Source organism: Haliotis cracherodii, unplaced genomic scaffold (genome assembly GCF_022045235.1).
Source record: "Haliotis cracherodii isolate W230 unplaced genomic scaffold, xgHalCrac1.p SCAF_13, whole genome shotgun sequence".
Lineage (NCBI taxonomy): Eukaryota > Metazoa > Mollusca > Gastropoda > Lepetellida > Haliotidae > Haliotis > Haliotis cracherodii.
In genome coordinates this window covers 26,355,885-26,427,973 of record NW_027266268.1, presented here as the reverse complement: position 1 = coordinate 26,427,973, position 72,089 = coordinate 26,355,885, and the positions used below count along the sequence as shown (strand labels likewise).

At 42.4% G+C, this 72,089-nt stretch overlaps 1 protein-coding gene across 1 annotated transcript; it reads right to left on the bottom strand.

Annotated features, from left to right (window-relative positions):
- Nucleotides 1-23,843: 23,843 nt before the first annotated feature.
- Nucleotides 23,844-52,964, bottom strand: LOC139458559 (cdc42-interacting protein 4 homolog). Its single transcript, XM_071239986.1, has 15 exons — nucleotides 52,903-52,964; nucleotides 49,520-49,570; nucleotides 43,832-43,943; nucleotides 42,443-42,477; nucleotides 41,977-42,124; nucleotides 41,248-41,310; nucleotides 40,344-40,448; nucleotides 40,001-40,129; nucleotides 37,245-37,391; nucleotides 36,564-36,779; nucleotides 27,873-27,985; nucleotides 26,312-26,444; nucleotides 25,378-25,526; nucleotides 24,551-24,636; nucleotides 23,844-24,053 (listed from the first exon to the last, which is right to left on the bottom strand). The coding sequence occupies exons 1-15, from the start codon at nucleotides 52,962-52,964 to the stop codon at nucleotides 23,890-23,892; spliced, it is 1,713 nt and encodes a 570-aa protein (XP_071096087.1). The 3' UTR covers nucleotides 23,844-23,889.
- Between the last annotated feature and the right edge of the window lie 19,125 nt (nucleotides 52,965-72,089).

The following is a 72,089-nucleotide window of genomic DNA, read 5'->3' as shown; positions in this document are numbered from 1 at the left end:
CCAGTGCAGGTTTTCTTCCTGGCGCCTGCATTGAACGTACCATACGTACGTTGCACGTTGCATGAAATTTCAAGTTTTGTAAACAGGCAAGAGATGTCTAAACCACAAAGACATGTGCTATTGATTAATTTGAAAGCAGAAAGAACCAAACTATTTGTTGGATATGAATAATATTTCTGGAATGTTATATAATATATTTATATTGATCTTACCATATCGCAGCGCGCTTTTTGAAATAGGAATTAATAATTAGTGCACGAATGTCCTGACACACGCTGTGTATGCACATTACGCTCAGCCCATGAATGCCCATGCGGAATGTGAATGATGTAATGTGCTGAGGTGACAACCGATAGCAAGGATTTTCATGACGTTGAAACAGTGTGTTACTGATTAAAGACGGAGCGCACTTTTTGAAATAGGAATTAAGAATTAGTGCAGTGGGTTCATGATAAACGCTGTGTTTGCGATTTACGCTAAGCCCATGAAAGCCCGTGTGGAATGTAAATGAATTAATGTGCTTAGGTGTCTGTGGCGAAGCCATGGTCTGTCGGCTGTCAACCGATGGCAAGCCTTTTCATGACTTCGAAACAGTGTGTTACTGATTAAAGACGGATGATCTGAGAATGTAACATTGAAACACTTTGTTGTTGCAGTCATCTAGTGTTACATATAGACGTGTGAGGTCGTGTGGTTTGGAGTTACCAGACAGGCAACAGGACATGAGGTACACTAGACGTTGACATCAAACACACCGGAAGTGGATATCAGGTACAACGGAAGTGGACTTCAGGCGCACCTGAAGTGGCACAATGAGCTGTGTGAGCTGCAGGCAGAATGGTATGTAGGCGAATGACATGTAGGCACAATGAGCTGTTGACAGAATGAGCTGCTGGCAGAATGACCCGTAGAAAGATTGGGTATAGACACAATGAGCTGCAGGTAGAATGAGCTGAAGGCAGAATGAGCTGTAGACACCAGGAGCTGCATGTAGAGTTACTTGTAGGCACAATGAGCTGCAGGCAGAATGGGTGGTGACACAATGAGCTGTATACAGAATGAGCTGTAGACAGAATGAACTGTAGGCAGAAGGATATAGACACAAGGAGCTCTGCACAGAATGACCTGACCTGAACAATGAGCTGTAGGCAGAATGAGCTGCATGCAGAATGACCTGTAGTCACAATGAGCTATAGGTAGAACGGGTGTAGACACATTGAGCTGTAGACAAAATGAGCTGCAGTCAGAATGAGCTGCATGCAGAATGACCTGTAGTCACAATGAGCTATAGGTAGAACGGGTGTAGACACATTGAGCTGTAGACAAAATGAGCTGCAGTCAGAATGAGCTGTAGGCAGAATGACCTGTAGTCACAATGAGCTATAGGTAGAACGGGTGTAGACACATTGAGCTGTAGACAAAATGAGCTGCAGTCAGAATGAGCTGTAGGCAGAATCACATGTATACACAATTGTATACACAATAAGCCGCAAGCAGAAAGGGTGTAGACACAATGAGCTGTAGAAAGAATGGGTATTGACACAATGAGCTGTACTCAGAATGGGGGTAGATACAATGAGCTGTACTCAGAATGGGGTTAGACACAATGAGCTGTACTCAGAATGGGGGTAGATACAATGAGCTGTACTCAGAAAGGGTGTAGACACAATGAGCTGTAGAAAGAATGGGTATTGACACAATGAGCTGTACTCAGAATGGGGGTAGACACAATGAGCTGTACTCAGAATGGTTGTACTCAGAATGGGCTGTACTGAGAATGGGGATAGACACAATCAGCTGTACTCAGAATGGGGGTAGACACAATGAGCTGTACTCAGAATGAGGATAGACATAATGAGCTGCAATCAGTATGATTGTAGGCACAATAAGGTGCACTCAGAATGGGGATAGACACAATGAGCTGTACTCATAATGAGTGCAGACAAAATGAGCTGTACTCAGAATGAGTGTAGACACAATGAGCTGTACTCAGAATGAGGGCAGACACAATGAGCAGTACTCAGAATGGGGGTAGACACAATGAGCTGTACTCAGAATGAGTGTAGACACAATGAACTGTACTCAGAATGGGGGTAGACACAATGAGCTGTACTCAGAATTGGGTAGACACAATGAGCTGTACTCAGAATGAGTGTAGACACAATGAGCTGTACTCAAAATGGGGGTAGACACAATGAGCTGTACTCAGAATTGGGTAGACACAATGAGCTGTACTCAGAATGGGGGTAGACGCAATGAGCTGTGCTCAGAATGAGTGTAGACACATTGAGCTGTACTCAGAATGAGTGTAGACGCAATGAGCTGTACTAAGGATGGGAGTAGACACAAGGAGCTGTACTAAGAATGGGGGTAGACACAATGAGCTGTACTCAGAATAAGGGTAGACACAATGAGCTGTACTTAGAATGGGGGAGACACAATGAGCTGTACTCAGAATAGGGGTAGACACAATGAGCTGTACTCAGAATGATGATAGACACAATGAGCTGTGCTCAGAATGGGGGTAGACACAATGAGCTGTACTCAGAAAGGGGGCAGCAACAATGAGCTGTACTCAGAATGGGGGTAGACAAAATGAGCTGTACTCAGAATGGGTGTAGACACAATGAGCTGTACTCAGAACAATTGTATACACAAGGAGCTGTACTCAGAATGAGGGTAGACACAATGAGCTGTACTCAGAATGTGTGCAGACAAAATGAGCTGTACTCAGAATGAGTGGAGACACAATGAGCTGTACTCAGAATGAGGGTAGACACAATCAGCTGTACTCAGAATGGGGGTAGACACAATGAGCTGTACTCAGAATGAGTGCAGATAAAATGAGCTGTTCTCAGAATGAGGGTAGACACACTGAGCTGTACTCAGAATGAGTGCAGACAAATTGAGCTGTACTCAGAATGGGAGAGACACAATGAGCTGTACTCAGAATAGGGGAGACACAATGAGCTGTACTCAGAATAGGGGTAGACACAATAGCTGTACTCAGAATGATGGTAGACACAATGAGCTGTACTCAGAATAGGGGTAGACACAATGAGCTGTACTCAGAAAGGGGGTAGCAAAAATGAGCTGTACTCAGAATGGGGGTAGACACAATGAGTTGTACTCAGAATGAGTGTAGACACAATGAGCTGTACTCAGAATAATTGTAGACACAAGGAGCTGTACTAAGGATGGGGGTAGCCACAATGAGCTGTACTCAGATTGAGTGTAGACACAATGAGCTGTACTCAGAATGAGTGTAAACAGAATGAGCTGTACTCAGAATGAGGGTAGACATAATGAGCTGTACTCAGAATGAGTGCAGACAAAATGAGCTGTTCTGAGAATGGGGGTAGACACAATGAGCTGTACTCAGAATGAGTGCAGACAAAATGAGCTGTTCTGAGAATGAGGGTAGACACAATGAGCTGTTCTCAGAATTTCGATAGACACAATGAACTGTACTCAGAATGAAGGTAGACACAATGAGCTGTACTCAGAATGAGTGGAGACACAATGAGCTGTACTCAGAATGAGGGTAAACAGAATGAGCTGTCCTCAGAATGAGGATAGACACAATGAGCTGTACTCAGAATGGGGACACACAATGAACCGTACTGAGAATAGGGGTAGACACAATGAGCTGTACTCAGAATGAGGGTAGCAACAATGAGCTGTACTCAGAATGGGTGTAGACACAAGGAGCTGTACTCAGAATGAGTGTAGACACAATGAGCTGTACTCAGAATGAGTGTAGACACAATGAGCTGTACTCAGAATGAGTGTAGACACAAGGAGCTGTACTCAGAATGAGTGTAGACACAATGAGCTGTACTCAGAATGAGTGTAGACACAATGAGCTGGAGGCAGAATGAGTGTAGACACAATGAGCTGTACTCACAATGAGTGTAGACACAATAAGCTGCAGTCAGAATGAAGGTAGACACAATGAGCTGTACTCACAATGAGTGTAGACACAATAAGCTGCAGTCAGAATGAAGGTAGACACCTTCTGCAGGCAGAATGAGTTTAGCTCATTGTGTCTCCCCCATTCTGAGTACAGCTCATTGTGTCTACCCCCATTCTGAGTACAGCTCATTGTTGCTACCCCCATTCTGAGTACAGCTCATTGTGTCTACCCTCATTCTGAGTACAGCTCATTGTGTCTCCCCGCATTCTGAGTACAACTCATTGTGTTTACCCTCATTCTGAGTACAGCTCATTGTGTCTACACTCATTCTGAGTACAGCTCATTTTGTCTGCACTCATTCTGAGTACAGCTCATTTTTTCTACCCCCATTCTGAGTACAGCTCATTGTGTCTACCCTCATTCTGAGTACAGCTCATTGTGTCTACACCCATTCTGCTTGCAGCTCATTGTGAATAGAGCTCATTGTTTACACTCATTCTGCCTACAGCTCATTCTGCCTACACCTCATTGTGTCTACACACATTCTGATTACAGCTCATTGTGTCTTCACCCATTCTACCTACAGCTCATTTTGTCTACACCCATTCTGCCTACAACTCATTGTGTCTAAACCCATTCTGCCTGCAGCTCATTGTGAATAGAGCTCATTGTTTACACCCATTCTGCCTGCAGCTCATTCTGCCTACAGCTCATTGTGTCTACACACATTCTGAGTGCAGCACATTGTGTCTACACACATTCTGATTACAGCTCATTGTGTCTACACTCATTTTGCCTGAAGCTGATTGTGTCTACACCCATTCTGCCTGCAGCTCATTGTGAATAGAGCTCATTGTTTCTTCACTCATTCTGCCTACAGTTCATTCTGCCTGCAGCTCATTGTGTCTACACTCATTCTGCCTGCAGATCATTGTGTCTACATCCATTTTGCCTGCATCTCAATGTGATTAGAGCTCATTTTGTTTACACCCATTCTGCCTACAGCTCATTCTGCCCACAGCGCATTGTGTCTATACTCATTCTGCCTGCAGCTCATTGTGTCTACACTCATTCTGATTACAGCTCATTGTGTCTACACTCATTTTGCCTGAAGCTGATTGTGTCTACACCCATTCTGCTTGCAACTCATTGTGAATAGAGCTCATTGTTTACACCCATTCTGCCTACAGCTCATTCTGCCTACAGCTCATTGTGTCTACACACATTCTGAGTGCAACACATTGTGTCTACACACATTCTGATTACAGCTCATTGTGTCCTCACCCATTCTTCCTACAGCTCATTCTGCCTGCAGCTCATTGTGTCTACAGTCATTCTAAGTACAGCTTATTGTGTCTACGCTCATTCTGCCTGCAGCTTATTCTGCCTGCAGCTCATTGTGAATAGAGCTCATTCTGTCTACACCCATACTGCATACAGCTCATTGTGTCTACACCCATTCTGCATACAGCTCATTGTGTCTACACCCATTCTGCCTACAGCTCATTCTGCCTACAGCTCATTGTGTCTACACACATTCTGAGTGCAGCACATTGTGTCTACACACATTCTGATTACAGCTCATTGTGTCTTCACCCATTCTGCCTACAGCTCATTCTGCCTGCAGCTCATTGTGTGTACCCTCATTCTGAGTACAGATCATTGTGTCTACACTCAATCTGAGTACAGCTCATTGTGTCTACCCTCATTCTGAGTACAGCTCATTGTGTCTACCCCCATTCTGAGTACAGCTCATTGTGTCTCCCCCATTCTGAGTACAGCTCATTGTGGCTACACTCATTCTGACTACAGCTCATTGTTGCTATCCTCATTCTGAGTACAGCTTCTTGTGTCTACAATTATTCTGAGTACAGCTCATTGTGTCTACACTCAATTTGAGTACAGCTCATAGTGGGTACCCGCATTCTGAGTACAGCTCATTGTGTCTACCCTCATTCTGAGTACAGCTCATTGTGTCTACCCTCATTCTGAGTACAGCTCATTGTGTCTACCCTCATTCTGAGTACAGCTCATTGTGTCTACAATCATTCTGAGTACAGCTCATTGTGTCTACAATCATTCTGAGTACAGCTCATTGTGTCTACAATCATTCTGAGTACAGCTCATTGTGTCTACACTCAATTTGAGTACAGCTCATTGTGTCTACCCCCATTCTGAGTACAACTCATTGTGTCTACCCCCATTCTGAGTACAGCTCATTGTGTCTAGAATCATTCTGAGTACAGCTCATTGTGTCTACACTCAATTTGAGTACAGCTCATAGTGTGTACCCCCATTCTGAGTACAGCTCATTGTGTCTACCCCCATTCTGAGTACAGCTCATTGTGTCTACCCTCATTCTGAAAACAGCTCATTTTGCCTACCCTCATACTGAGTACAGCTGATTGTGTCTACCCTCATTCTGAGTACAGCTCATTGTGTCTACCCTCATTCTGAGTACAGCTCATTGTGTCTACCCTCATTCTGAGTACAGCTCATTGTGTCTACAATCATTCTGAGTACAGCTCATTGTGTCTACACTCAATCTGAGTACAGCTCATTGTGGCTACCCCCATCCTTTGTACAGCTCCTTGTGTCTACCCTCATTCTGAGTACAGCTCATTGTGTCTACACTCAATTTGAGTACAGCTCATAGTGTCTACCCCCATTCTCAGTACAGCTCATTGTGTCTCCCCCATTCTGAGAACAGCTCATTGTGTCTACCCCCATTCTGAGTACAGCTCATTGTGTCTACCCTCATTCTGAAAACAGCTCATTGTGTCTATCCTCATTCTGAGTACAGCTCATTGTGTTTACCCTCATTCTGAGTACATCTCATTGTGTCTACCCCATTCTGAGTACAGCTCATTGTGTTTACACTCATTCTGAGTAAACTCATTTTGTCTACCCTCATACTGAGTACAGCTGATTGTGTCTACCCTCATTCTGAGTACAGCTCATTGTGTCTACCCTCATTCTGAGTACAGCTCATTGTGTCTACCCTCATTCTGAGTACAGCTCATTGTGTCTACAATCATTCTGAGTACAGCTCATTGTGTCTACACTCAATCTGAGTACAGCTCATTGTGGCTACCCCCATCCTTTGTACAGCTCCTTTTGTCTACCCTCATTCTGAGTACAGCTCATTGTGTCTACTCTCATTCTGAGTACAGCTCATTGTGTATACACTCAATCTGAGTACAGCTCATTGTGGCTACCCCCATCCTTTGTACAGCTCCTTTTGTCTACCCTCATTCTGAGTACAGCTCATTGTGTCTACACTCAATTTGAGTACAGCTCATTATGTCTACCCCCATTCTGAGTACAGCTCATTGTGTCTCCCCCATTCTGCCTGCAGCTCATTGTGTGTACCCTCATTCTGAGTACAGATCATTGTGTCTACACTCAATCTGAGTACAGCTCATTGTGTCTACCCTCATTCTGAGTACAGCTCATTGTGTCTACCCCCATTCTGAGTACAGCTCATTGTGTCTCCCCCATTCTGAGTACAGCTCATTGTGGCTACACTCATTCTGACTACAGCTCATTGTTGCTATCCTGATTCTGAGTACAGCTTCTTGTGTCTACAATTATTCTGAGTACAGCTCATTGTGGCTACCCCCATCCTTTGTACAGCTCCTTTTGTCTACCCTCATTCTGAGTACAGCTCATTGTGTCTACTCTCATTCTGAGTACAGCTCATTGTGTCTACACTCAATCTGAGTACAGCTCATTGTGGCTACCCCCATCCTTTGTACAGCTCCTTTTGTCTACCCTCATTCTGAGTACAGCTCATTGTGTCTACACTCAATTTGAGTACAGCTCATTATGTCTACCCCCATTCTGAGTACAGCTCATTGTGTCTCCCCCATTCTGCCTGCAGCTCATTGTGTGTACCCTCATTCTGAGTACAGATCATTGTGTCTACACTCAATCTGAGTACAGCTCATTGTGTCTACCCTCATTCTGAGTACAGCTCATTGTGTCTACCCCCATTCTGAGTACAGCTCATTGTGTCTCCCCCATTCTGAGTACAGCTCATTGTGGCTACACTCATTCTGACTACAGCTCATTGTTGCTATCCTCATTCTGAGTACAGCTTCTTGTGTCTACAATTATTCTGAGTACAGCTCATTGTGTCTACACTCAATTTGAGTACAGCTCATAGTGGGTACCCGCATTCTGAGTACAGCTCATTGTGTCTACCCTCATTCTGAGTACAGCTCATTGTGTCTACCCTCATTCTGAGTACAGCTCATTGTGTCTACCCTCATTCTGAGTACAGCTCATTGTGTCTACAATCATTCTGAGTACAGCTCATTGTGTCTACAATCATTCTGAGTACAGCTCATTGTGTCTACAATCATTCTGAGTACAGCTCATTGTGTCTACACTCAATTTGAGTACAGCTCATTGTGTCTACCCCCATTCTGAGTACAACTCATTGTGTCTACCCCCATTCTGAGTACAGCTCATTGTGTCTAGAATCATTCTGAGTACAGCTCATTGTGTCTACACTCAATTTGAGTACAGCTCATAGTGTGTACCCCCATTCTGAGTACAGCTCATTGTGTCTACCCCCATTCTGAGTACAGCTCATTGTGTCTACCCTTATTCTGAAAACAGCTCATTTTGCCTACCCTCATACTGAGTACAGCTGATTGTGTCTACCCTCATTCTGAGTACAGCTCATTGTGTCTACCCTCATTCTGAGTACAGCTCATTGTGTCTACCCTCATTCTGAGTACAGCTCATTGTGTCTACAATCATTCTGAGTACAGCTCATTGTGTCTACACTCAATCTGAGTACAGCTCATTGTGGCTACCCCCATCCTTTGTACAGCTCCTTGTGTCTACCCTCATTCTGAGTACAGCTCATTGTGTCTACACTCAATTTGAGTACAGCTCATAGTGTCTACCCCCATTCTCAGTACAGCTCATTGTGTCTCCCCCATTCTGAGAACAGCTCATTGTGTCTACCCCCATTCTGAGTACAGCTCATTGTGTCTACCCTCATTCTGAAAACAGCTCATTGTGTCTATCCTCATTCTGAGTACAGCTCATTGTGTTTACCCTCATTCTGAGTACATCTCATTGTGTCTACCCCATTCTGAGTACAGCTCATTGTGTTTACACTCATTCTGAGTAAACTCATTTTGTCTACCCTCATACTGAGTACAGCTGATTGTGTCTACCCTCATTCTGAGTACAGCTCATTGTGTCTACCCTCATTCTGAGTACAGCTCATTGTGTCTACCCTCATTCTGAGTACAGCTCATTGTGTCTACAATCATTCTGAGTACAGCTCATTGTGTCTACACTCAATCTGAGTACAGCTCATTGTGGCTACCCCCATCCTTTGTACAGCTCCTTTTGTCTACCCTCATTCTGAGTACAGCTCATTGTGTCTACTCTCATTCTGAGTACAGCTCATTGTGTCTACACTCAATCTGAGTACAGCTCATTGTGGCTACCCCCATCCTTTGTACAGCTCCTTTTGTCTACCCTCATTCTGAGTACAGCTCATTGTGTCTACACTCAATTTGAGTACAGCTCATTATGTCTACCCCCATTCTGAGTACAGCTCATTGTGTCTCCCCCATTCTGAGTACAGCTCATTGTGTCTACCCTCATTCTGAGTACAGCTCATTGTGTCTACCCTCATTCTGAGTACAGCTCATTGTGTCTACTCTCATTCTGAGTACAGCTCATTGTGTCTACCCCCATTCTGAGTACAGCTCATTGTGTCTCCCCCATTCTGAGAACAGCTCATTGTGTCTACCCCCATTCTGAGTACAGCTCATTGTGTCTACCCTCATTCTGAAAACAGCTCATTGTGTCTATCCTCATTCTGAGTACAGCTCATTGTGTTTACCCTCATTCTGAGTACATCTCATTGTGTCTACCCCATTCTGAGTACAGCTCATTGTGTTTACACTCATTCTGAGTAAACTCATTTTGTCTACCCTCATACTGAGTACAGCTGATTGTGTCTACCCTCATTCTGAGTACAGCTCATTGTGTCTACCCTCATTCTGAGTACAGCTCATTGTGTCTACCCTCATTCTGAGTACAGCTCATTGTGTCTACACTCAATCTGAGTACAGCTCATTGTGGCTACCCCCATCCTTTGTACAGCTCCTTGTGTCTACCCTCATTCTGAGTACAGCTCATTGTGTCTACACTCAATTTGAGTACAGCTCATTATGTCTACCCCCATTCTGAGTACAGCTCATTGTGTCTCCCCCATTCTGAGTACAGCTCATTGTGTCTACCCTCATTCTGAGTACAGCTCATTGTGTCTACCCTCATTCTGAGTACAGCTCATTGTGTCTACTCTCATTCTGAGTACAGCTCATTGTGTCTACTCTCATTCTGAGTACAGCTCATTGTGTCTACCCTCATTCTGAGTACAGCTCATTGTGTCTACCCTCATTGTGAGTACAGCTCATTGTGTCTACACTCAATTTGAGTACAGCTCATTATGTCTACCCCCATTCTGAGTACAGCTCATTGTGTCTCCCCCATTCTGAGTACAGCTCATTGTGTCTACCCTCATTCTGAGTACAGCTCATTGTGTCTACCCTCATTCTGAGTACAGCTCATTGTGTCTACACTCAATTTGAGTACAGCTCATTATGTCTACCCCCATTCTGAGTACAGCTCATTGTGTCTCCCCCATTCTGAGTACAGCTCATTGTGTCTACCCTCATTCTGAGTACAGCTCATTGTGTCTACCCTCATTCTGAGTACAGCTCATTGTGTCTACTCTCATTCTGAGTACAGCTCATTGTGTCTACCCCCATTCTGAGTACAGCTCATTGTGTCTCCCCCATTCTGAGAACAGCTCATTGTGTCTACCCCCATTCTGAGTACAGCTCATTGTGTCTACCCTCATTCTGAAAACAGCTCATTGTGTCTATCCTCATTCTGAGTACAGCTCATTGTGTTTACCCTCATTCTGAGTACATCTCATTGTGTCTACCCCATTCTGAGTACAGCTCATTGTGTTTACACTCATTCTGAGTAAACTCATTTTGTCTACCCTCATACTGAGTACAGCTGATTGTGTCTACCCTCATTCTGAGTACAGCTCATTGTGTCTACCCTCATTCTGAGTACAGCTCATTGTGTCTACCCTCATTCTGAGTACAGCTCATTGTGTCTACAATCATTCTGAGTACAGCTCATTGTGTCTACACTCAATCTGAGTACAGCTCATTGTGGCTACCCCCATCCTTTGTACAGCTCCTTGTGTCTACCCTCATTCTGAGTACAGCTCATTGTGTCTACACTCAATTTGAGTACAGCTCATTATGTCTACCCCCATTCTGAGTACAGCTCATTGTGTCTCCCCCATTCTGAGTACAGCTCATTGTGTCTACCCTCATTCTGAGTACAGCTCATTGTGTCTACCCTCATTCTGAGTACAGCTCATTGTGTCTACTCTCATTCTGAGTACAGCTCATTGTGTCTACTCTCATTCTGAGTACAGCTCATTGTGTCTACCCTCATTCTGAGTACAGCTCATTGTGTCTACCCTCATTGTGAGTACAGCTCATTGTGTCTACACTCAATTTGAGTACAGCTCATTATGTCTACCCCCATTCTGAGTACAGCTCATTGTGTCTCCCCCATTCTGAGTACAGCTCATTGTGTCTACCCCCATTCTGAGTACAGCTCATTGTGTCTACCCCTATTCTCAGTACAGCTCATTGTGTCTCCCCCATTCTGAGTACAGCTCATTGTGTCTACCCCAATTCTGAGTACAGCTCATTGTTGCTACCCCCATTCTGAGTACAGCTCATTGTGTCTACCCTCATACTGAGTACAGGTCATTGTGTATCCCCCATTCTGAGTACAGCTCATTGTGTCTACCCTCATTCTGAGTACAGCTCATTGTGTCTACACTCATTCTGAGTACAACTCATTTTGTCTGCGCTCATTCTGAGTACAGCTCATTGTGTCTACCCTCATTCTGAGTACAGCCCATTGTGTCTACACCCATTCTGCTTGCAGCTCATTGTGAATAGAGCTGATTGTTTACACCCATTCTGCCTACAGCTCATTCTGCCTTCAGCTCATTGTGTCTACACTCATTCTGACTACAGCTCATTGTGTCTTCACCCATTCTGTCTACAGCTCATTCTGCCTGCAGCTCATTGTGTTTACACTCATTCTAAGTACAGCTTATTGTGTCTACGCTCATTCTTCCTGCAGCTCATTGTGTATACACTCATTCTGCTTGCAGGTCATTGTGTCTACATCCATTCTGCCGACAGCTCATTGTATATACAGCTCATTGTGTTTACACCCATTCTGCCTACAGCTCATTCTGCCTGCATCTCATTGTGAATAGAGCTCATTGTGTCTACACCCATTCTGAGTGCAGCTCATTGTGTCTACGCTCTTTCTGAGTACAGCTCATTGTGTCTACCCCCATTCTGAGTGCAGCTCATTGTGTCTACACTCTTTCTGAGTACAGCTCATTGTGTCTACTCTCATTCTGAGAACAGCTCATTGTGTCTACACTCATTCTGAGTACAGCTCATTGTGCCTACATATATTGTGTCTACAGGTCATTCTGCCTGCAGCTCATTATGGCTTGAGCTTATTGTGTCTTCATCCAATCTGTCTACAGGTCATTCTTCTTGCAGCTCATACTGGCAACAGCTCATTGTGCCTATAAGTCATCCTGCCTACAGCTCATTCTGCCTACGGTTCATTCTGGCTACAGGTCATTCTGCCTGCAGCTCATACTGCCTACATCTCATTGTGCCTACAGCTCATTTTGCCTGCAGCTCATAGTGAAAATCCTTAATAAAATATGGGGTCTTAGGGAAACTTACACGTCTTCACGATCCAACACCCCTTTTCGGTCTTAGGGAAACTTACACGTCTTTACGATCCAACACCCCTTTTCGGTCTTAGGGAAACTTACACGTCTTCACGATCCAACACCCCTTTTCGGTCCTTAGGGAAACTTACACGTCTTTACGTTCCAACACCCCTTTTCGGTCCTTAGGGTTAGCTTGCTTAGGGCAAGGGTTAGCCATAAATTCTTACCTTTTCAAGTGTTAATCCGCTTAATCTTATTGGTCGGTCATGTTGACATAAACAATGGCAGGTGTGCTTTCAAGTAAAGATGAATGGGAGTGCGGACCGCAATTCATTATTCACGTAATTACGCATGTGTGTTAATGGGGTGCCAAACACCTGTTAAACGACCACTCGTTACATGTGATAGCGCTCTCGGGCCAGTGGTAAAGCGTCCACTAATTAACGCAATAATTAGCCAAGCCAGTCAGCAATATTGTTCTTTAGGGCTTCCTACGATTATTTAAAGATCGCCGTCACACAGCTGCAATATTGCCGAGTGCGGCGTTAAACAACAATCAAGCAAACAAACATTCTGATGGAGTAGTGAATTGTTCTCTTTTCCACCCACTGATATTATTTCACTTACCTAGGCAAAGGCATGTTCCAGGCTGAAGAAAGCACAACTAAGTTAACTTCTGATCGTAAGGCGGATATCTTATATTCAATTGATGATATCAAAGTAGGATTTAAAGATATCAAAAATCACGGATTATTTACAGACCGCCATCATATAGCTGGTAGTAATTGCTGAGTGCGGCGTGAAACAAACAAACATGGACTGACTGACTGAAGGGGCTGGCAAACTAAACAAATAGCCGTTTCGGTACCCTGTAGACTGTTCTTGTGGTGAGAGGGGCTGAATGTGGCGTTCAATAGGATACAACTGACTGAAGCGGCAGAGGAATATTTCAAAACAGCCGTTCACCGTAGCCATCTTGAAACTCGGGCTTCAAGCCTGATCCCAAGTATGAGGTACAGCAAACAAATAATTTACATTGCTTCTCTTTTCCACGTGCTCTAATGGAGTCTTTCAAAATTTTAACGCCCCTTAAAACATTCATTCAGCTAGGCTTGTATACATCTCTAAAAGATAATTACAAATATTGTTTCAACCAAGGATTCCAACTCACAATCTCACTTTTCAAAAACTGTCAGCGCTGCCGACTGCACCACGAACACATGCATAATCGGCAATGTCATTTTCCAAGTCAGACGCTTCCCATGGTATCTTTGAAAAAGGGTCCATTTTCAATGCTTCAACAAATGTACAGGCGTACTGAAACACTTTGTAGTCATCAAATCTCCATGTGGATTCTTTCAAACGCTTGCTTCTCTAAGCAATCTTGGATGGGTTTGTATATATCCGAAATCAAAGACAGACTGGCTTTCTCTAGTCTATATTGGTTTTATATATCCTCATACAACCCAAGCTTTCAATCTTAGCCGTTTTCTTGGAAACGATACGTGTGCTTTTCAATCCTTCGCTGGAATTTGTTTATCATCATTGAAATTATCACATGGGCTGTCCAAACACCCTGGTCCTGGGCAAGCGGAAGAGCACGGTGGCACACTTTAGGGCACCTTCAAACCTATTACTTAACCAACACTTATTGCTTTGTTAGTTTTCTAGAAGACGCTGAATTCCGAGAAGCGTCCAACGCGCCAGCCATCTCCCTTTAAAACAGTTCCAAGTTTCTATGTGGCATCGCAGGTACCATCTGTAGGGAATTTACTTCTTGTTGACTATATCAGGGCTATGACTTTCGACTCACTGTAGATGTGAATTGTCAAACGATTGTTTCACTTCGACTGCTTTATAATCGCCCCAGTGGGCATTCTCGGTTACACTTTGCAAGAGCGGGTGGAGATTCTGTTGTCAGTCAAGGTCCCAGCACTCCAACCGCCGTCATATAGCTGGAATATTGCCGAATGCAGCGTAAAACAACCAACCAACCACTCCATATTTGCAAGAGTGGGTAGAGATGCCATTGTCAGTCAATGTCCCATCACCTAACGGTTTGCAAGAGCGTGTGGATATTCTGGATCAGTCTAGCTTCCAGAACCCCATGTTTGTAAGAGTGGGTAGAGGTGCCATTGTCAGTCAATGTCCCAGCACCTAACGTTTGTAAGAGTGGGTGGAGATTCTTCATCATTCTAGCTCTCAGAACCCAATGTTTGCAAGAGTGGATGGAGATTCTGTTGTCAGTCTAGGTCCCAGCACACCATGTTTGTAGGAGTGGGTGGAGATTGTGTTGTCAGTCTAGGTCACAGCCCCTGTTTTTGTAGGAGTGGGTGGAGATTCTGTTGACACCAGAAATGGGCTTCACACAGTGTACCCATGTTGGGAATCGAACCCGGGTCTTCGGTGTGATAAGCGAACTCTTTAACCACTTGGCTACCTGACCGCCCCCGTGTTTGTAAGAGTGGTTGGAGACTCAGATCCTGATGTTCCAGTTCGTAGGTGAGGTGAGGTGAGGTGAGGTGAGGTGAGGTGAGGTGAGGTGAGGTGAGGTGAAATGGAGTTTAACATCGCGTCCAAGATTATTGCACTTACATAGCAACGTGCATGCACACTGTGTGTGTGTGTGTGTGTGTGTGTGAATGGCGTGCGTTTGTGCGCGCGCTTGTACTAGTCCAGACTGATGCTGATTTATAGTGCTAGCCCACTGAGATACCAAGCCTCAGTTTAACATGAATACCCCACTCAGACACAGTATACTCACTCCGAGCAGATCAGTCCTTGTTTTCGCCCCTTAATGCAGAGCGCCAGACAGGGTAACATCAAGTACCATCTTTTAACGTCATTTGGCATGACAAGGCCGGGAATCGGACCCCGAACCTTCCGCTCTCTGGGCGGACACTACCACTAGGTTCCAGTTAGTAAGGAACACAGGATGACCAGAATGAAACAAAGAGACAAGCAACACGGGCAATATGATGAGGCTGGGCAGTATTTATTATGTACAGAAGTCTAAGAAACAATGTTACAATTATTTACCCTTTATACAGTAAGGTTCCGATTAGTGCTAGCTTTTGATCAGGTCTATATAGAATCACCACGGTATAACAAGAACAGCATTATGCAAAGCCAAGTAGAGCCATCCAGCACAGCCTGTACACTGAAGGGCAAGGATTCTTTACAAATTACAAGTATCTGTCACACTTATACACTGAATACTGCCACCTGTCAAAGTTAGTATATAGATTCAATCATTTTCTACAAATTGTATCAAAAAGACCTTCAATTAGAACCAGTTTACAGAAATTAAACTAAGGATGTGATTTTATCAAGCCTGTAATGACAAACTTGACCACCATCTTTAACAATGGCTGATCAATAGTGGTATCTTATGACATGAAATCAAGGAAAACATATTACAGAAATCTGTAGGTTACTTTAAAAATCTTAATCGATCTCAGCGAAATAAACTGGTGTAAATTACAAGGTAGAATCAAGATTTCTCTACAACATTAGTAGTGCTACAACAATAAACACAGAGGAATTTCTTTGGCACTGGTCAAATTGGATGATGGAAGCTTAACACTAACAGCAGCACATGACACTTAGTGTGAATACATGACATCAATGTGTACCCACACAGGACATCGTCATGATACAGCCTTTGGAGAGAGAGCAGATGAACACATGCTGTAAATACCCACAGAATCTCAACCTGTTCAGTGTGGTCCAGCAAATAAATAATGTTTAAGTGAAAGGGTAGACACTAGTGTGTTGGTAAGCTACAATGTCAACCATACCCCTGTTGAACTGAGGTATGGGAATGAAGCAGCACTGACTGCTTGAGTCCGAGCTGGAGCTGGAGCTGGAGCTGGAGCTTCTACAGAAAACAGTCATCTCGGAAATAAATCTGAGAACATTCAGGATTTAGAAAACATTGCACAGCACAATATTTTGAAGAAAATATGTATTACAAACACATGTACAGGAAATAATGTAGGCATCTTTTGTGGAAAAGCAATCTTGTGGCATTAGTGACACTTGAAGGAATACTGACAAACAAGTTTGAAGACTAGAAGTGTTACAGTGAGTGTAAAGTGTACCAGTAACAGTCAATACAATTCTTACAGCATCCACGGCCTAATAAAGCATCATACCCAAGACAGGCAGATATGTACACATATTGCAATGTCTGGCGCTATCATACTGTGAATGCCTACACTGGCATTACAATGACATTTCTAACTTGTTGTAATGCATAGATGAATAATTAAGATGAAATTTGATCGATGAAGATCTGCATTTAAGATAAATTTCTTATTGTTTCCATTAAGTGTTAAAAGACTGAAAAAGTTATTGTCTTAACCTTGATGCCCCTAACCTTGACCTTGATGTCTCCTAACCTTGACATTGATACCCTTTGCAGTGGACAAAAGGAGCATCCTGACTGTGGCCTACTTACAAGTACTGATAAACCCCCCGTTAATCCAGATAATACCACATAGTGGAAAAACATGCAGCAAAAAACAAGCCTTGAGTACAGTATCATAGGAAAAGAGTAATGCCCCTATTTACATAGACCTTCTTTCCCTGAAAAAAATAATACTAGCAAAATGGCAAAAATAGGATGACAATGTTGCTTTCACAAATGCCTGTGTGTTGAATAGATAAAAATCAGACCCAAAGAAGTAATGAAAAGGCTTCTTGCCGTCACCTCCACGTGACCTTCACCTTGTCTCACAAAGCAATTGTCAGTAAAGTCTACCCTTTAACTTCAACATGGACTTGCGTTAGTAATCAAACATTCCATGCTAGGTTCCAGTACTGAAGCTCCAATGGACATTCTAACAAGTGAGTGAGCATGTATGGTAGCATGTTGGCTTGAGTCATGTCCCAGCAATATGTTGGCAGGGGAAGTAAAGAATGGGTTTCCTATATTAATCAGACCAAACGCCTCAACCACCAGGCTATCCCACCACTCCAGCACACATGGTTTTGTGAAACAGGACCTATTTACCACAAGGCGTATATCAGCATGAAGCTCACCCACATTTCCCCAAGCTAACAACCATCTTCCTCAGAACCAGGAAACACACAATCACAAATCTCACATTTTGTACCCAATTGTTGCCTACAGGTAATAATCCTGAACAATGTTCATTACTTAGTTCTCAACTCTATCCAGTAACACTGATATTAATTCTATATGAGCAATTTCACTACTTTGAATACACATAATTCCATACCAGTCAATTCTGTAAATAGTTTTATCCCAGGTCACAAGGAGGCGAGAATGTCAATGTCATGAGAGAAATGCTTAAAAAACAACAACTGGATTATCACTATAAGAGAGACTGTGGGGAGACAGGGAGGTCAGACAGATCCGGAGACTATTCACAATCATAAGGAACACATTATCTAAGTATGAGATCTGCAAAACAGGCTGATTGAAAGATAAAAGTTGATATAAGTTGAGTGTACCTTAACCTGCTTCCCATTGGGCCCATACAGAGGTGGTTGACATTCACTGTGGCCGTCAACATTCACCTTGAACAACATTCAACACGACTGTTGACTTTCACAGGGGTTGTCGACTTTTACCGTTGTTGTCAACATTCACTGTGGTCATCAACATTCACCTTGAACGACATTCAACACGATTGTTGACTTTCACAGGGGTTGTCGACTTTACCGTTGTTGTCAACATTCACTGTGACTGAGTGTTGTGATATTACAGTGTTGTGAAATGTAGTGGTCGACAGTCACAATTTGAAGCAGACTGTGACATAAAAAAGGTTGTCCACCTCAGATGCACACCCTTGACACACTGACAGAGAAGTGAAAACAACAAAAACAATCAATTTGTTTCATATTTTAAATTTTGGGGAAGGAGCAATTGTAAAACAAAATTGGTGTGGCCTGAACAGTGTAGCCCCACAGCATGGAGAAAGAAACACTATCCAATCAAAGATCCCCATTTACAGATTAATCATGGCCGTATACAACTGTTTCTCTCCATTAGACTCAGAAGTCCAGGCAATGGGCTAGAAATGACACTAGAACTCATTCCATAAAGTGATGACTCAGCACAATGTCTATGTTTACCACACAGAACTCTTACAGACAGATATTATTATTACTAAGGTTAAGGTTATAATTGGAAACACTGATCTAATAGATAACAGATTGGGCAGTTGCCCTCAAGTATAATCAGAGATGTCTCATTAAAGTAAAGGGTCACAGTCTCATAAGTAATAGGTTGGTGAAAAAACCCAGAACTATCAGCAATGTCCTGAAATGGAGATGAGCTGATAAACTTGTTGGAAATGAATTGCTCTCAGACAGTGACATCATAAGGGGACAAAGATACACAATGACTGACAGTGGACAAAGAACCCTACCAGCAACCATGCTGCATCTCTAACAGAGGCTTATGATAATGGTAGTTAGAGTGCGTTGATCACTTTGTGGAGTGAGCGAGTATGGTATTACACCGCCTGTAGGACTATTCCAGCAACATCATGGCGGGGGACACCAGAAATGGGCTTCACACACTGTACCCATCGAACCTGGGTCTTTGGCGTGAGGAGCGAATGCTTTAACCAGGGATGAGAACGGATATTTTCATTTTCAGCTGAAACTTCTTTGCAATGGAGCGTGGTCCATAATTTGCTGGTGTTTATGAGGGAAAACCATCAGATTTTAAGAAATTTGTTGTCACTAAAATTTGTGGAAATTCACGGATCCGTGGCAGATGCTCACCCCTGTTTAACCACAAGGCTACCCCCCAGTTCCCCCTTTGTTGAAGGGGCCCAAATGGGTTGAGACGGAATAAACAAAGTAAACAATAATTATCATTACACACAAATGTTGCACCTTCATCACAGATCAATGCAGTAGAAAGACCCTACTGACGATTTCAAACAAACAGCAGAAAGCTCCAGCAAACGACTATATACACACTGCTAAGAGGGACAGCACGGGTATATAGATCTGTTCAGGAGTTCAGCTTCTTGACATCTGCTTTTTGCAAATGGTAGACAATTGCACAACACGATCAAGTAAAACAAGTTGTAAACATTAGCAATAAAAATAAGGACATTTCGTTCTCGAGGGTTTAACTTACGATTTAGCGCAGATGACCTACATTAGTTCAGGTATTTTACATATTAATGTAGATGACTTACAATTTAGTGCAGGTGACCTAGATATTGTTGAAGTGAGTAAACTTAGACCACAATTTTCATCTTTGACGAAAAGCAGGAGTGTTTTGTACATGATAAGTACCCAAGAATAAAAAACAACTCGTTTCTTCTTCTTCATTAGCTAATTAAGGGTAAGGCTTAATTACGATGCCTCATTCACAGAAATCATGCATTTTGCGAACCCATATTGTTGCATAGCACAGGTAAAAGCCACACTGATGGACAAGCAAGTATTTGCAGGAAGGAAAGGGAAATGTCAGAGTGAGGTCACTGACCTCATGCTTTGTATACAATCAGGAAGGACGATATTGATCTAGGTTATATCGACGTAACAATGTAGGAATCTTTCTCCTCGTATAAACAAATAATATACAGTGATAACAGCTTCTGCAGAGAGTAACAGGCAGGGAGTCTTCAGTCCGCAACTCTAGTGCAGGCAACTTTACAATACGCTTTGTGATATATTATCAGTCAGTCAAGCAGTGACCCAACTACTCCATGTGGGTGAGTGTTAGAGTGTCAGTTGGTGGGTGGGTGGGTTTATGAGTATCTGTGAGTGGGTAAGATAGGTAGTGAGTGAGGGAGTGAGTGAGAAGGGTTTAACTTAACATTCTAGCCATATGATAGCAGGGGGCACCAAAATGGGCTTCACACACTTTACCCATACGGGCAATTGAACAGGGTCTTCAGCATGGATGCCCATGAAGATCCGGGTTAGAATAGGTCTTCAGCAACCCATGCTTGCTGCTTGTCGTAAGAGCCGACAAACGGGATCGGGTGGTCTGGCTCGCTGACCTGGTTGATGCATGTTATCATATACCAGTTGCGTGGATCGATGCTCATGACATCAATCACTGGATTGTCTGGTCCAGTCTCCATTATTTACGGACCGTCGTCATATAACTGGAATATTGCTGAGTGCAGCGTTAAACAGAAACAAAACTTGTCCAGTGAGTGAGGGTGTGTGGATGTCTGGAAGATTGAGTTAATGGGTGGGTGGCAATATTGTGAGACTGACACTGAGTTACATACAACTTGGCGGGAGGGTGGTACTCAGTGGATGGGTGGAATATGTGTGGGTGGGTCGGTGGTAGGGTGTCGATGAGAGGGAGAGATTGATGGGGGTTTGGGAGTAGGAGTAGGTGGGTGTTTGGATGCTAGTGTATTTTACTTCAACATTCCAGCCACATGGGAGATAATGTCCTGGGCTTGTCATCGCAACACACACTATTGAACACATCTGCTCTGTCACAGCAGCTAAAAACATGCTGATGTTTTAAATGATGATATGTCACAGTGAGAGTGATTATGATTTTCATGTACAAAATGAATTCACTTTCTCGAAATCTAATTCCAAAATCCTTTCAGGTTCTGATAAGTTTACAAACACATAAAAACAAAGCCCAGACACTGTCTGTTGTCGTTCAGAACAAGCCCTCAAGCAAACAATGAAAGTATGACAGGAGCAAGTGTCAGTAAGGTGCACCAACATAGTGATGAAAGAAAGGAGTTTGGTTTGGTTATGGTCAAGTTGCATACATTCAGTACTTGCTGGACAAACCAAGGATCATGATGTTAGTGGATCTGCTATTCCAACCCACACTGAAACTCTCACTTAGACTACACTTAAAAGTGGGTCCAAAGTGTCAGATGGATGTCAAAAGAAACACCAAAGGCAATCCAACAGGGAGTCAAACCTGGACTTTCTAGGTGAAGGAGCAAGTGCATGAACCATTAGGCTACCTTACCAGTACACCAGGACAGGCCAAGGCTGAATCCATCAGGGAGTCAAACCTGGACCGTCTAGGTGAAGGAGCAAGTGCATGAACCATGAGGCTACCCTACCAAACCACCCAATGTCACCAACACAAGACATTGTTGCTACTGGGCTAACCACAAAAGCTGTATGTTACCAGATGCCTGCACTGCCGGGGAGGAATCATTAACAAGCACAAACAGTAATGATTTAAATAATATAGCATCACAAATTACAGCATGATATTATACACAACTGCATCCTCGTCAACTAAGAAGTTATGTGCATGCTGTACATGACACAGAGCTAAAACAAGATCACAAGGGAAGGACAAAGGGCTAAAAGCAAGTCTATGTTGTCGGGATACCAACGTGGACATTCCTCAGTAGGGGATATTCCTGTAGTGTGTATGCTGTCCATATATATTCCTACATTAGACAAATGTCTATCAAGACTGTTGACTTCAGTCAACACAATAAAGGCCTTTTTTCTTAATCAAGTTGTGTAGATACTAAAACAATATGATGTTGTGAAAATGATGTTTTGAAGAATTTCACAACATGACAAGAATTCAACATATTAATCATCCAGCTACATAAAAGCACGTGCTCAATTCAATTCATCGTTACAAAGGTGCCTTCCTTTTTTCAAATTTGAGTGCATAATTCTATCAAATTTCTCGGCCTTCATTGGAAGAGCATCACTACTATAGAGTTATTTCCCCTACTTTCACAGGCTTCTCCAGCAGTCAACAGGTGCCCTTTGCTGTATCCCGACTGAATGCTGATGATCTGTGCAGGCAGCGGCAGCAGCAACAACAACAGCGTACAGCAAGCCAGCATAAGTACATTAGTATCAAATATATACAACATGAATGACTACATATATCAAACAGATTAAAAAGGTATAAAGTGTACCTTGATCGTTTAAAAAAGTTGATCTGTTTATCTCCAGCCAGAGAATTTGATTGCACGATTTAATCATCAGCGTAACATGAACCTCTCCCCAAACTACAGTCGGAGATGAAGCTGAAAGACAGCCCTTTGATGTTGCAGCATTAATATCCAATCTGACCACCAACACATGGTAAACAGCACACAATGTAAATGCATTGTCAGCAGTCTTCTAATATCTGTTACCAAAGAGCTGCCTTTCAAACATCAGCAAGATTAAACCTTACTCCATTCAAATCTACATCAAGAGGCAACTGTCTTCATTCAATCCTCTTTTGTCCATTATCAATACGTTTCCTCGACAACTGTGTGACTCTTGTATACGTACATTCTTTCTAGAAAACTACAGAACACATTTATATCAAATCGCATCCTTCTTCGGTCTTGCTCAGGGTCCATGATGTTGCGGTCAGCATTTGAAGCAGGTGTTATACATGATGTTGATGAAGCTGGGTGGGCGATGTGTTGCAGGGTTAACTCAATGCAGTGTTGGACTCCGATGGGTAATCTCACCGCGTGAAGTAATGACACCATCAACCCTACCCTACATAGATCTGACTGACCTAGTTACTAGATGAAGCAGATGGACACTGGACAGCAATGGCGTGACACAGCATCATGGACCGTGGACTGTAGTGGGAGAGGCTGAAGCTGCTTCAGGCAGATACTGCCCAGTGGAAGGTATCATCAGTCATCTCCGGTACCCACAAGGTCACAAGGTGAATCTTACTAGCTTACGAACTGATGCAACCCTGTCCCGTACAAGGTCATAAGATGCATCTATGTAGCTTGATAATTGATGCAATCACAAGGTGAATGTTACGTAGCTGTGTAACCGATGACAACGCAAGCTAGGGCTTCTCCATCACCTGATGGGCCTGCGCAGGCATCTGACTGATTGCAAGCATGGAGCTGTGGACTGACCACCTGAAAGATGACCTAGGTTACCTTGTCACCTGATGATAGTACTTTCACACATTCCAAGTCGGCTCTCAGTCTGTTAAAACAGGACGGTGCATTTTCTAGCATGGCTTGATGAAGGAACTATGGAGACGGTCTGTTCCAAACACTAGTGGGATTTGCCCGCTCCAGACACCTCAATGTTCTCCTGGTTATGAAACACGACACTCAATCAGCAGCTTGCATCCTGGAGATCTCGTTTTAACAACCGACAGTGACATCTTTCAAGTCTGTGAACTAGAGTAATGCTATATGGTGTGCTAGACTTGATCCTGATCGTACAGGTGGACCTCTATGTAGGATGTCGGCACGAAGCCCTCGGAGGTATCGTCCCGCTTGACCCGCGTCCACCCGTCGCCCTGGTCAGCCTCTATGATGTTGAACTCTTCATTCTCCAGCATGGAGATCGACCCTTCGCTGCTTCCTGAAAACCACAGCAACAGGGTGAGTTTATTTGGGAGAGGTAATGTAAAGTGAAATGGGGGTAATGTCATGTTAAAGACTATTGCACTTATGTAGCGACGTGCATGCGTGTGCGTGTCTTCCTGTATTAGTCCGAACTATTGCCAGTCTTATAGTGCTAGCCCACTGGGAAACCATGCTGCAGTTCAACATGGACACTCCACTCAGACACAGTATACTGACTCCGAGCCAACCAGTCCTTGTCTTGTCCCCAAACTGCTGAGTGTCAGGCAGGATAAAAACAACTACCTTCTTTTAACGTCTATTGGCATGACGTCTCCGGGCAGATGCTGTTTCAACAAGACCATGGAGGCGGTCTTATTTAGGAGGACTGTGTTTTCTGCTGTCTAATGACAGATGGTCAACACGTGTACATAAAGATAAATCAGCATCAAGCTAGTTTGGTACGGATGTTGTGATGAAAGTTGGCATGGGCTTTTCTACAGTTGTAGAACTCACCATCAAAAGGATATAATGCCCGACAGGTTCCGATGATAGGAAACGTTTCAAACTCATCCTCCCCCTCCTCATCTCCATCAATAGGCCTGAAACAGAAGGTCAGTATGAGACGTTAGCAGTGAGTGGGAGGCAGTTTCATATTACGATACAGTGAAGTTTCCACACAGAAACATAAATATCAGAGGTACATATCATATGTAAGGTTCAGCTAGATGTTTGTTTTCTATGGATGTGAAATGAACATTGCAAATATTCAGAGTAACATTTGTATCAACATCAAAACAATTGTTATCGTTGATAATTCTTGGAATACTACCTCTATTACATCACTGCCATAATATTGTATTCAGGCTGCGACCACACTAAAACTAAACAATCAGATTTTCATCAGAAGTCCTCCTCACTGTCAACTATACATCATTAGTCGTATCCCTAATAGCACTCTGGACGACCTCTTCCATGTGCAGAGGCAGGTCACTTTCGGGTGTAAATGACTTCATTTCCTTTCTAGATGTCATTTCCGGTCTCTCAAAAGTCATAAAGGTGTCATCTATCACGACACTTCCAATATTGGTTCCGGTTGTGACGTCACTTATTCCACTTGTGATGTCACTTCAAGTCAGGAGGAAAGACCGAAGTGATTCAGGTCTCAGAAGTTACCACTTTGGTGAAACCCTCAAGCTCGGGTGTGCTGCTTACAAATCTAGAAACATTACCAGGGCGAACCAGGATTCAAACCCACGGCAAACTGCGGCACCTTAGACGACTGGGCACCCCGTGCCCCCACAACAACCATGATGTGACAGACACTGACAGCATATACTTACGCATACACATTATGCTGCAGGTTTGGTGTTCCTGGCTCGGAGACCTGCTGTTGACTGGCTGGGGTACTGCCATCTGACACACTTGGGGACAGCGACTCGTTAGATGTACTGTGGCGCCGATGTTTACCATCTGCCTCACCTAGATAATTCTGGAACACATAACACAAACACTCATTTCATCACTCAATATGTCCACACTACCTAGTAAGTTGAATGCTGACTTTCGTGGAACCTCGAGAGCCTGGAAATAATTCAGGGACAATGTTGAACATGAAACTCATTATTGCCGGACACTTGTTTATCCAAACAACTAATTTCAGCAAGCAAGTCATCTCTACGAACACAGTAGGTAGATTTACGTAGTCAGTAGTGATGGGTATTGGCCTTTTCTATAGCCATAAATTGCAATAATGATTCATGTATTGCGATACATACCACAATATATTGCATGCCTTCTTTCATTTGTAATTTGTAACAAAATACTAAAAAAGGTCACATACATCACACTTCCCCTGCAGTTTTTTGACAACTTTGTAGTAGTCCACCATTTTGTTGGATGTTACTCTGGCCACAACACAAACGTAATAGACAGATCATATACAGGAGGCTGGTCATGAATAATTTGGCTTCTTCGATCACAGGAATCAGATGCTAATTTCATAATTTCAACTGGAGTTGTCACTGATGTACATTTTGCCAACGAGATGAAAATATGCATGATTTTGAAAAACCCAATATACACCAGTATTTTCCAAACATATTGTCGGCAGTATTCATACGACAATCCTTAACAACTCTCCAGTATAATGTTATATGTTTCAGGACCTACTGATTGACGAGAGTGATCTAACTGATGTGTCTGTGTGTCCACCTGCCCCCTGTGTCTGTACTTGGAATCATATTGTTTAAATGGCATCAGCGTGTTTTCACTCACCTCAAACTTTTGCAGATCTTGCCGTAGATCATCTATCTTTTGAGCATTTTCTTCTATTTTCTTATCTAAGGTACTTGGATCTCCTAGAGCCGGGTTGTTTGCATAAACATCTTTCATCTTCAACATGCCTTCCCTGTAACAGCAAGCCATGTATACAGTCAACACCGCTGTGTTGGAGTTGAGAGACCTATGTCAATACTGAGGTTCCACACAACCGAAAATGATAAATAAAGAAGGAACATGCAGGGGCAATGCTTTTACTTCGAGACAACAGTAAGTTTGACACAACAGTGTTTCACTGTAATCTCAAGGTATCCCTGTAAAGGCAAGTCCTATGTAATCTCAAGTTGAACTTTAGCTATCCCTGTAAAGGCAAGTCCCACATAATCTCAAGCTGAATTAGAGCTATCACTGTAACAGCAAGTCCTATATAATCTCAAGTTGAAACAATGCTATCCCTGTAACAGCAAGTCCTATATAATCTCAAGTTGAAACAAAGCTATCCCTATAACAGTTTAACTCTACATTACCTCTGTCTGTCCTACCTCCAAGGACTACAACCCTCCCACAACTCTACATTACCTCTGTCTGTCCTACCCCCAAGGACTAGACTACCACCCTCCCACAACCCTACATTACCTCTCTGCCTGTCCTACCCCCAAGGACTACCACCCTCCCACAGCCCTACAGTACCTCTCTGCCTGTCTTACCCCCAAGGACTACAACCCTCCCACAACTCTACATTACCTCTGTCTGTCCTACCCCCAAGGACTAGACTACCACCCTCCCACAACCCTACATTACCTCTCTGCCTGTCCTACCCCCAAGGACTACCACCCTCCCACAGCCCTACAGTTCCTCTCTGCCTGTCTTACCCCCAAGGACTACAACCCTCCCACAACTCTACATTACCTCTGTCTGTCCTACCTCCAAGGACTACAACCCTCCCACAACTCTACATTACCTCTGTCTGTCCTACCCCCAAGGACTAGACTACCACCCTCCCACAACCCTACATTACCTCTCTGCCTGTCCTACCCCCAAGGACTACCACCCTCCCACAGCCCTACAGTACCTTTCTGTCTGTCTTACCCCCAAGGACTACCACCCTCCCACAACCCTACAGTTCCTCTCTGTCTGTCTTACCCCCAAGGACTACCACCCTCCCACAACCCTACAGTTCCTCTCTGCCTGTCTTACCCCCAAGGACTACCACCCTCCCACAACCCCACATTACCTCTCTGCCTGTCTTACCCCCAAGGACTACCACCTTCCCACAACTCTACATTACCTCTCTGCCTGTCTTACCCCCAAGGACTACCACCCTCCCACAACCCTACAGTTCCTCTCTGTCTGTGCTACCCCCAAGGACTACCACCCTCCCACAACCCTACAGTTCCTCTCTGCCTGTCTTACCCCCAAGGACTACCACCCTCCCACAACACTACATTACCTCTCTGCCTGTCTTACCCCCAAGGACTACCACCCTCCCACAACCCTACAGTACCTTTCTGTCTGTCTTACCCCCAAGGACTTCCACCCTCCCACAACCCTAGAGTACCTCTCTGCCTGTTCTTTGGCCATTTCCTTCTTGATTGCATCAATCTTCTGCTGCAGCTTCTTCCGACGCTGATTGGGAGGCAGGTCACTGAAGTCTTCCTTTGGGTCATCCACCTGAAGACAATCAAACCACTCATATCTCACTCTAAACTGGTCAATATCCATGTAAACGCCCACCATCAAGCAGATATGTCACAAGTATCTTTAACAAATCATTTCTAACAAAACATTTTGTATTTACCACAAAGCATGTCATTCACATAACAATACTCTACATGATCATTAAGCAAAGCGAAATAAGCTGCTAAATTTGCGTTCTTTATCTGTGGGATCATGCCATGTTACACAAAATTACTCAATGTTAATTTCATGGCAGGTCACAATTCATATACAATGATATGGCTGTATGTCACTGAAATGACCGCACATCATCATCACCATCATCATTCCTAAAGGACAACTGTATTAATGACAATGCCACAACGAGGTCAAGGGACCTCATACTAGCATCTACCACTGATAACCCATAACATGCACGCATGCAATACCAAAGCATACCACAGCATGCAATTTCTACCACTGCTGTTTATAACCACCTAAAACCGTTTGGGTATTCCACTTACTCATTTGTAAGCACGAGACAGCGATTAAGCTGTCTATACTGTTTCATTACAAAATGTTATCAGATGAAATACTTAAATTAATCTTTTTGTTCTGTTTGTTGTTTAAGACCGCACTCAGGAATATTCCAGCTATATGACGGCGATCTGTAAATAATCAAGTCTGGACCAGACAATCCAGTGATTGACATCACAAGCATCAATCCATGCAGTTGGGATACGATGACATCGATCAACCAAGTCAGTGAGCCTGACCACCCGATCCCGTTAGTCACCTCTTATGACAAGCATAGTTGCCGTTTAGGGCAAGAATGGGTTGCTGAAGACCTATTCTACCCCGGATCTCCACCGGTCAGTTAAATTAATCAGTAGATCGTAAAGAGCATTTACTGAGCACAGCAAAAATGTAAATAAATATCCCAGGCATTGATTGAATGGTGCCTCAGTCCATCAAATATCAAACCTGGACACTTGCTTAGGAAAAGTAAAGCATATCCTGCAAATGTAACACATTAAATCAACAAAAAATAATTCCAGGCAAAAAAAACCCACTGCGAGCCTAAGGACAATGTAATGTTCTGTTATGGACAACATGCAGAAAACACTGGTGAGAACGCAGGGAATGTTAAGTAGCCTCTTACACCAGTGTGAGGACGGGGTTGAGGAAGTCAACCTGACCCGCCTACTTGTGAAGTCAAGTGTTGATATTGTGCAGCAACACTCCGATGACCACATGGCTTGATTTACAGCTTCTGGCACAATAACAATACTCACTAACTCTAATTGCACCTTGTAAACAAAGTCGTACCAAATAGTTGTCACATACTGTTCTCGCTTAGAATTCATAGCCTGAACTTCATGTAATACAAATTGATTTCGTTATTTGTCAAGTAAACTGTAGTCTTCCATATTACAGAGCACCATGTTATCAAGACATTAATCCATCCTCGTGGACAGTTGACATTAATGTATAGTTGCATGTTAAGTCAAATTAACATTTACACAAGAATATTTGTCAACTGTGGTTTGTATTCTGACTTTATGACTGCCCCGTGGCCTAGTGGACAGAGCGTCCGCCTGGAGAATGGAAAGTCAATGGTTGCGTCCTTGGCCATGTCATACCAAAAATGGTACTTGTTGTTGCCTTGCCTGGTTCTCTGCATCAAGGGGATAAAACAAGGACTAGTCAGCTCAGTCTGTACACTGTGTCTGAGTGGAGTATCCATGTTATACTGTGGCATGGTATCTCAGTGGGCGGGCACTATAAAACCAGTTTTAATCTGGACTAGTAGTACAAGCAGCCATACACACTCATGCATGTACGGTGATATAAGTAAAACAATCTTGAACACGACGCTAAACCCCATTTCACCTCACATCAAACTTAAGAGTTTAATGAAGCATTTGCACATTTCAGAGTGAGTGAGAGAGTGAATGTTGTTTTTCGCTGAAGTATTTCAGCTATATGGCAACATCCAGTAACTGAATTTCACACAGGAAAACCAGTGGTTGACAGTATGAGCAACTATCCACGCCAGCTAGAGCCATAGTATCAGAAAGATCCCAGGTTTAGAAGTGCTTAAGACAAACATCAGATACTTGGAATCCCCACCGACATGTCAGAGGGTATCAATGGGTATCAATGGAGATCCACTTCAACATCACTCCGTGGACTTGTCATTTGTTTGCTTGCTGTCAAACCCCACACTCAGCAATATTCCTCCTCATAGAGTCTGGACCAGAAAATCCAGTCATGACATCATGAGCATCCATCTACACAAATGGGATACATCAACCAAGTCAACAAGCCTGACCATCTGAACCTGATAGTGGCCTCTTGAGGTGAGCATGGGTTGCTGAAGACCAATTTTAACCCGGATCTTGACAGGGTTGAATTCTGAATCAAATCGCAGCCACAAGAAATAACTTTACATGTTGTCGTACATTTGGGCCCCTCCAGGGCACAGCCATGTTGTATTAGTAACAGTGTCATGTTAGAACAACACTGATGGTAATTAGAGTTCCCGGCCACCAACATCCAAAGGTCAAGGTCATCATGGTAGTTAAGTACAACAGAAATCATTTGGTTAATAACTCACAAAACAGTGTTGGAGATGGAACTAAATGGGACGGCTTGTTTGCTTTTCTTCCTTGTTTCTAAAAAAAGTATAGTTGCATCTATCTTTTTCAAAAGTTAGGGGAGATAATTATATAAAACATGGTGCTCAGGCTGGTTGCTTGTGACAATGGACGTATCATCTAAAGAGATGAAGATTTACACACGGTCACACTACGTAGCAAATTTGAGTTAACTTTCTCGAATATTTCTCTCCATAGATAGATATCCATATTTCTGTACCAACACTGCTTTGATGAAACAATTTCCTGTTATATACAATAGATAGACATGCATCTTTCTTGATGACATCACAGAGTCGCTACATGTTCTCTAAGACAGTTACCATGGTTACATACTGAAGGAAGTACATCTAGGACTACAAGTTGTCAATTTGTAACCTGGGCATGCCCTCTGTGAAACTCTCCCAATCATTATGCTGTGCTGTTTGTTAAAGTGCTCTTTGACAATGATTAAGAAAATTTCCCAGACCATCCCACGTTTTATATCCCCATCTGGTGTTGTACAAGGGAGAAATATGTTCTTAAACAATAGCCCAACAAGTGAAAATCAGATGCTAAAGCTGTTTTTTCAACCTATATCAGATTTGTTCCTCTCTGAAAATCCTGTTTTCAAACAAGATACAGCATCACAAGTCTACATAACTCACCTGTCCGGATTAATTTTGATTGCATTCCATGCACTTTAAACAGTTGCAACATAAATGTATTTCCTTGGGACTCTTCTGCAAAGATGCCCCATGCCAAACATTGTTGTTTGCGTATTTGATAGCACTACATGTTTGATAAACATCGGATCTTGACAACTATGTGAAAAGAAACTGGCATCTATCTTCACTGATAAAAGAAATTTGTTGGAGGTGCAATCTTCTGTTTGAGAACATGTTTCAAATATTTCTGGATGACAGATTCAACAGTCCTGACTCTTTGCTCAGAAGCCAGAGTGTGATGAATTATTTCCCCTTGTATATATACACCAGACAGGGTGGTAGATTCACAGTACCACAGATCCAGAAGTCTATGGCTAACCCAGTTGGAATCATATTACTTGTCATTCTGCTGCCATTTTTCAAAGCAAATGTCATCATGCTATACACATTCAGAGGAAATACAATTTGTTCCTTCCTGAGTAAAAGGATGCAAACACAATTCTTACTTCACAGAGCTCTCAAAAAAATGAATTTTTGTAATCGTTAAACAGGAAAAAGCCCATTGTGCAATTTCCGACATTTGCTTTGTAAAACAGGCAACAGAAAACATTGTGGAGCAGATTTGCCACACAGTGACAACTAACAGGCTGTAGTTATGACATTTCGTTAACTAGTTTAACACTGTGTATACAACTGACTACACTAATCCTAGACATGACCAAATCAACTGTCACAGTGTGTTGCATCTGCTAACTCTAGGAACTGAGTAAGATGCAGGCTCAGTAGATCATCATATCAAACCATATCTGCCCAGGCCAGGATTGACAGCTCCATAATGAATACCAATAATGGTAGCAATATAATGGAGTCAAGAAAGAGACGTCCTTTTGTACATGGGATTCAAGGGTCTATTTAAAGGGAATTTGGGACGCAAATAAAATCTATTTGGTACGTATATTCAACATTTAACAAAATATGACGTACATAATAATTCCCTTTACCGGTATGTATTATCTTTTTAAAATATTTTTCTCAGTCATTCAATTTCAAATCATACCCTTTCATGAGCTAGGAATGAGTTTGAAAGTTTTTCGTCTGCGATCTGGATTCTGCCTTCGTAGAGTGAATATTAAGAATTGTGTTAAGTAGTCTTTGGGATTCAGGGGTGAATAAATGAGACCGAGTGAAAAAAATTAGAGGGGATTTGGGATTCAGAGGAGGAGGGGATGTTTTCTGAAATGCCATGTTCTGATATGATCATCTACTCAGCCTGTTCTGACACCTGGGTCTGGATGCTACAAGATATCATAGACACGGCATACCTGGATCTAACCTTCATATACACTGGGTACATGTGTGACACATAGCATACATATTTGACACATTGCATACATCTGTGACAAGTTGCATACATCTGTGATGTGATTGCAATATATTCCATACTTTAAGCTATGTTAGTATTAAATATATGCAAAATGTTACTGGGATATAAAAAATGATAATTTCGAAATGGTGTAAAAGTTGTTTGTTACAGGGCACAGGGATTACGTTTTAGAAATTGGTTTAAAAAAAGATGTGGGTTGCTAAGAAAGTGGACACTGTCCTATCAGAACGAACAGTTATCACACTTAAACATGACAGGTTGTCATGGTGACATCTTAACTTTATCAGAAGTGATGTTTTTGTGAATTTGGATGATACTTATGAAACTTTGGATAGCTATTTTTCAACTTGAAATCTAAATTATAACTTTTTAAAGACAAGAAATTCAGAATTTAAAGGGAACATATTTCCTGCATTCCAACATAGGAACACCTAGTTTCTGAGAGCAAACATAGGAGTACTGTGTAGAGTGATTGTCTGTGGCTGTAATGCATGGTCTGTCTATGACATAGTGCAGTAGATCCAGTGAGAGAGACTGACGGACGACGGACAGTGACACAGACATACGAGGTGGGCGACATATTTACCGTGGTAGAGATTGTGGGTAACTGCGATAACAGCTAGAAACAAAATAAATACACACATAGCCTTCAGTTCCAAAGTATCTAGCTTGGATGAGCATCTCTAGCGCTCTATGCTTATATGGATTCAACTCTCTCTGTATGAAGCTACCCAAACTAAAACCAACCAATATCTTCATATCAGACCGAAGTTGCAATTCATAGAAACATGTAAGCACATTGTACCAAGTTGGGATACATTATCGTTAAAGAAGATGGATTAATTTTGAATTTTTTCACCAAGTCAAATAATAATTAACGCATCAAGATACTTTCTGGGTGTTGATGAAATCATCCAACTTGATTCCAAGTAGGCCTGGAAAACGTGCTGAAGAAGGTGAGGTTTCTAATAAAACTGTGCCAACCATCACCTCAGTTCGTCATACTTCCAAACAAATGAGAAATGTAAAATTCTATTGTAATAAATCTTTGTCCTGGAAAAAAGCAATGTAAACAGTGACGCACAAAAGAACAAAATTAACAAAACAATACCTGGAAGCAATCTGACCATGCACCTTGACAAAGATACCCAGCATTATGCCATGATCAGCAGCTACCTCTAGTGTTCCATGGACTTATTGACTTCATAAAAGGGCTCCATTTCAGAACTTTAATTGTTGACTTATTATTGTGGTTTACCATATCGCTGTAGTAACCCTATCTCAGTGCTGCCCCCTTAAAACAATTTAGATTTGGACTTGTTGCTACACGGAGCTGCTGACTGTGCCAGTGTTTTCCTAATAGATTCCCGATCCAAATGTGCATCGTACTTTATAGGCTTCAGCAAAGTGCCAGCGTCATGATCTAACGACAAAGGCAACATGATTTACTTCATGAGACACTCGTCTTCACATACAAGTACTTATATTGTAGATGGAGCAACAATATATTTACTTATCGAGTTGGAAATCGGACTGGTAAAGATTTTTTATCTGCAATAGCTCTCAACGATGACAGCCATAAATCTGTACCTTCTCGAGGATCCATACCCGGTAAGTACATGGAAAGCTGCATGATGGAAAATAGATGTACACATATTTGAAGGCAAATCTATTAGGAAGCAAATTGTCTTGTGGTCTTCATGGGGTTATGATTCATGTACATACGGCAGGGTTGTTAGTGCCGATGTTCCAAATCGGGAATCTATTAGGTAAACATGATGGGACAGCCCGTAGCTGTGCATAGCGACATGTCAATATCAAGGCAGCACAGAGATACACTTACCTCAGCTATCTTTCCATATAGCTTTTAAAAACACATTCATAAAATTAAAGTAATGTGACATTATTCGGATGCTACAAAACTACATGGAACACAAGGTGTCCTCCCCATCTGGCCGACGCTGTCAAACTGCTTGCAGCACAACTACTCACACACCTACTCATGCCATGCTGAAAACATAGGACTGGGTACTAGACAGGAAACTCAGGGGAAACTATAATGCAGGATGGAAAACAGGACTGCATTCTTTACATACCAATAATCCAATGATCTTTAACATGAGGAAAAACAAATAATAACGGCTGGCTAGAAAATAAAACTTTGGTACAAAATTCTCCCGAGAAATTCTGTTGGTTGTTAACACTCACACAAATACATTGAAGAGAAACCTACAAACAAATTGAGTCAACAGTCAGACACCAAGCACTCAAATCGAAAAGAATATATCCTGACGAAAAATTGGAAGCGTCATAACATTAATACGTCTCTTGAGTTAAATCAGTTGTCAGGAAAGATGTATGCAATTCATGAAAATGAACTACGGTGAAAGGTCTGCTACATGAAACATGAGAATACATGTGAATACATGTGAATTGATGTGATGAACGTTATGTGCCCTTGAAGGATGAAGCCGACGATGAGGCAAGATGAAACATGTCTGACAACTGATCTAACACAGGAGCTTCACTGACATCCAACATCTAGTCTAACTGCCATCAAACAGACCTGAGATTTCTGCAGCAACAGTTAATAAAAATGTTCAGTTAATGTTTAAGAAGACAAATCATCTTTAGAAAACAAACTTGGAAATTCCACATATTTATAATTACAAATTGGGAATAATGGTAAAAACAACTGAGCACAACATATCTGTAGGAATGACTCCATTACGCCCCAAATGTTTAAATAAAAACCTTTTAAAAAAATTAAAAAAAGAATCTGCAAAAGTAACACCTAGAGTAGACCGTACAATGAAGTGCATGATAAATATTCACTTTACACATGATACAGTAGGTCAGATGACCATATGCAAGAGGTTGTGAAATACATCCGAGTGCATACCACACAGTCTCTACAGTGAAAGCTGTATTATAATCTAGCCTATCTGCCAATGCAACAAACACTCTAGCTTGGGTTAGTGGCATATGGCTGCCTACACATAGTTAAGAACATTAGGAATAAAGAAGATTTGCTATAGTATGGATAAACATCTTGTCTTTTTTTTAAAGTAAGACAAACGTTGATTCATTGTAAACAGAACGAATTCCCTCCCTGGTAAATCACATCTACTGACAATAATACCTTGCCCTACAATAGTCAAAAAAACATCTTACAATCTAGCAGTACTACCAACACAGAGTAAGGGAACAATAAAGTGGGCGAAATATTTTGGCGTTCTTAAAGTTCCTCATGGTGTACCACCTGCTAACATTTTGTGAGTTCACACACACAGCTTGAGACTGAATACTTACTGATCAATTACATCTGTGAAATAAAAGGGGGCTGGCAACGGTAGGATATTGTATTATGTAGGTCTTTTGGTCACAGGTTCAAACACAGGATTTGAAACAGATATGTAGGATGCCCTATTCACTTCAAAAGTTTCTGTAAGTCTAGATGAGCCAACATGAAATAAAGCTTGGAAAACACCAGCAAAATCAGTGGACATGTGAGATGAGATGTCACAGTCATTACATTTAAAAGAATTTCTGAGTCTAGTTTACCTAAAGGATTACAATAAAATGTGGACTAACATCTAGTCTCTGCAATGAAAATATTTTACAGATAAATTATCATCTTAATAAAATACAACAAAAAGGAGCCCAGGGACTTCATTTTGAGAAACTGCAGTAATCTAGACATGCCAAATATTACAGACCAGCATGGGCTGTACGGGATCAATTTGTTTTCAGGTCTGTATGACAGACAAAGCAAAGTGCATCGTTCCCTTATGTTCGGTTGGTAGTACATGTGCTTCCTAAAATAACAGTGCACACTCCTGTTAATATGCTAATTCAAAATGACAAATATGTTAGTAGAGAGTAGAGAGAACATGACCTACCTTTGATGACTGAAATAAACCAAATATTCCCCCTCGTTTCCGACTCTTGCCAGAAACAGTGGATGTCTTATAGGTATTTTTCATGTCTGAAGGCGCTGATTTGGGTGTGGAGTGGTTCGAGTTTTCGGTGGCCTGCATGTTGCTCAGATCTTCGAATGGAATGTCACTGGGGACCTGAAACCCTGACTTGTGCCTCTCGATAACCATCTTTGAATCCTGAAAACATAAGATGAGGTCCGATGAAATGGAGTAAACGCCACGTCCAAAAGTATAGCACTTAAATAGCGACGTACAAGTGTGTGTGTGTGTGTGTGTGTGTGTGTGTGTGTGTGTGTGTGTGTGTGTGTGTGTGTGTGTGTGTGTGTGTGTGTGTGTGTGTGTGTGTGTGTGTGTGTGTGTGTGTGTGTGTGGGTGTGTGTGTGTGTGTGTGTGTGTGTGTGTGGGTGGGTGATTGTCTGGTCTGGACTCAATTATTTACAGACCGCCACCATACACTGGAGTATTGCTGAGTGCGGGGTTAAACAACAAACAAACAAACAAACAAACAAACAAACAAACAAACAAAGACTCTAACTCTGTCATCTACTTCCTGGTAAGCATAAACATATTCTTCTCTACTAGCAATATTCAACACTACATTCAGACATTAAACAATTGTGCATGGTTGTATTGAAGTCTCACTTCTTTTGCATTTATGGCTGCTGCAGCCTTCTGCATGCCGTCGATGCAGGTGTTGATGATGGGGATGACATTCCTGTCAGCCTCTGCACTCTGACCTATAGCTGACTGGAGGCGGTTGATTCGCTTCTCGTCCATATCTTGTAAACCCTGAAACACACACAAATAAGCTTGTACTTGTAAAAAGATGAAAGGGTAATATGACATAAAAAGTTGATTAAGATTTTTGATTTGATCTGTTTGTTGTTTAACGCCGCACTCAGCAATATTCCAGCTATATGACGGCGGTCTGTAAATAATCGAGTCTGGACCAGACAATCCAGTGATTGATATCATGAGCATCGATCCCAACAATTGAGATATGATGACATGCAGTGAGCCTGACCACCCGATCCTGTTAGTTGCCTCTTACGACAAGCATAGTCGCCTTTTACGGCAAGCATGGGTTGCTGACAGCCGACAGATTTGTTCTTGGGCTGATAGTTTATATAAGTAATTATTAATTAAGTATTTTTAAAATAATGTGATAAACATGACATAACTTTCATATTTATAAACAGTAGGATTAGACCTTTCAAATGGTGTATGACATATAGTCGCAAACATGTTTTACAAGCTGATACTTTCCTTGATAAATGAGTGAGTGAGTGAGTTGGGTTTAACACCGCTTTTAACAGTATTCCAGTTATATCATGGCGTGTCAGCTTAATTTGGGAGGAAAGCCCAAAGTGATGCAGGTATCAGGCGTTTACCACTTTGGTGAAACCCACAAGCATGGGTATGGTGCTGCCAAACCTAGAAACATAATTGGGGCAAACCGGGATTCGAACCCACAAACATAGGTTTCTAGCGAGTCCAAGGGACGCAACTCTGCACAGTGAATTGCGGTGCCTGAGACGACTGGGCCACAAGTGCCCTCCCTTGATAAATGAAGGCTTCATCTATCACTACTTAATCTCTGGGAACTCGGTGTGATAGCAGTAAAAGCTTCTGTTGGACTGGTTGTGTTTTGTAATTGATATTGCAAGTGTATGTCTCCCTGCTTCATCAAAAATGTTTGGGTCGAATAGGACTGGAACAAGTCCAAATTTACTACCCGGGTACCCACCCCTCTATTACCCGGGTACCCACCCCTCTACTACCCGGGTACCCACCCCTCTATTACCCGGGTACCCACCCCTCTATTACCCGGGTACCCACCCCTCTACTACCCACCCCTCTATTACCCGGGTACCCACCCCTCTACTACCCGGGTACCCACCCCTCTACTACCCAGGTACCCCTCCCTCTACTACCCGGGTACCCACCACTCTATCACCCGGGTACCCACCCCTCCATTTCCCGGGTACCCACCCCTCTACTACCCGGGTACCCACCCCTCTATTACCCGGGTACCCACCCCTCTACTACCCGGGTACCCACCCCTCTACTATCCGGGTACCCACCCCTCTATTACCCGGGTACCCACCCCTCCATTTCCCGGGTACCCACCCCTCCATTACCCGGGTACCCACCCCTCTACTACCCGGGTACCCACCCCTCTATTACCCGGGTACCCACTGTGGGTCTCAAGAGACAGGTACAAAATGTCCAATTGGCAAAACGTATTTAGATACATGTATCAAACAATCTGGTCATGTATACAATAAAGTTGACTTAAGTTATATCTTTATTCAACAATAGTCCGAAAGAATGGGTGCATAGTCAGAAAGAAATGCGAACATAAGTGACTTGTAGCGTAACCATAGAGTTTTAGATAATTTTTGTCTTTAAACAATATATCACGTGACTAACCACAAGTCTGGGTTGTCCTGTGGGTACCCGGGTCCTACTCGTCCTTACTAATTAGCCAAGTCGGTGAGCCGGCAAAGCGCTTTCGAGCCCCCACAGCGCTTATTGGATCTGAAAAAGTGCGCCCGGTAAAGGGCACTACTCCCGAGACCTCTCCAACACTCTTGTATGGTATAATTATTATGTTATCATCAACTTGCTGTTAGGCATAAGTCATATAATTGGCAAATGCAATGTTTGAGGGGTGTCTTCTAAGACTCGTTCATGTTTTGAAAGTGCAAGTGGAAACCACTTGGTTTTGTATTCAGAAATGATAACGTAGACCCATACTGTCAGATCATTTTCTTCAAACATGCTGTCTGTTGTCCCAATCTCACCTGTCGTAAGTTCCTAAGATGGGTCTGACCCTGTCATAATTTTGGTACTAAACTTGCGATAACATAGCACTAAGACAGCTTCAAGAAACGTAGCACTAAGACAGCTTCAAGAAACTTAGCACTAAGACAGCTTCAAGAAACTTAACACTAAGACAGCTTCAAGAAACGTAGCACTAAGACAGCTTCAAGAAACGTAGCACTAAGACAGCTTCAAGAAACGTAGCACTAAGACAGCTTCAAGAAACGTAGCACTAAGACAGCTTCAAGAATGGGCTTAGATAAGATCTTTTTCACTATGAGACATTTATGACAATCTTAGTAACAGGACTGTGAACAGGCTGCCAGGTGGGCAACAAAAGGTCCTTGCTCAAACAAATTGCATACAGTAAACTACATTTATAACCAAGACGTTTATAACCAACTGACGGATATAACGAACAGTTAGTTTTTTTGTCCTGTCCATAAGCTGTGTATGCTGCATATATGCTTATAACGAACTACGGTTATAACAAACTCAAATAAGTGGTCCCTTTGAGTTGGTTATGACTGTAGTTCACGGTACGTTGTGAATGATGAAGATGGATGTACTACCTGAAATACTTGTGGCATGCCGGTGGAATAATACTCTCTCTGATGAGCATTGGTCTGCTGGAGCTGGGCAGCGTACTCGTTTTTGCAATCCTCACATTGAGAAGCCTTCGTATTCATCACAATTCGATGCTGCAAAGTTATAAAACATGGGAAATTTTCACAACTTTCAGCTGATAACAGTATAAACATAACACTTTTACCTACGTTCCAGGACTAAAAGTGCTTTACTCATTGTATCACTTGAGGAACAAACCTGGAGCCTCCCTGTGACAGGAAAATGGTTCCCCCACTACACTAGCTCCAGCTCTTCTCACACAAGACTGACACACAGTGTGATAATTACCTTTTCCACTTCAGCTCGGGACAGATTGATGTCTGCATCAGCCTTCCTGTAATTGTCTAGAGCCTTTTCACTGTCTTTGAAAGCCCTTTCGTACTGTCGTTTTGACTGAAAGGTGTAGAAATAATGTCAACACCATGTAAAGTTATTCTTATACCTCAGAAACAGTACACAACATACCTTTAACTCAGAGATATTGCATCAATCTACATTTCTTCACTTGAGAATTTACAATCAATACAAAAAAGACCATGTCATATTTATTTTTACTACAATTTGAAAGCATTAATTACTTTCAAGAAATGCCGGATGTCATATTTGCATGCAATGTAATTACTCTGATCAGTTGTTTAAAACAAATTCCTCTGCACAATTTTTGTTTGTTTGTTTGTTGTTTAACGCCACACACAGCAATATTCCAGCTAAATGACCAGACAATCCAGTGATTGAAATCATGAATATCGATCCATGCAATTGGGATACAATGACATGCATCAACCAAGTCAGAGAGCTTGACCACCCGATCCCTTACCGATCCCTTACGTCGCCCCTTCCGATAATCATAGTCGCCTCTTACGGCATGCATGGGTTGCTGAAGACCTATTCTACCCTGGATCTTCACGGGTCTCCTCTGCACAAACATCACTTCAAGTAGTGTAGTGTCTACCGCTGAACTGTGATAGCTGACACACAGTTTTGAGAGTTACCTCTCTTTGTTCAAGAACACGGAAGCAGGCAACCACATGGCATATGTAATTGAGACAAACACCTAAGAAAATAGAGCTTGCATAGCCTTGTACTTATTTTACAAGTTGGTATCTAACAGTACTCCCAATTGTCTCCCCTTGCTCAGGTGTCCCAACCTGTTGGTAACTCCCCACAGAGAAGTCACGGCCATGCATCTCACCTTATCTAACTGTTGGTATGACTGTTTAAGTGAATCTTGAATCCTTGTTCCTTCATGTAAATGCTGAAATGATAAACACACATCCATGAACACCCCACAGGAGCTAAGACATGAAAATGTGGCAGATTTTAATCATTATCACACACGCTTTATGGGGATTGTGTCCTGTTCGTAAATGTGTGGCCATTTCTATATTAAGTGTGTACATATCCTATAGTTTGGTTGATCCCTGTAGGTTGGGAAGTAGGCCTGTAAGGGATGGATCTCTCCACCATTTGGAAATCTATAACTAAGATCTATATGACACCTCTTTATATGTATCAATTATAAACAATAGGGTTTCTATGAGTTTTGTAAAAGCATGAAAACAATAGTCCATTTTTAAACATATTTTAATGTGTGCATCTGTCAATAAAACAACTTAAAAAGGATTTGGGGGGTAAATTAACCAATGATCAACAAGACATTCTAAGTGTTCTTAATTTGCATTGCATCCAGCTTCATTTTAAAATACAAAATTTGGTGTGTTATGATTAAGACTGTGTTATGATTAAGACTGGTTTTACGCCACACTTAGCAATATTCCAGCGATATCATGGTGGTGGAAACCAGAAACCCACATTACACCCATCTAGGGAATCAAACCTGTGCTTGCGACATGACGAGCCAATGCTAACCACTTGGCTACCCCAGGCCCCTATTAAGACTGAGTCTGAAACAAGCAATCACCCTTTTCCTCTCCTGTCTGAGCTCCCCGATGAGCGCCTGCAGGTCTTTAAAGACGGTGCCCTGCAGGTTCTCAGCCACCATCTCATGCTGGCCCGCGATGTCATGCAGCTCCTTCACCATGTCCACAAACGCCCGCGACCACGTAAACCTGAAACACAAACCCACGGATTAGTTACAATAGCCACCAGCTGTTTACTTATGTAATGTTTGTTGTAAAGTAGGACCATTTTGGTCTTCACTGTAAAGTTTTCCCCAAAACCAGCATCACATGGCTGCAGTATTCCTTCCATGTAAAATAAGACCTGTTTTCCCCCAAACCAGCATGCCATGGCTGAAGTATTCCTTCCACGTAAAATAAGACCTGTTTTCCCCAAACCAGCATCACATGGCTAAACGGATTTTCTTCAGACCCGACAAGAGCTGTTGAGATAAAAGACTACAGGATGGAAAGAGCTGGAGTCCCTACCTGACTGTCAGGTATATAGAGGGGATGTCATCCACCTGGGAGGGAGGGAGGGGGTAATACACAGCCCCACCCACACCTCCGGACAGTTGCCAGGAAACACAACTTTACACAGGTAGGTGGGGTGGATCACGCAGAGTTGCCATAGATGAAGCCAGGTAGGAACGAGATAAACACACTGGGGCAGCTATAGATACTGGTTACACCTTCACAGGTGAGATGTCAGTATAGAAGGACTGTCTGTGTAATTCCTTTGGGTCAAAGCCATTCCAGGATGAATAAAGATCCTATTGATGATTAGATGCAAGATGGAATGTTACTTAGTCACTGTCATAGCAGTGTTAGAAATTGGCCTTGACTAACTGCCCAATAGTTAAGGTATCATAAGGACTAGTACAAACTTGCCCTTTTTAAGGGTTTTGCTAGATGTAATCATTGTAATGACTAGTGGATGAAAACTGTTAGTTTCTACCGCTGCATAGGGTCAAGTCATAGGGTAATAGACAAGTCCGTGACCATGTCTGTATTATTACGAACTTTGGTATGAACAATCAGCCAGTGTTTAATTGTCCTCACATACTTAACACATTTATTGCTAAGCAGGAGCAGTGACTGAGTCAGTAAGTGAAAGTTGTTGCATGGTACAGATAGCAATACTACACCTCTACCAGTCTGTAATAAACTGAAGGTTAGACAAACCAGAGGTTGATAGCATGAGCACCAATCCATGCCACTGGGGCATACTGACACTCAGCCAGGCCATCTTTCATGACAAGGAGGGCATGGAATTAGGTCTTAAACCTGTTTCTTTGAGATCACTCACAGTGTATGTTTAACTGGATTATACAAGTCTCCTGCCCATCTTCATCTGTAGCAGCCATTGTGATCACCCAATCTCCAAATTAGTCCTTTTTGTCAGTTCTTTAACACCGCGCTCAGCAATATTCCAGCTATATGACAGCGGTCTGTATATAACTGAGTCTGAACCAGACAATCCAGTGATTGAAATCATGAGCATCAATCCACCCGATCTTTATAGGTGCCTCTTACGACAAGCATAGTCGCCTTTTACGGCAAGCATGCCAAATTAGTTCATACAACACAGGGTACTGAGGGCCAAAGCTCAAACCTTCACTGCGCCACTGTTACAAAGCATTGTATGTTCCTGTAATGTTCTGTCAATCATGTATTTTCTTTGTGTCGCACACACTTAGTCTGATTACACCATCACAATCTATCAAAACCAAAACCTAAAGCCCGTGTGTTTTATTTCATATGAAAACAATCAACAAAGAGGACGAAAGAAGCCAGCATTGCCTAATCACCAGCCTACTACACAAGATAAACAGGATTAAATTGCTTTTTATGATTACGCCGGTGTGGAGACTGTACTGGATGCCAGGCCAGGTTCACCAGCTGTTTCTTATCATAGCCTGGAGTAATAATGTAGAAGGCACAGAGCTTCGGGTGACTATCTGCCCTGGCAGGGAGGAGGAGGAGGTATCTTCAACACAAAAACCTGTGTCAGCAGTTTCTGGTTGACTGCAGCTAGACATAATATGGGTGTTACGTGGCTTGTCTTCAAGGTTGTTTAAGCATATCAGGCCAGTTGAAGGCTTTTCAGAGCTTCTTGGTGAGAATGAGTGAGGTGGGTTCTACACTACTTTTAGCAATATTCCAGCCATATCACAGGAGGGTACACCAGCAATAGGCTTCACATACTGAACATGCATGTGGGGAACCCAGTCTTGGCCTTTCAAGATGGACCACCTCCGAGGTCTTGTGGTAGAAACTACGCCCGGAGAGCAGAAAGACTGGGGTTCAATCCCAGCCGCGTCATACCAAAAGAAGTTAAAAGATGGTACTTGTTGTTACCCTGCCTGGTGCTTGGCATTAAGGGGCTAAAACAAGGACTAGTTGGCTTGGAGTCAGTATACTGCGTCTGAGTGGAGTATTCATGTTAAAACTACAGCATGGTATCTCAGTGGGCTAGCACTATAAAATCTGCATTAGTCCTGACTAGTACAAGTGTACGTGCACCCTCGCACACAGCGATATAAGTGCAATCATCTTGGACTCTACGTTAAACCCCATTTCACCCCACCTTTCAGGATGACAAATGAACACTCTAACCACTAGGCTACCCCACCAGCCCTAGTATGGTAAGAGGCAGGATACAAACTGTGGGAAGGCTTGTCTGTAAACAAGGAAATAAAGTGGTGTGGCCTTATGTTGACTGCATGTTGAAAGGGACCAATAGATAAGTAGGTCAACAGGGGTTAATAAGAATATTCATCATCAACTGTTCTTATTGTCCTCCATTTTCAACTTTTAAAGTACACACCAACATTGTAACATAATGAGGCAAGGTACGTGCTAATCCGCAGCACACATGGCTGTCACAGGTAAGCTGATTGTGGTCACTCCATGAGGTCAAATTCTCAGCCAGATAATCAGGACCTCAGGGAGTCGCCTCTTTCTTTATATCATTGTACTTTACATGGGCCAGATGACCATGTGACCTCGGGGAAACGCCCCCTTTTATATACCATTGTACTCACATGGGAAAGCCGAACTATACAATAGGTGTAAAATGTTTATTCTGATTACCAGCAGGATGCAGTTTACCTGCATACCTTATCTGTTTGGAAATCTACCTCAGCAATTGTACAATAAATACGGTTATTCTGTATATTAGCTGCATTTTCACTACAACCCATGTTGTTTATTTTCAAACACAATTGTGACTACAATGTCAACAATACTGTGGATAGATATCTATCTGTTTTTAACATGACACAGATTATGAATCATATTTGATTTATAACCTTCACATACCACTAACACAACCACCTTTCTTGGCTGACCACTTGCTTGTCGTGTGCCACGCCCCCTTTTCACTATTATGGTCACAATTACAGCTGACCAATGGGGATCCAAGTGTCACACCCCCTTTCACCATTATGGTCACAATTACACCTGACCACTGGTGATTTAAGTGCCACGCCCCCTTCTCACCATTACGGTCACAATTACAAGAGACCACTGGTGATCCAAGTGCCACACCCCCTTTTCACCATTATGGTCACAATTACAGCTGACCACTGGTGATCCAAGTGCCACACCCCCTTTTCACCATTATGGTCACAATTACAGCTGACCACTTGGGATCCAAGTGCCACGCCCCCTTTTCACCATTATGGTCACAATTACAGCTGACCACTGGTGATCCAAGTGCCACACCCCCTTCTCACCATTATGGTCACAATTACAGCTGACCACTGGTCATCTAAGTGCCACGACCCCTTTACATGACTTTTTGCATGGGTGCCTCCTTATCTGAGCTGCCATTCCTGTGACTGCATTCTATATGGTAATGAACAGAATAAGCTTGCTCTGTGATCACCTGTGTGATGGAGAGATTGTGGTTATCCTACAGAGATCAGCAGTGGGCCATGCAATACTGACATCTGACACCTAGTGCTGCTAACACACCAGGATGTATATCACAACAGTTCTGTGAACAAGAAAATAAAGTGAAATGGCCTTATGACTGTTGACTGCATGTTGCTAGGGACCGATAGACAAGTAGGTCGACAGGGGTTACTTAATAAGAATGTTCATGACCAAGTACTGTTTCTCATTTTCTTCCATCTTCAACTTTTAAAGTACACACCAACATTGTAACAGGTAAGCCAATTGTGGTCACTCCATGAGGTCAAATTCTCAGCCACATAACCATGTGATCTTGGGGACACGCTCCTTTCTATAGATCATTGTACTTTGAGTGAGTGAGTGAGTTGGGCGTAACGCCGCTTTTAACAGTATTCCAGTTTTATCACGGCATGTCAGCTTCATGTGGGAGGAAAGCTCCAAGTGATGCAGGTCTTAGACATTTACCACTTCGGTGCTGACAAACCTAGAAACATAACTGGGGCAAACCAGAATTCGAACCCACAATCATAGCTTTCTGGCATGCCCAAGGGATGCAACTCCGTGCAACGAATTGCGGCGCCTTAGACAACTGGGCTAGATGGGCTAGATGACATGCCCCTTTCTTTATTTTATTGTACTTTCAACATGGTCTAGATGACCATGTGACCTTGGGGACAGGCCTCTTTCTATCCTTTTTTTTTTCCCTTTACATTTTTATTTGATGTAGGTCATTCCAACAATTACATGAAAAGCATATGACATGTTGACCAGAAGTTGTAAAGTTTATCGATATTGTCTGTCATAGCAGATTCATATTTTGTTACATGATAGTATCCTGACTGTTTAAGTATTACCGGATTCACATACTGCCATACATCTGACACCCGCTGTACCCAATACACCGAGCTGTACATCAGAACAATTCCTGTATCTGCATCAGTCAACAAGACTTCCATATCAACACCAGGTGTTAATGGCCAATCTTAAAGTTGATTAATGCATTTAAATAATCCATAAAGTAAACATCAATACTGACTAAGTGGCAACCCATCTGCTGGCAAATTGTTGTCGGCAGTGTTATCATCAAGTATAACAAATACTGATTCAGTGGTGCCACTGTCGGTTGTCACGTACAGCATGGTGATGGTGATGTGGTGGTGTGGTGGTGTGATGGTGTGGTGGTGTGATGGTGTGGTGGTGTGGTGGTGTGATGGTGTGATGTGGGGTAACAGAGTTGAGTTAGGTAGGTCCGACATGGAATGTTGTATGACAACAGTCTGTATATGACAGCGGTCTGTAAATAATCGAGTCTGGACCAGACAATCCAGTGATTGATATCATGAGCATCGATCCATGCAATTGGGATCAATGACATGCATCAATCAAGTCAGCAAGGCTGACCACCTGATCCCGTTAGTCACCTCTTACGACAAGCATAGTCGCCTTTTACAGCAAGCATGGGTTGCTGAAGATCTATTCTAACCCGAGATGGGTGTGCTGTGGGTGTGGGTTGTGCTGGGTGCAGTTGTGTAGTTGTCAGGGGTAGGCACCATGGGTCAAATCTAACGAGTCCACAGCTTATTTCGGAATAGTGGTTATGTAAAATTGCTAGATTATGGTAGAAAACAACTTAGTTAGTCCCTATGGATTTTCACGACTATGGACTAACAGACAAGAGGACGTGTCTATCCCCAAGTGTGGGGGGTCTGTAGTGGGGTTGTGTAGAGTGAAGAGTGATAATGCCATGGTGAGTTGTGTAGTGTGGGATCAGTGTATAAATTCAGATAAACTCAAGTCAGGCAGCTGAACTGGCAAGTCTAATAAATATGCCTTAAAGAAACGTGTTAGTTTCAAAAAGGTGCAGTGAAAAGCCAAGTGTCAGGCTTGATAACAGAGTACCCGCTTCTAATGTCTTTTGTTATGACATGGCCTGGGAATCGAAGCACTGACCTTTCACTTTCCAGACTGATGCTCTATCAATATGCCATAGCTTTTGATTGTCTATTTAAACTTCAAAAGCATACCGAAGTCGGCATATTATGCATCCTGCTTGAACCACAACCCTACTAAGAACGAAAATTTACATTGAAGTCCACATTTTACTGTCTATATTACATTTTTTTTTTTTAAGCTTATAAGGGGTATATAATTGGTTAGTAACTCTTATCCAAAAGGATTAGTTTCAACGAAGTTTGAACAGCTTGCCACCCCCTTAAAAAAGCATTTCAGTTATATCCCAATGTGTCAGCTTCAGGCAGAAGATGCAACATCGCCTGGCATCTCAAGTGGTCTCTCTCTTCCCCATCTCTATGACGTGATCTAACATGGTTTTCACATAAAGTCAAGGTAACAGATCGTACAGTATTATTGTGTCGATATCTAGCAGAAAATAGTGTTGATACGATTGGGTATCATGTCACGATTACATTCTATCGATATGAAACGCTCATATGCAAGAGCCATATCTCAAACCACAAACCAACACTTTTCTGCACGAATATTCAAATCTGTCAGGTTATTGGCACCATCTATAAAATGTCCACTCTTTAATAAAGCAACCCAATCAGGTCTAAAATCGTGTTGTTCCTGCCATGAGATTGACTCGGCTAATTGTTGAACTTGCGATCAATACACTGGAACAGACGGAACCATGGATAAAACTGCAGTCTTTTAGGCCATAAATCTTCCAAGAATATTGGCTTTACTTCATCCCACCAGACCTCTAAAAGACATATACTGATTTCATTAGATTTTGTCCCTTGTGAATTGACATTCAACTGGAAAGTCATAATGAATTCTTCAAAGGAATAAAGGTGACAGAAACCTTTCGATATGACAACGAGTTCCATTGTATGTTTCAGTGTAGTATTTACTCTTCATGGTCGTCTTGACATGGCAGCTGAGTGTTCCACACTATCTTCCTAACAACCAGTGTCCGAAATAACTGCCTGCACGTGGCTGGTAACCTTTTTGCCAGGCTGCATGAAATTTTCCTCCACCTGCCTGACTTTCTGGCACATAAATATATGACTACTTTCGTATTCAGTTTTATTATGACTCCTTGTAGATTCTCCAGTAATTGGTTGCATTATTTCAACTGAATCCAGACACTATTTGTCTCATGTTTTGTTTGGGGTGATTTTTCATTATTTATTATGTCTGAGTGTGGGCAGGTAACTTTGAAGATGGGCAGGAAACACTGATGGGTCACCTGCCCGACTGTCCTGGATGGGTTTTAAAATAATTTCAAACAACTAAAAAAATATTCCTTCATGACAAGCTATTACCCTCGTTTTCAGTATAATAATATAATAAATAATAAATAATTAAAAATCCACATTCAGGGCACCATTGAAATGGAGACAGGCAGTGATGGAGCTGATAATCTGACCAAACAGACGGTTCAAGGTGGTGTAGGAAGGACGTTTACCACTAGACTGATCAGTATAGCAAGAAATATTCAACAGTTTAAGAGTTCTGCTCTGGAAATGGAAAACGGACAGCTGACAGACGATGATTGTTACACAGATTATGATAGGTAATACATGTCACACAGGGGTACAATGATTGTAATGTATGTGAGCCCACCATCAGAGCATGGCTCCTGGCATGAACAAAGTACAATTCCACACGTGTCATACTTACACATAATCATCTTCTTCTTTCTTCCGTGGTTGATAACTCTTCACTAGTTTTCTGAAACAAACAATGACAACAATTACATGATTATATCAATGTGGTCTCAGTTGAAGTCATAACACTCACAGCAATATTGAGGAACATCAAGGCTGCAGACATTTGGGTTTCACTACGGCAGTTTGCGACTATATTCAAGTATGATTATGTCATGCTTCAATAAGGGGTGGTCGGGGAGCCTAGTGGTTAAAGTGTCTGCTCGTCATGCTAAAGACCCGGGTTCGATTCCCGACATGGGTACAATGTGTGAAGCTCATTTCTTGTGTCCCCCGCTGTGATATTGCTGGAATATTGCTAAAAGCTGCCTAAAATCAAACTCACTCACTCATGCCTCAATACAGGATACATGTATATATACTGAACCAAAAGAGTTGGGGGATCATGAATATTTTGGGGGATAGTGAAATTGTGAGCTCAGTCTTAGACTATAGAGATCGATAAGTGTTTGTTCCAATCTGATTTTGAATACATTTGTTGTTGAATTAGTTGTGAAAGCATCATAAGGGTATGTACAAGGAATAATGACTGTAATTTCTGAAATGAGTCAATATGTGATGTGTGCTTAACTAGGAGTCAGACACACAGGATGAGACAGTGCTCAACTCGGTAATACATTGAACAAAAGCAGGGCTCCCTTTCACAAAGTGAAGTGTTGTTAACAACGTACTCATCAATATTCCAGCTATATTCCAGCTTGACCACCCGATGCCGTTATCGCCTTCAACGTGACCCATTGTAACCCAGGGCTCACAAGTTACAAATTATATCAATTACAAAATAAAATTTCACTATGAATCTAGTCCAGTAGTCAGAAAGGAATATGCACTTGGCCACTCCTGAAATGGCATGGTTCAATAGTAAAAATATACTTAACCAATGATTAGTGCTATAAATGGCTATACAAAGTTATTATTGTTCAAGAATGAGATCGGAAAATGAGTGAGTTGGTCAGCTAATAGTTGAATTGACCAGCTTCAAGATGGTGTGCAGTGACGAGGACACCATTAATCAATCAGTGGGAGTACACGCTGTCACCTCGCCATGACGGCTTGCACCTACATCAAACACACCTACCCCTGCAGGGCTCTCCCACAGCCTATCAAATACCCAGGAGTAGTACCTGATTGAGTAGTGTGTCAGTCCACACAGAGATCACAGAGTGTAGTAATTGTCACCTGCATCGGAAGGGTTTCCAAAATCAAAAGACTGCCCTTATCAATAAATGGCCTGTATTTTAACAAGCTGGAGTGAGTGAGTGAGCATTGCTCCCCGCAATTGGGATCCATGACATGCATCAACAAAGTCAGCAAGCCTGACCACCCAATCCTGTTAGTCACCTCTTATGACAAGCATAGTCACCTTTTACGACAAGCATTGGTTGCTGAAGATCTGTTCTACCCCGGATCTTCAAGGGTTTCACTGAAACCACGATGCTAGCTAACCCCTTTATCGTGTTCTGGTTAATACCATTGATGACCATTAGGGTTAGTTGTGAGTTAGGGTTGGCTATCCCACCTCTTGTAGCGAATCTTTCCTGAGGTAATCCAATGAAACCCATTGTAATCCGGGGTAACTCTGTATTCTTATCAACAAAAAATATGTACCTCTGGAACATTCTAATTGTATTTCTTCTGGCTCCAACAGCATTGATGACTGTTGGAATCACACAAATCAGACGACTATCGAAATGCATCAATATGAAATAGCCTTCAGAAATAAGGTACAAGGACCAAAATTTTCAATTAATTATTTCAAAGAATGACTTTGCAACAAAATCAATATGATGGCATCAAGTGACTCTCAAATTCCCCTCTTCTGAACATGCAAACTCCTCAGGCATTTCTAAATCGGTACAAAATTACAAATTAATTCTATTAATCTACAATTTCTTTTCCTTTTCGATTGTTCAGCCAATGGCCACCAAATACTTCCACTCCATTCTGGAGATGCCTGGCTAAGAAGCAAGGACAACAGAGAATGAATATCATCTGGCTGAATACAATTGCAGGTGTGGACTACATTCCAATAGTGGCCAGACAATGGAGTGTGTTCCTGCGAGGTGTACCAAATTTCCAGAGCCCATCGGCTTCAGCATGGTGCAACCAGCCATATTGTATTGGCTGAAGGCCACACATAGTCAGGATGCTCCGCCATTACGACCACTTTCACTCGGACCCCCAGTGGCCATACTAGATGTATGGCAAGGTGTTTGACTTGGTCACCCATATTTGTCTTGGCCTCCTTTAACAATGTTGATTATGCTAAAACAAAAGCTGTATCCCTCTGGGAATATAAAAATAATCCACAGTGCTAACATGCTTCTGATCTGTCCATCAGGTAGTGTTGATTCACAAGGCTGTGAAGTATTGGTCAAGTATTACAATAGAGTCATACAATAACGGACAGTGTGTTGTTCGATCTCACTTGACAATATGTCAGCCTACCATGGTGGGTTGGTAATTCTGGGAGAAAGACCTGAAGTTACCATGTATTGAACATAGGGTGAGGTGAGGTGAGGTGAGGTGAGGTGAGGTGAGGTGAGGTGAGGTGAGGTGAGGTGAGGTGAGGTGAGGTGAGGTGAGTTGAGTTGAGTTTAAACCTGTTTCAAATTGTATATCATGTTATTATATGTGCCAAATTAGTACTGTAATGTTTGCATTGTTCTGAGTGGGCACTTAGTTCAGAAAATGTTCTTCTTTCTTCTTCTATTCAGAACTATCTATCAAACATATTTTCAGCCAGAACTCTTCAGAAAAAATGTGTGAATAATAAGCATGAAAACAACTTGAGAAAATATGTCCAGAGTTGATGAGAAGGCTATATTTGTGCTGTGACAGCAGTAATTAGACTTGCGCAAGTCTTGGAGGAAATAACTTTCAGAAATCATAATTTCTAGATTATATAAATAATAAGAACAAGTTGTCCCTATAAGAGACTTGCTCATTGATGTACTATCCGCTCATCAAGACTTGCCTATAAGGATATAATAACTATACACCCATGGACTTGTCATTCAGCACAGCCATGGAGCAAGGCTAGGCGATGATGTGAATCATGACTTATGACCCCAGGCACAAGCTAACCAACCCATCACCAGGTCAGTCATGCAAGGAGCCTGTGGTCACACTTGATGCTTCAACCCAAATATCTTTGTCCAAGGACAGTCATGTTTGTTGTGTAAAACATCGTAACTCCAGGACACATTCTCCATGTTGAACAAAGGTGTTTTGGCTGTATTGGGTGGGTCCAAACAGCAAAGATACACAACTGATTTTAATTACAAATCTTGCATATGGTAGATGGTTCTTGAGCGGGTTTAGAAGCTCGGCTACCCTGCAGCGATGTACATCCAAACCAGCTGCTCCGGTCCCCCAAAGCTGGGTTGAGCCGACATCGGTCCAAGATTACACACACACAACATTTTCACTCAAATCTCAGTCTTGTTTAGAATAAAAATTAGAAAAGTACGACAGGAAGGGCGGCAATGGCTTTTTCAAAGTTATGTCAAATGGAAAAGTTGACATATGGCACCAGAGTGGGGAAAGGTAAACCTCATGATGGCCAACCGCTGTTCAAATATTGGACCAATGTGTAGAAGTGGTCCATCGTCAGCACACTGCCATTGGGAGGATGAAGAGATGCTGTTCGTCTGTTTATAAAAAAGCAATTGTATTTATTTTCCACGGCAATGCCATAGCAGTGGGACTCTGACTATGACAGTGTGTATTTATTTAAACACAACTACACTTCATCAGTGGGGAACAAGTATACTTTGACAATGTGTATTCATATGCCACCATGATCATGTTTCTGTGTTGAATGCCCACCCGGAAATATACCAGCTATTTGATGGTGGCCTGTAAATAATTACCAAATACGACTAGAACAGATCCTAGTCTAACCCGGAATCCCCAAGGGGGTAATAGCTTTCAGCCAGCACAGGTTCTATTCTAACCCGGAATCCCCAAGGGAGCAATAGCTTACAACCAGCACAGGTTCTATTCCAACCCGGAATCCCCAAGGGGGTAATAGCTTTCAGCCAGCACAGGTTCTATTCCAACCCGGAATCCCCAAGGGAGCAATAGCTTACAACCAGCACCTTGTTTTATCCCCTTAATACCACTAGACCATGGAGGCGGTCACAACGAGAAATATGACCCACGATGTGCGACATTAACCTATTAGGTCTAGTAAGCTCAACTAGTAATAGTTCATAAAGTAACACTAAATCTGAATATGGTGCTTTATGCTAGTTCGGGCCACTAGCTCAAAAGTTATTGCACAGATTGCTTCCATGTCTTTTTCCATGCACTTATCCATGCAGTACTAAAGGGCATGATTATTCCTTATCAGCTCAGTAAAACCTGCACCCCGCCAATCAAATGTTACTCTAAAAGTGTGACCTATCAACATAAACACATTATTACGTCTTTTAATTTTAAAAACCTACTTAATTATCTGCATCTAGTCAGCAGATTGTTGCACAGGAGTCATGGGCAGCAAGATACTATTAATTGCACAACTATTTATGGATAGTTATCAATGATGAGGGCTTCTGTTGAAAAACTTCAATAAGAGCACTTATGGCGATGATGTAATAGAGGTTTTATATTCGGGGAAATTATTCTAAAAACACAAATATATTAGACTAAATAGCCATGATAATGAATGTAAACTCTCTTTCCAAAATTGTCAGTTCAGCAAAAAAATCTGATATTTGTGACATGTCTGTATGATATGAAGCATTTTCACACACAATTTCAAGAAAAGATCTGAGGAAAAGTTAAGTCTACTGGCAGACCAGCAAGCCAGTGACAACAGACTAGTATTGTTTGGATGAGAGAGTTCATGGCGTCCTAACAAAAACACCTGTGCGCACCAGGCTTTCTGCAGAGACGTGTGTTGATAAGAGGGCTCTTCTTCAGGGACTTCAAGCTTAAAGGATTCCCTTCCTCTGTAGCAAGATTACCGTAGCTTGTATTCGTCTTTGCTCACATTTGCAAATCTCCTTTCGTGTTTAATTTGTATATTTGTAAACTGATGATCTGTCATTTTCGACAGGAGGGCTTCATTTTAGCATGTGTTAAGAGGTGCAACTAATGGACAAGGGATATGTGTCTTTATGTCTTGGTGCTACAGACAGTACGTCTTTGGCTATTTGAAGATGGATGCTTGGACTGTGTCAATTCTTTCATTTGAGCTGCACACATCTGTCTGGATAGAAGCTGGAACATCATCATTTATTCTGTGTGAAGATTAGGAACTGATAAAAATAATCCACATTTCACAATGGATTACCCAACACAGAAATAGACAATATAAACCTGAACATTAAAACAGTCGCATTAATAAGAGATAACTTTTTCATACCTGGCTTTACAAAACTTGGAATGTTCAAATAAATCTGAACATTAAAACAGTCACATTTAATAAGAGATCAATTTTTCATACCTGGCTGTGCAAGATTTGGAATATTCTAAAGCAATAACAACAAAGATGTCTTTGGTGCTTTGATTACAAATTCCTAATTGAATTAACTGTTGTTGTTTTTTTCATGACAATGGCAGGCATCCAGATAAACCACGTTCAAAGCTGGTGCCAAACTTACATGAACTGAATTACAACTGGACTTGCTTTAGGAAAAATAATTCCAGAGTAGCTTGATTGAGACGCATGCAGAATCGTATATACTTAACACATCTTTGTAAGAAAAAGCCACCTAATGCTTGGGTAAAAATCCAACGTCCTTAGTTTAATGTAATTAGTTTTGGGGGCATAGCTGCTAGTCCTTACAATTTGTCATAAGGTCTAACCCTGCAATACAAGGAAGATGTTACTCTGTCTGTTGTGATATAAATTATCAATGTTATAATCACAATGAACTGCCACACTGTCCCTAATAATCCTTCTGAAATCAAATGTTACACCTGATCTAGATGCTCAGATGTTTTTACGACAGAAAATTAAAGTGGTCTCTGGGGTGCTTGAAGGTTTCTGTTATAGTGCATTTATCTGGGGATCCCTTATTCAGGAATCTTGAACATTTGGGTTTTGACAACATGGAAAAGGGCACCCTGACTTTTAGAATACTGATGATAATCTATCACTAGTATCGTAAGTGCCTCTCACAACAGTTTGTGAGGTCTTCGGGGTCCTTGTTAGACTAAAGCTTAGTCTCTGAAAACAGTGGTAGACACTAACATTATTAGTCCACTAGTCCTTATAATGATAACAAATAGCAAAACACATAAAAATGGCATATTTCTACTAGTCCTTATGATACCTTAACTATTTGGCAGTTTGGCAAGAACTACAGGACTAGTGCCAATTTCTAACCCTGTGAAAATATATCAGTTTGATAGAAACTACATTTAAATTGAAAAGGAAACCCACAGTAGTTCTTGAACCTGTGGAAAATCTAGACTTGCTTCATTTAGGGTATAACATCACAGAAGGACTGAGTGGAAGGGACAATACAATGGTTCCGGACTGTCAGACAGACTAGGCCTTGTCATAATTCTAAAACAAAAGATTTAGAAGTCATCAGATTCAAAAATGATCATGACCCAAGCAGCAACCTTCACTGTTTCCCTGACCTTCAGTCCACACACCATCAAGGTAATCTTAACACTTTTTGTCAAGCACGCCACAAGAGCATTACACTGATTCAATGGAAAGTCAAACCTACTAATCAGCATTTGGGCTCGTCAGGCAGTAGTGCTAATCCATATCCCAGACTGCACCAGACAGCCTGTGTACACACACCCCTCCCCTACATGCATTTAGCTGTGTAGAGGTACCTCCTTTATCCCCCCACATGGGGAAGCAAACACAGCTTGTGTTTCACAACATCGTTCCTAACGGCAATCATCTCCACCCCATCTGTTGCTGCAAGTGAGCCATCTCACCTTTCATAAGGTTGAGGTGAGGTGAGGTGAGGTGAGGTGAGGTGAGGTGAGGTGAGGTGAGGTGAAATGATGTTTAATATCACACAAAATATTATTGCACTTATGCAACATATTGTGTGTGAGTGTTTGTCAGTGTGTGTGTGTGTGTGTGTGTGTGTGTGTGTGTGTGTGTGTGTGTGTGTGTGTGTGTGTGTGTGTGTTTGTCAGTGTGTGTGTGCGTGCGCGCCAGTGTGTTTGTGCATGCATGCGTGTCTCCTTGTACTAGTTCAGACTTATGCCAGTTTTACAGCGCTAGCCCACTGAGATACCGCATTCAGACACAGTAATCTTTGTTTTATCCCATTCAATGCCGAGCGCTAGGCACAAGTACCATTTATAACATCGTTTGGTATGACATGGCCAGCGATCGAAGCACCAACCTCCATTCTCTCTTCCACATGGAACAACATTACTTTCTTTGAAAAGCCAGATACAACTCATTCCAAGTCTCTAATCACAGGCATTAAACATGTTACATGGCGACTTACAGAGCAACTGAACCAACTAATACTAAGCAAGCTTGTATATATCAAGAAGAAGAATCAAGAATGTTTATCGTACAGAACACCCTCGTAGGGCAGGGTACTAACTATCTACATATGGACATAAATATAACTATCAACATGAGAGGTAGATATACATAATGTACATTATCATTACAGTATATCATGGCAGCGTATACTAAGTGTTGATACTGTATTGATCATAGAATAGAATTCTTTGTAGAAAAACACCCACTTGGGACCTGGTACCAAAATGGTGCATTTGTATGGTACAGAGATGAGAACATGGTATATATATATACACACCATAGATGCATGAATTTATCTTATCACTCAGCAATATTCCAGCTATATGATGGCGGTCTGTAAATAATTGAGTCTGGACCAGACTATCCAGTGATTGACATCATGAGCATCGATTCACGCAATTGGGATCGATGACATGCATCAACCAAGTCAGCAAGCCTGACCACCCGATCCTGTTAGTCGCCTCTTACGACAAGCATAGTTGCCTTTTACAGCAAGTATTGGTTGCTGAAGATCTTCATGGGTCTTATCTTATCAAATTTGGGCCTCATGGTGGTCTCAGCTTAAACAAGTGAAATACAGTCCTGGCAACAAGACTTGACCATTCATGCATTCTTTTGGAGGGTTCACAAATTGTTTCAGGAGGTTGGTTTTATCAGTCTGGGAAGGGTCGCCTATTTCAAACAGTGTCATGAGAAGTCTTGTGCTGGGAGTGGAACACAAAACAATCTTTCTCTTTCAAATCTTTTTTCTTTAGACTTTGAAAAAACAGTACCTTATATCCTTTTTAGTCAAAGATACCAAAGTGAATTTACATCAAATATTTTCTCCATCTACATCCTTTTCAACTTCAGTGTAGACGAATGAGTTTATTGACTGTCAGCATACACCATGTTGATAATAAACAACACATGTAGCAAGACCTCTGCCAGTCTGGACGGACTCTCTTTAATGAAGGAAATAGTACACGGCCATCTGTCAGACTCCAGCAAGAACATCAATGATTGATGCTCACTAATACTAGTAATAGGCCTCTCACTCACAACCCTTTCCAGCAGCCAGAGTGCAACTGCTACAGAGTGTCAAATATTCATGTCACTGACTTGAGAAATCAATTATTCATACTCAGCACTCAACAATGAATTAAGAAGCTAAATTTGTCACTATGTTCTATATTCATGGTATCACAATGAAGTGTGTTCTAAGATTTTATTAGTAATATATTTTCAATAACCCATGAAAAAACCCAAATGATTCAATTTCTGAGAAATATTGGTCCCTCAGTGCTGCAGTTTGATTTGAATAACCAGTGGTCAACTGACCTGTGAATACATGGACCTAGTATCCACACTCTCCAACACAAGTGTTACATACTTTTCAAAAATAGACAAAAACGGTATTAATTCCGAGGTCAATGAACCTGAATCACAAATATCTGTGAAAACAATACACCTTGGACCCATGCTGTTCAGAAGTGGAAGGTCACTGTTCTCCCAAAACATATCCTTCTTTTTCACAGGTAAAGGGTTACAGGGATTCCAGGTAAGAATATAGGTCACCAGCCACTTATGCTTGTCCTAAAAGGTAACTAAATGGATCAGCTGGACTTTGTTGAATGCATGTCATCGCATCCCAATTACATGGATCAATGCTCATGATGTCAATCATGGGACTCAATTATTTACAGACTTCCATCATATAGCTGGAATATTGCTGAGTGGAGCATTAAACAAAATCTAACAACAAATTGGCCCATAAGTATTATGAAGCTCAACATTGAGCACAGCTACTTTCCAGAGCTCCCAACACTTGTCAAGACTCTAAAGTGCACCATAAAATGTGCCCTATCCATGTCCTACAACACCCCCCTGATACCAACATAAGTAATCTATGTGTGCACCTGGCTACCTGTCAGCATGGCGAACCAGGAAGTAAGGGGTATAGAAACCAATTGTGTGACACACACGTACAGCTAAATAGCACTTGGCAGTTGAATGCAGCCTGTTGATTTACAATGATAGTTAATATTGATATGACCTTAACTTTTTCAATGGTTTGTCAACATGTGTGATTGTATCGCCTGTTCAATAAAGCAGTATCTGAATGCATGGTTGAGTGAATGTGGGTTCACTCCATGGTCTGCATAATCTCACAGCTATAGTCCTTTATCTCACAGCTATAGTCTTTCAAGGACACAGACAGCTCTAATTACTTACTACCAAACAAGCAAACAGAACACTTCAACTGTGTTTTGTAAAAAAACAAACATTTTTTTTTTTTTTAAATCTGATGCAAATGATTAATAAATGAATCGAAACAAAATATACAAAAGAAACCAGAAGATTGAACGGTGTTTGAAATTAAGCCTTAAAGAGGAAGGGCCCTCATTAAAACTCAATTGTCAAAATAATAAAATCTGCTGGCCCTTTGATTCAAATAACATAGGATCATCCCTTTTGGACCCCAGAACCCCGTTTTGAACAGTGTCAAAGATAACAATCTGATTGGAATGTTAAGAAAGTGTACTACGGTATATTCAATAATTCTAAAACAAAAGATCCTGGGCTGACTGGTCTTCAGAGTAAATGCCACACTAACACAGCCCAACTGCCACAACAGCCGGTCCTCCACTATTTCAAAACACAATTCAAGTTTCCTGTTTCTGAAATTATGCACCTCTCTTGTAAAAATCCCATTATTTTTTTGTTCCTGTTCAAATGTTTTCAGAAGATAATTTAATCAAACAAGGATGTAAATGTGGCTTAAACTTTAAAATGTCGCTCAACCCTCACCCTAACAACAAGTACCATCCTTGACAATCTTTTGGAATGACACGGCCACCAGGGGATTGAACCCTGGACCTTCTACTCTCCCAGTCTTATAAGCATGTGTATGAGTGAATGAAAGTTGCAGCAATATTCCAGCATCACCACAGCAGTAAATAATCAAGTCTGGGACATGGTATATGGACATGGTATATGGTATATGGACATGTAGTGCTGAAACACTTAGGATGATGGTGTTATACTGTGTGAGGAACAACAGCAATCGTCTCTCATACAGACACTGAAGAAGAAATATCGGAAAGCTCCCAAGCAAGTCTACAAAACCATGGCAAATGTAGATTTCTCTTGAAAATGAAGCCGTAGTAAGCACCCTGGGTGCTTGGCGAATTGACAAAGTGGGGTGCTTATTGAAACCATCCACAAGTTACACATGTTGTCAGAGATCAAGCGGTGCTTGAAACTTGATAAAAATGGTATAGATTTTCCCTAAATTACTTTGAATCAAGTACAAGAGATAGCTAACCCATGCCCTTCCACATAACTAACCCTAATGATCGTAAAGGGGTGTTTGATCGGAAAGGGGTACCCAACCCTAATGATGGTAAAGGTGTGTTTGATCGGAAAGGGGTATCCAACCCTAATGATGGTAAAGGGGTGTTTGATCGGAAAGGGGTACCCAACCCTAAGGATCGTAAAGGGATGCTTGATCAGAAAGGGGTACCCAACCCTAATGATGGTAAAGGGGTGCTTGACTGGAAAGGGGTACCCAACCCTTGATAAAAATGGTATAGATTTTCCCTAAATTACTTTGGATCAAGTACAAGAGATAGCTAACCCATGCTCTTCCACATAACTAACCCTAAGGATCGTAAAGGGGTGGTTGATCGGAAAGGGGTACCCAACCCTAATGATCGTAAAGGGATGTTAGATCGGAAAGGGGTACCCAACCCTAATGATCGTAAAGGGTCGCTTGATCGGAAAGGGGTACCCAACCCTTATGATCGTAAAGGGCTGCTTGATCAGAAAGGGGTACCCAACCCTTGATACAAATGGTATAGATTTTCCCTAAATTACTTTGGATCAAGTAAAAGAGATAGCTAACCCATGCCCTTCCACATAACTAACCCTAAGGATCGTAAAGGGGTGTTTGATCGGAAAGGGATACCCAACCCTAATGATCGTAAAGGGGTGTTTGATCGGAAAGGGGTACCCAACCCTAATGATCGTAAAGGGGTGTTTGATCGGAAAGGGGCACCCAACCCTAATGATGGTAAAGGGGTGCTTGATCGGAAAGGGGTACCCAACCCTAAGGATCGGAAAGGGGTGCTTGATCGGAAAGGGGTACCCAACCCTAATGATCGGAAAAGGGTGCTTGATCGGAAAGGGGTACCAACCCTTGATAAAAATGGTACAGATTTTACATAAATTACTTTGGATCAAGTACAAGAGATAGCTAACCCATGCCCTTCCACAAAACTAACCCTAAGGATCGTAAAGGGGTGCTTGATCGGAGAGGGGTACCTAACCCTAAGGATCGTAAAGGGGTGTTTGATCGGAAAGGGGTACCCAACCCTAATGATGGTAAAGGGATGCTTGATCGGAAAGGGGCACCCAACCCTAATGATGTTAAAGGGGTGCTCGATCAGAAAGGGGTATCCAACCCTAATGATGGTAAAGGGGTGGTTGATCGGAAAGGGGTACCCAACCCTAAGGATCGTAAAGGGACGTTTGATCGGATAGGGGTACCCAACCCTTGATAAAAATGGTATAGATTTTCCCTAAATTACTTCGGATCAAGTAAAAGAGATAGCTAACCCATGCCCTTCCACATAACTAACCCTAAGGATCGTAAAGGGGTGTTTGATCGGAAAGGGATACCATACCCTAATGATCGTAAAGGGGTGCTTGATCGTAAAGGGGTACCCAACCCTAACGATCGTAAAGGGGTGTTTGATCGGAAAGGGGTACCCAACCCTAATGATCGTAAAGGGGTGTTTGATCGGAAAGGGGTACCCAACCCTAATGATCGTAAAGGGGTGTTTGATCGGAAAGGGGCACCCAACCCTAATGATGGTAAAGGGGTGCTTGATCGGAAAGGGGTACCCAACCCTAAGGATCGGAAAGGGGTGCTTGATCGGAAAGGGGTACCCAACCCCAATGATCGGAAAAGGGTGCTTGATCGGAAAGGGGTACCAACCCTTGATAAAAATGGTACAGATTTTACATAAATTACTTTGGATCAAGTACAAGAGATAGCTAACCCATGCCCTTCCACATAACTAACCCTAAGGATCGTAAAGGGGTGTTTGATCGGAAAGGGATACCCAACCCTAATGATCGTAAAGGGGTGTTTGATCGGAAAGGGGCACCCAACCCTAATGATCGTAAAGGGGCTGCTTGATCGGAAAGGGGTACCCAACCCTAATGATCGTAAAGGGGAGTTTGATCGGAAAGGGGTACCCAACCCTTGATAAAAATGGTACAGATTTTCCCTAAATTACTTTGGATCAAGTACAAGAGATAGCTAACCCATGCCCTTCAACATAACTAACCCTAAGGATCGTAAAGGGGTGCTTGATCGGAGAGGGGTACCCAACCCTAAGGATCGTAAAGGGGTGTTTGATCGGAAAGGGGTACCCAACCCTAATGATCGTAAAGGGGAGTTTGATCGGAAAGGGGTACCCAACCCTAATGATCGTAAAGGGTCGCTTGATCGGAAAGGGGTACCCAACCCAAATGACCGCAAATACGGTACAGCACATGACAAATATTGTTGAGAACAATGAGACCAAGGAATAAAATGACCCACCTTTCACAATGTTCAATAAAGATGAAACTGTCAGGGGCTGTGGTAAGTTGTATCAGGAGACTGTGTCGGCAGCCACCGAGCCATGTTGGTGAGGATCTGCAACAATGCCCAACACAATGAACACAAGTGATTAAGGTTTCAACAAATGTGACTTTTCCGGTACTGGAATAATTACAGAACTGTTACCATGGTTACGATGAAGTGGTAACAAAAAGAGACTAATGTGAAGAATGTTATTGACTTTTTGGTTAGGTTTTTAGACGAAAAAAATAGCATGTGTTTAAGGAGCAAGAATAATGGATGATACAATTAACTTTTTCCTTTGCATTTTATGCAGCATGACAGGATTGGGAGGGAGAGCCGGGGGGAGAGGGCCGGGGTCGCGTGACATCGGTTCGGTTCGGCAGGCCTGTACAGGAGCAATGGAAAAAAGACAAAAAATCAGTGAATAAAGTGCCGTTCTTTTGTCGGTTTTGAAGGTAGGCAATTTATCACACGTACAAGAATACAGGAAGCACGCTGCCTGCTCCTTGGCCACGATAACACTTGCAACGTGCACCAGAGAGCGGCAAAAACAGGTGACATTTTGTGTGGTGAAAGAAGACGTTGAAATGAAATGGCCAAGGGTGGACAGGGTTTGGAACATTTGGAATTGCCGATCTGTTTGGGAACGAAAGAGACGTGGAGTGAAATATATGAATGAACTTACCTTCAGATCGTCCCCTCCACCGATGCAGACGCGACAAGACCGAGCTCGCCAGCTCGCGAGCTCGGGCGGGGTGATGCCAGCCATCCAGAATACAAGAAACGTGGTCCGCCATGGCGAGCTTGCCGATGGAGGAAATGACGTGTTCTCGCTTGTGATTGGTGCTTTGCCGCTTCCTTCCGGGTGGCTTGGTGCCGGCTGTCTAAACTGCGTTTTTTGGCGGTCGGTGCAAAGCCCAGATGCTCTCTTAGCTCAGCCGCTTACTTCCGTGCGGCTTGGTGCCGGCTGACTTAAACTGCGTTTTTTGGCGGTCGGTGCAATGCCAAGATGCTCCGGGTGTAGCCGGTGCTGTCGGTTGGGTCATTTGGTTGATTTGTGTGAAAAGCGGAAAGAAGTCGAAAAAATGGAACTACTACATGTACGATGTTTATTTGAAAAATAAAGTAGAATAATGCAGTAATTTTAGGAGATGTATTAAACCTGAAGACTGTGTGTAAAATACATGGTGAGAAATGGAAAGCAAGAAACAAATACGTCCCGCACGTGCAAGAAGTGAAATGACTAGAAGTAGAGAAGTAGATTTTTTTTGGCCAAAAATGTAAAGAAATGAAAGAAAAGATGGAAGAAAAGACAAGACAAGACGAGTTAATCTTGTTTAAAAATTGTAGTGGAAAGCAGAATGAAGTAGAAAAAAATGGAACTACTACATGTACGATGTTTATTTGAAAAATAAAGTAGAATAATGCATTAATTTTAGGAGATGTATTAAACCTGAAGACTGTGTGTAAAATACATTGTGAGAAATGGAAAGCAAGAAACAAATACGCCACGCACGTGCAAGAAGTGAAATGACACGAAGCAGACTAAAGAAAAATGAAAAAGTGGTTGTAGTGATATTTTTGTGGCCCAAAAGGTAACGAAATGAAAGAAAAGATGGAAGAAAAGACACAAGACGAGTTAATCTCGTTTAAAAACTGTAGTGGAAAGCGGGGAAAGAAGCGTGTTAAAACGGGGCGGAAGCGGGGCGAAAGCGAGGCCCGGGTAATGGAGGCCGAAGAAGAGAAAGGGAGCAAAGCGATCAGTCGGCCGGGGAAAAGGGAGCGATCGGATTGGCGAGGGTTGAGGGGTGAGAGTTGAGATGGGGGTTCATGCAATTGGTAAGAAGTTCCCTCAAAACAGAGTTCTTAGTAAATAGGGGGTTTGCCCCGACTCAAGGCGTGCCTGGGCCAAAGTGAGCGGTGCCGAGCCACTGCAGACCGAAGCTGGAGGCATGAGCACTTTTCCAAATGAGCCCAAAGTACCCCAAAGTGGATTTACGGACGGGGGTGAATTGTCTGGAAAACACCCTTTCTATTAATAAGTGTTCGGATATACCGCGAGATTACTATAAGATTGCTGGTGGCCACATTAGGGTTGTGAAGTAACACATTCTAGCTCGTGTGTGTACTGGATCGTTTGTCCGGCCATGGGGTAATTTATTTGCAGGTTACGAGCTCGCAACATCCCCCGTTACCCGCCCCCAGTGCAGGTTTTCTTCCTGGGGCCTGCATTGAACGTACCATACGTACGTTGCACGTTGCATGAAATTTCAAGTTTTGTAAACAGGCAAGAGATGCCTAAACCACAAAGACATGTGCTATTGATTAATTTGAAAGCAGAAAGAACCAAACTATTTGTTGGATATGAATAATATTTCTGGAATGTTATATGATATATTTATATTGATCTTACCATATCGCAGCGCACTTTTTAAGATAGGAATTAATAATTAGAGCACGATTGTCCTGATACACGCTGTTAATGCATTTTACGCACAGCCCATGGATGCCCATGCGGAATGTGAATGATGTCATATGCTGAGGTGTCAACCGATAGCAAGGGCTTCCATGACGTTGAAACAGTGTGATACTGATTAAAGACGGAGCGCACTCTTTGAAATAGGAATTAATAATTAGTGCAGTGAGTTCATGATAAACGCTGTGTTTGCGATTTACGCTAAGCCCATGAAAGCCCGTGTGGAATGTAAATGAATTAATGTGCTTAGGTGTCTGTGGCGAAGCCATGGTCTGTGGGCTGTCAACCGATGGCAAGCCTTTTCATGACTTTGAAACAGTGTGTTACTGATTAAAGACGGATGATCTGAGAATGTAACATTGAAACACTTTGTTGTTGCAGTCATCTAGTGTTACATACAGACATGTGAGGTCGTGTGGTTTGGAGTTACCAGACAGGCAACAGGACATGAGGTACACTAGACGTTGACATCAAACACACCGGAAGTGGATATCAGGTACAACGGAAGTGGACTTCAGGCGCACCTGAAGTGGCACAATCAGCTGTGTGAGCTGCAGGCAGAATGGTATGTAGGCGAATGACATGTAGGCACAATGAGCTGTTGACAGAATGAGCTGCTGGCAGAATGACCCGTAGAAAGATTGGGTATAGACACAATGAGCTGCAAGCAGAATGACCTGCAGGTAGAATGAGCTGAAGGCAGAATGAGCTGTAGACACAATGAGCTGCATGCAGAGTTACTTGTAGGCACAATGAGCTGCAGGCAGAATGGGTGGTGACACAATGCGCTGTATACAGAATGAGCTGTAGACAGAATGAACTGTAGGCAGAAGGATATAGACACAAGGAGCTCTGGGCAGAATGACCTGACCTGAACAATGAGCTGTAGGCAGAATGAGCTGCATGCAGAATGACCTGTAGTCACAATGAGCTATAGGTAGAACGGGTGTAGACACATTGAGCTGTAGACAAAATGAGCTGCAGTCAGAATGAGCTGTAGGCAGAATCACATGTATACACAATTGTATACACAATGAGCCGCAAGCAGAAAGGGTGTAGACACAATGAGCTGTACTCAGAATGGGGGTAGATACAATGAGCTGTACTCAGAATGGGGGTAGACACAATGAGCTGTACTCAGAATAATTGCAGACAAAATGAGCTGTACTCAGAATGGTTGTACTCAGAATGGGCTGTACTCAGAATGGGGATAGACACAATGAGCTGTATTCAGAATGAGTGTAGACACAGTAAGCTGTACTCAGAATGGGGGTAGACACAATGAGCTGTACTCAGAATAGAGGTAGACACAATGAGCTGTACTCAGAATGGGGGTAGACACAATGAGCTGTACTCAGAATGAGGATAGACATAATGAGCTGCAATCAATATGATTGTAGGCACAATAAGGTGCACTCAGAATGGGGATAGACACAATGAGCTGTACTCATAATGAGTGCAGACAAAATGAGCTGTACTCAGAATGAGTGTAGACACAATGAGGGTAGACAAATTGAGCTGTACTCAGAATGGGGGTAGACACAATGAGCTGTACTCAGAATGGGGGTAGACACAATGAGCTGTACTCAGAATGAGTGCAGACAAAATGAGCTGTACTCAGAATGAGTGTAGACACAATGAGGGTAGACAAATTGAGCTGTACTCAGAATGGGGGTAGACACAATGAGCTGTACTCAGAATGGGGGTAGACACAATGAGCTGTACTCAGAATGAGTGCAGACAAAATGAGCTGTACTCAGAATGGTTGTACTCAGAATGGGCTGTACTCAGAATGGGGATAGACACAATGAGCTGTACTCAGAATGGGGGTAGACACAATGAGCTGTACTCAGAATGAGGATAGACATAATGAGCTGCAATCAATATGATTGTAGGCACAATAAGGTGCACTCAGAATGGGGATAGACACAATGAGCTGTACTCATAATGAGTGCAGACAAAATGAGCTGTACTCAGAATGAGTGTAGACACAATGAGCTGTACTCAGAATGAGGGTAGACAAATTGAGCTGTACTCAGAATGGGGGTAGACACAATGAGCTGTACTCAGAATGGGGGTAGACACAAGGAGATGAACTCAAAATGAGGGTAGACACAATGAGCTGTTCTCAGAATGAGTGCAGAAAAAATGAGCTGTACTCAGAATGAGTGGAGACACAATGAGCTGTACTCAGTATGAGGGTAGACACAATGAGCTGTACTCAGAATGGGGGTAGCAACAATGAGCTGTACTCAGAATGGGGGTAGACACAATGAGCTGTACTCAGAATGGGGGAGACACAATGAGCTGTACTCAGAATGAGTGCAGACAAAATGAGCTGTACTCAGAATGAGTGTAGACACAATGAGCTGTACTCAGAGTGAGGGTAGACACAATGAGCTTTACTCAGAATAGGGGATACACAATGAGCTGTACTCAGTATGAGTGCAGACAAAATGAGCTGTACTCAGAATGAGGGTAGACACAATGAGCTGTACTCAGAATGGGGGTAGACACAATGAGCTGTACTCAGAATGAGGGTAGACACAATGAGCTGCACTCAGAATGGGGGATACACAATGAGCTGTACTCAGTATGAGGGTAGACACAATGAGCTGTACTCAGAAAGAGTGTAGACACAATGAGCTGCACTCAGAATGTTTGTAGACACAATGAGCTGTTCTCAGAATGAGAGTAGACACAATGAGCTGTACTCAGAAAAAGTGTAGACACAATGAGCTGCACTCAGAATGGGGGTAGACACAATGAGCTGTACTCAGAATAATTGCAGACAAAATGAGCTGTACTCAGAATGGTTGTACTCAGAATGGGCTGTACTCAGAATGGGGATAGACACAATGAGCTGTATTCAGAATGAGTGTAGACACAATGAGCTGTACTCAGAATGGGGGTAGACACAATGAGCTGTACTCAGAATGAGGATAGACATAATGAGCTGCAATCAATATGATTGTAGGCACAATAAGGTGCACTCAGAATGGGGATAGACACAATGAGCTGTACTCATAATGAGTGCAGACAAAATGAGCTGTACTCAGAATAATTGCAGACAAAATGAGCTGTTCTCAGAATGGTTGTACTCAGAATGGGCTGTACTCAGAATGGGGATAGACACAATGAGCTGTATTCAGAATGAGTGTAGACACAATGAGCTGTACTCAGAATGGGGGTAGACACAATGAGCTGTACTCAGAATGAGGATAGACATAATGAGCTGCAATCAATATGATTGTAGGCACAATAAGGTGCACTCAGAATGGGGACAGACACAATGAGCTGTACTCATAATGAGTGCAGACAAAATGAGCTGTACTCAGAATGAGTGTAGACACAATGAGCTGTACTCAGAATGAGGGTAGACAAACTGAGCTGGACTCAGAATGGGGGTAGACACAATGAGCTGTACTCAGAATGGGGGTAGACACAATGAGCTGTACTCAGAATAATTGTAGACAAAATGAGCTGTACTCAGAATGGTTGTACTCAGAATGGGCTGTACTCAGAATGGGGGTAGACACAATGAGCTGTACTCAGAATGAGGATAGAAATAATGAGCTGCAATCAATATGATTGTAGGCACAATAAGGTGCACTCAGAATGTCGATAGACACAATGAGCTGTACTCATAATGAGTGCAGACAAAATGAGCTGTACTCAGAATGAGTGGAGACACAATGAGCTGTACTCAGAATAAGGGTAGACACAATGAGCTGTACTCAGAATGAGTGGAGACAAAATGAGCTGTACTCAGAATGAGTGGAGACACAATGAGCTGTACTCAGAATGGGGGAGCCAAAACGAGCTGTACTCAGAATAGGGGTAGACACAATGAGCTGTACTCAGAATGAGGGTAGACACAATGAGCTGTACTAAGGATGGGGGTAGACACAATGAGCTGTACTCAGAATGAGTGCAGATAAAATGAGCTGTACTCACAATGAGGGTAGACACCATGAGCTGTACTCAGAATGAGTGCAGACAATATGAGCTGTACTCAAAATGAGGGTAGACACCATGAGCTGTACTCAGAATGAGTGCAGACAATATGAGCTGTCCTCAGAATGAGTGGAGACACAATGAGCTGTACTCAGAATTAGGGTAGACACAATGAGCTGTACTCAGAATCGGGGTAGACAGAATGAGCTGTACTCAGAATGAGGGTAGACACAATGAGCTGTACTCAGAATGGGGGAGCCACAATGAGCTGTACTCAGAATAGGGGTAGACAAAATGAGCTGTACACAGAATGAGGGTAGACACGATGAGCTGTACTCAGAATGGGGGTAGACACAATGAGCTGTACTCAAATTGAGTGTAGACACAATGAGCTGTACTCAGAATGAGGGTAGACATAATGAGCTGTACTAAGGATGCGGGTAGCCACAATAAGCTGTTCTCAGAATGAGTGCTAACAAAATGAGCTGTACTCAGAATGAGTGGAGACACAATGAGCTGTACTCAGAATGAGGGTAGACACAATGAGCTGTACTCAGAATGGGGGTAGACACAATGAGCTATACTCAGAATGGGGGAGCCACAATGAGCTGTACTCAGAATAGGGGTAGACACAATGAGCTGTACTCAGAATGAGGGTAGACACAATGAGCTGTACTCAGAATGGGGGTAGACACAATGAGCTGTACTCACATTGAGTGTAGACACAATGAGCTGTAATCAGAATTGGAGTAGACACAATGAGCTGTACTAAGGATGGGGGTAGACACAATGAGCTGTACTCAGAATGAGTGCAGACAAAATGAGCTGTACTCAGAATGAGGGTAGACACAATGAGCTGTACTCAGAATGAGTTCAGACAAAATGAGCTGTACTCAGAATGAGTGTAGACACAATGAGCTGTACACAGAATGAGTGCAGACAAAATGAGCTGTGCTCAGAATAGGGGTAGACACAATGAGCTGTACTCAGAATGAGGGTAGACACAATGAGCTGTTTTCAGAATGGGGGTAGACAAAATGAGCTGTACTCAAATTGAGTGTAGACACAATGAGCTGCAGGCAGAATGAGTGTAGCTCATTGTGTCTACACTCATTCTGAGTACAGTTCATTGTGTCTACACCCATTCTGCTTGCAGCTCATTGTGAATAGAGCTCATTGTTTACACCCATTCTGCCTACACCTCATTCTGCCTACAGCTCATTGTGTCTACACTCATTCTGAGTACAGCTCATTGTGTCTCCACTCATTGTGCCTACAGCTCATTGTGTGTACCCCCATTCTGAGTACAGCTCATTGTGTCTACACTCATTCTGAGTACAGCTCATTGTGTCTCCACTCATTCTGCCTAAAGCTCATTGTGTCTACCCCCATTCTGAGTACAGCTCATTGTGTCTACCCTCATTCTGAGTACAGCTCATTATGTCTACCCTCATTCTGAGTACAGCTCATTGTTTCTACACTCATTCTGCGTACAGCTCATTGTGTCTACACTCATTCTGAGTACAGCTCATTGTGTCTACACTCATTCTGCCTGCAGCTCATGGTGTCTACACCCATTCTGCATGCAGCTCATTGTGAATAGAGCTCATTGGTTTCACCCATTCTGCCTACAGCTCATTGTGTCTACACACATTCTGCCTACAACTCATTGTGTCTATACCCATTCTGCCTGCAGCTCATTGTGAATAGAGCTCATTGTTTACACCCACTCTGCCTGCAGCTCATTCTGCCTGAAGCTGATTGTGTCTACACACATTCTGAGTGCAGCACGTTGTGTCTACACACATTCTGATTACAGCTCATTGTGTCTTCACCCATTCTGCCTACAGCTCATTCTGCCTGCTGCTCATTGTGTCTACACACATCCTGATTACAGCTCATTGTGTCTTCACCCATTCTGCCTACAGCTCATTCTGCCTGCAGCTCATTGTGTCTACACCCATTCTGCGTGCATCTCATTGTGTCTACACTCATTCTGCCTGCAGCTCATTGTGTCTACACTCATTTTGAGTACAGGTCATTGTGTCTACACTCATTTTGCCTGAAGCTCATTTTGTCTACACCCATTCTGCCTGCAGCTCATTGTGAATAGAGCTCATTGTGTCTACACCCATTCTGCGTGCATCTCATTGTGTCTACACTCATTCTGCCTGCAGCTCATTGTGTCTACACACATTCTGATTACAGCTCATTGTGTCTTCACTCATTCTGCCTACAGCTCATTCTGCCTGCAGCTCATTGTGTCTACACCCATTCTGCGTGCATCTCATTGTGTCTACACTCATTCTGCCTGCAGCTCATTGTGTCTACACTCATTTTGAGTACAGCTGATTGTGTCTACACTCATTTTGCCTGAAGCTCATTGTGTCTACACCCATTCTGCCTGCAGCTCATTGTGAATATAGCTCATTGTTTACACCCATTCTGCCTACAGCTCATTCTCCCTACAGCTCATTGTGTCTACACACATTCTGAGTGCAACACATTGTGTCTATAGACATTCTGATTACAGCTCATTGTGTCTTCACCCATTCTGCCTACAGCTCATTCTGCCTGCAGCTCATTGTGTCTACAATCATTCTAAGTACAGCTTATTGTGTCTACTCTCATTCTGCCTGCAGCTCATTGTGTATACACTCAATCTGCTTGCAGCTCATTGTGTCTACATCCATTCTGTCGAGAGCTCATTGTGAATATATCTCATTGTGTTTACACCCATTCTGCCTACAGCTCATTCTGCCTGCATATCATTGTGAATAGAGATCGATGTGTCTACACCCATTCTGCATACAGCTCATTGTGTCTACACTCATTCTGCATACAGCTCATTGTGTCTACGCTCATTCTGCTTGCAGCTCATTGTGTCTATAATCATTCTGCCTGCAGCTCATTGTGAATACAGCTCATTGTGTCTACATCCATTTTGCCTGCAGCTCATTGTGAATACAGATCTTTGTTTCTACACCCAT

Bases quoted from the DNA above. Each gene is read 5' to 3' on its own strand.
- LOC139458559 (XM_071239986.1), bottom strand. From the start codon at position 52,964: ATGTCGGCTCAACCCAGCTTTGGGGGACCGGAGCAGCTGGTTTGGATG. The intron at 40,449-41,247 runs GTGAGATGCATG...TACACCTTTCAG, and splicing joins CATACCAACAGTTAGATAAG to TCAAAACGACAGTACGAAAG. The intron at 36,780-37,244 runs GTGAGACTTCAA...TTATGTTTTCAG, and splicing joins CAGCCATAAATGCAAAAGAA to GATTCAAAGATGGTTATCGA.